This window comes from Cannabis sativa, chromosome X (assembly GCF_029168945.1).
Source record: "Cannabis sativa cultivar Pink pepper isolate KNU-18-1 chromosome X, ASM2916894v1, whole genome shotgun sequence".
In the NCBI taxonomy this organism is placed as follows: Eukaryota; Viridiplantae; Streptophyta; class Magnoliopsida; order Rosales; family Cannabaceae; genus Cannabis; species Cannabis sativa.
In genome coordinates, this window is record NC_083610.1 from 5755917 (window position 1) to 5828005 (window position 72089).

At 34.3% G+C, this 72089-nt stretch overlaps 5 protein-coding genes and 1 long non-coding RNA gene across 6 annotated transcripts; 3 read left to right on the plus strand and 3 right to left on the minus strand.

The window, feature by feature from the left end:
- Positions 1 to 18200: 18200 nt before the first annotated feature.
- Positions 18201 to 22768, plus strand: LOC133031733 (protein NRT1/ PTR FAMILY 7.3-like). The gene is made up of 4 exons (XM_061105335.1): positions 18201 to 18416; positions 18509 to 18726; positions 19564 to 20129; positions 20460 to 22768. Exons 1-4 carry the CDS (start codon positions 18284 to 18286, stop codon positions 21343 to 21345), a joined length of 1803 nt encoding a protein of 600 aa, XP_060961318.1. The 5' UTR covers positions 18201 to 18283; the 3' UTR covers positions 21346 to 22768.
- LOC133031734 (pentatricopeptide repeat-containing protein At1g19525-like) lies at positions 21457 to 23990 on the minus strand. The gene is made up of 2 exons (XM_061105337.1): positions 23613 to 23990; positions 21457 to 22766 (listed from the first exon to the last, which is right to left on the minus strand). Exons 1-2 carry the CDS (start codon positions 23838 to 23840, stop codon positions 21693 to 21695), a joined length of 1302 nt encoding a protein of 433 aa, XP_060961320.1. The 5' UTR covers positions 23841 to 23990; the 3' UTR covers positions 21457 to 21692.
- Positions 23991 to 29242: 5252 nt separating this feature from the next.
- LOC133031969 (uncharacterized) lies at positions 29243 to 32211 on the plus strand. The gene is made up of 4 exons (XM_061105775.1): positions 29243 to 29530; positions 29992 to 31165; positions 31283 to 31832; positions 31986 to 32211. The coding sequence occupies exons 1-4, from the start codon at positions 29504 to 29506 to the stop codon at positions 32209 to 32211; spliced, it is 1977 nt and encodes a 658-aa protein (XP_060961758.1). The 5' UTR covers positions 29243 to 29503.
- On the minus strand, positions 31647 to 34564 carry LOC115704085 (uncharacterized). The gene is made up of 3 exons (XM_061105637.1): positions 34373 to 34564; positions 34144 to 34276; positions 31647 to 34002 (listed from the first exon to the last, which is right to left on the minus strand). The coding sequence occupies exons 2-3, from the start codon at positions 34189 to 34191 to the stop codon at positions 33508 to 33510; spliced, it is 543 nt and encodes a 180-aa protein (XP_060961620.1). The 5' UTR covers positions 34192 to 34276; positions 34373 to 34564; the 3' UTR covers positions 31647 to 33507.
- Positions 32290 to 32721, plus strand: LOC115713790 (uncharacterized). The gene has a single exon (XM_061105776.1). The coding sequence runs from the start codon at positions 32290 to 32292 to the stop codon at positions 32719 to 32721; it is 432 nt and encodes a 143-aa protein (XP_060961759.1).
- A 28366-nt stretch (positions 34565 to 62930) lies between the features above and the next one.
- LOC133032516 (uncharacterized) lies at positions 62931 to 64683 on the minus strand. Its single transcript, XR_009685146.1, has 3 exons — positions 64483 to 64683; positions 64163 to 64354; positions 62931 to 63227 (listed from the first exon to the last, which is right to left on the minus strand). It is a non-coding gene; the product is annotated as an uncharacterized LOC133032516 (long non-coding RNA).
- Positions 64684 to 72089: the final 7406 nt, after the last annotated feature.

Genomic DNA, 72089 nt, shown 5'->3' on the forward strand with positions numbered 1-72089 from the left:
AATCTCCAAATATTTTACTTTTTAGTTTGATCAAAAATCATGTAGGGTAATTTTTTGCATTTAATATTAATTTTATTATTTTAATAATAATTTTATATATTGATATCAAAGCAATTAAAAATGGAGAGAAGAAGAAGATATTAGAGATAAGAATAAAAATATCACAAAAGATAATTTAGTTGATTGTCATGAAAAACCAACTCTAAAAGAGACTAGTGGTACATGGAGATGTGGAACCCACCTCTCAGCAAACCCCATCTGGGTCAACATAGCACAAAGATAAGACCATTCAACTCTATTGTATGCTTTATTCAAGTTGAGCTTCAAAGCCATAAACTATTCCTTACCCGTCTGCTTCGGCTTCAAATAATGAAGTACTTCAAACTATACCATGATGTTATCAGTAACTGAGCGCCCTGGAATGAACACACTTTGACTTTCAAAAATCACATCCTCGAACAATACCTTCAACTTATTCGCTAAAACCTTCGAGACAACTTTAGCAATGACATTGCACAACGAAATCGGCCTCAACTCATTCATCTACTCATGACATTTCTTTTTAGGAATCAAAACCGTCTCCACTACATCGTTCCCCACAATCCCCAAAACTTTTAATAGAAAGTTGGGCCCTCAGTGATTTATCTAAATGCACCTGAAAGCTTTACTTCATCCATACTAACCGGTCGAAGTAGCATGTCATTCTGCTCTGCCCCAATCACCGTAGGGATACACGAGAGCACCTCACCCCACTCTGATGCTTCTAATGTGAAAATAGCCTAAAAATAATTTACCATAACATCACCCAAGTCATTTTCTCACGTGATCGAAACCCCATCACCATTTTTCAAACAAGAGATTAAATTAGTGCGCCTTCTAGCATTAGTTTTTGAGTGGAAAAACTTACTATTTTGATCTCTCGCTTGTAATTAGAGTTGTTTTGATCGCTGACGCTAAAAGATCTCTCGTTGATTCAACACTTCGAACAATTAAATATTGGCATCAGGGCCGGCCCTAGGCATAGGCGGGCTAGGCCCGTGCCTAGGACCCACACTTTCCGAGGGCCCAAAATAAAAAAATAAAAAAATTATTAGGCTTTTATTTAAGTAAAATTTAAGTGTAATATAAGCAACAAATATTTATAGCTTAGTTGGTTGAGGTGGATGACATATGTAACGCCCTAAATAATTAGGCACGCTACCCAAAATGCTTATGGAATCCTAATCCCCTAATTCGGGATTACTAATCAAAAATAGCGCAGAATTTAAACTTTTAAATTAATCGGAATGAAAATAAAACTTGTAATACTTTTAAACTTTTAAACCGTTGGGATCCCAAAAATATTTACAAACTTATTACAAGTCCTTTCTTTCTAGCCGACCTAAGCGGCAAAACAGAATACGAAAGTCAACACTGTTAGACCCATAACCCGCTTGGTCTGAAGTGGCGTGAACATGTACATTCCTCGCCCTGCTCTTGAAACTCATGGTTGATCAGCTAATGTCTTACCCTTTCCTGCACAGTAGAGCACCTGTGAGCCAAGCCCAGCAAGACAGTATATAACATAACAATAATAATATGCTCATCATACTGTTTAAACAATGATGCCATTTATATATGTCTGTGTGTCACAGACCTGCATGTCACACTCACATGCCTATTTATGTCTACGTGGCGTAGACCTATGTGTTGCGCTCACACATCTCTTTATATCTACGTGGCGTAGACCTACGTGTTGCTCTCACACGTCTAGTTACAATAAGGCCCTAGAATGGTTCATCTCGGTTCTGATTACCGAGTCCAACTTGATTATGCCTTGAACGCATAACCCTTAATCTTAATATGTATAACACATAACTGATGGTGCCCACTGCACCATTGGTCTATCTACTGTAGACCTGCATGTTACGCTCACATGCCTATTTATGTCTACGTGGCGTAGACCTACGTGTTGCTCTCACACGTCTATATACGATAAGGCCTTAGTAGGGTTTACCTCGGTTTTGCTTACCGAGCCTAACCTGGTTATGCCTTGCTCGCATAACCCTATTCTTATATATATACGTAATCCATAAATTACGTTCTTTCAATGGTTTATCCTGGTGATATATACCAGGTCTAACCCAGTTATGTCTCATTCACATAACTTATAACATACATGCGTGTATTCAACATTTACTACAACATATATAATCTTAGGGTAATAACCCTAACTTACAAACAAGTAATCACTCATATAATACACTTCTATATACTCAGATAACATTTACTAAGAATGTTAACCCTAACTCATGCTTTCACTGGATTCTTAATATTCTAGGGTAATAACCCTAGACCGCATTGAAATTAACTCAAGGTACCAACTTACCGAGTCTAGCTTAATTATGCCTTAAGCGCATAATTCATAATCTCAATATATACATTTATCCAACATGGCATAGTATTTATACAACATATATCACTAGGGTAATAACCCTAGGCTATTAAACCGCTCATGTTAGGGTAATAACCCTAATCCCGGTTACTAAACTTTCATGCATATCATTCACAATATAAGCGCCACTGCGCATACTCTACGTGCTAACTACTGTCTTACCTGTTGTCCAGCTATAAAAGGAGATTCCGAATCCCCGGGTGCTCCTGATCAGGTGTCGGTAATCCTAGTCACACAAATCTGAGATAATTCACACTTAGGGTTAACCCCTGATTTTCAACTCATAAAATTCAAACATGGCATTTATAACTCAGATAATCATACAGAGCTCGGAATGAGCTTTCCAACGATATAAAGAACTCCCGAATCGGAGTTCGGATCACAAAGTTATGCATTTTTGAAAATTCAACACAAACTGCCCAAAAACACAAGGGCGGGCCGTGGCATGCCCAAGACCATGCCGCGGCACCTGGGAAAAATTCCCAGGTTCACTCAAAGGAGCGGGCCGCGGCATGCTCCAGAGCATGCCGCGGCATCTGGGTGCAGAACCCAGAAACCAGCAAATTCCTCTTCGAATTTCAACTGCCAAACCCAACCAAATCACTCCAAATCCATAACCAAACCCACAAATTAACCAAAATAGATGCTAGCAATCAACAACAAATTTAAATCATAGCATCAAGCACCAAAATTTAGCAATAAACCCTCAAGAATTCAGATTGCATGACACACAAACACAAGGTTCAAACTTGAAACTCTCAAGCTCAAGAACATTGAATTGAACCCCAATATTCACCCATATTTTTCCAGCAACAAAATCATAATCAACAGTTGTATTAAGTATGAAAACAACCTTGAATTACCCTAGGCTCAAACCAACACCACACAAGAAATTAACAAGCTTGAACACACAATTCATTAAGCATGCAACCTATTATCAAACTCCTTAAGAACATGCTTCCCAAACATAAAATTCAGCAACTAAACAAAATTAAAAATCACAGAAAGCTACCTTGATTCTTAGCAAAACAAGAGCAAAGACTTTCCTCCAATTCAAGCTTTAAACCAACACAACATCCAAGCTTTTTCCTCAACAAGTTCAAGGTTGAAAACAAGAGGGTAAGAGAGGGAGAGGGTTCGGGTGAGAGAGAGTTTAACCCAGAAAATTAATTTCCTTTTCTCTTAAAAATCAATTAAATCAAAGTAAATCCAAATATGGTCAAATGACCATTTTGCCCCTAGGGCTTATAAAACACACCTATTCACTTTCAAGGGCATAAATGCCATTTCACACTCATTTATTTCCAAATAATTTCAGATTTCATATTATCAAATAAAATGCCAAATAATTCAATTCATATTTACATTTCGGGCCCGAACCCGGTTCGGCCCGAAATTCCCGGGTGTGACTATACCGCGCCAACCTGTCAGAACACACCTGAAAAGACAACACATGCATACTATATAATATTATAGTTCTATTAAGCACGTAATTAAATTAATCTCAACAATTTACCCTTCTCGGGTCATAATTACCAAAATGCCCCTGGCTCACCAACGGGGTCTTTAACATGTTAAATTTCATATAACTTCACATATATTGAACTATATAATAATATAATTCCTCAATTAACTCATAATTATCTAATTAGGGTTTTGCTAATCCTTTTCTTAATTCTGGGTATTACAACATAAGTCTAAGGTTATGGGTTCAAATCCCATAACACTTTTCTTTTTCGTCTTGGGCCCATATATTTTTAAGGCCGACCCTAATTGGCATCATAATACTTCTATTTTCCCTCATCATCTCTTCGACGTGATACTACATATAAATAGGGGGCGGAGGGTGACATGATCCCTACATAGTTTTTATATAATTTTTTTAAAATTATATGTAAAAGAATAAAAAATAAAAATTTATATTTTTATGGCCACGTTAAATTTTGATTTGACTCTACCTTTGGCTACCAACGATGACACATGAGCATGGTATGATTTTAGTGTATATTTTTATGAGAAATATTATAAGGCACAAGTAGTATCTAATACTTTCCTCAATGTTATATTATTATTGGTACAATTTAGTATAGGATCCAATATAATTTAATATAATAAATTTTAAAAAATATTGCTAACCAATCACAAAAAAATACGACTAGAAAGTACTAGACACTGATACTTAATAACAATCTTTTATTTTTATTACTAATTGCAAAATATTTATATTCTAGAAATGGATGAAGTGTTGACTTGAGGTCTTAAGGTAAATTACACCGACAAAATGTATGATTACAAAACAAAGACACATCAATTGTCAATTGATGATGTGATTATCAAACAAAAAAAAAATATTTTTAGTAATAATTTTTCAATTACAACATAAATTTTTTGTGATTAAATATAATTTTAAGTTATAATAAAAAATTATTTGTGACTACAATATAATATTTAGATAAAAATTGTCACTAATTTAATTGGGAAAAAAACAGGAATATTCTAAAAATGGTAAAATATTACAACAATACTGTGGGTCGGCCCAATCAACATTTGTACAGCCCAAAATGAAAATATTACAAAAATACCACTTGCCCTTACCTTCAGCCGCACGTCACAAACGGAGAGGATGAATGAAGCTCCATCGATGCAAGCACACGCAAACTCGTAATGAAACCAGTATCGAACGTAAAACAACTGTAAATCCCGTCGAATTTCAATAGGAATCGAACAAATCCAACGATCTAAACAGAAATTTTTTTAAAAAAAGAGCAAAGACAACCGTGAGAAACCGAATTTCAACATTTGATTTCGGCTTTTTATAGTGCAATATCACTCAAACGATCGTCGAAAATTCGCATTGAAGCAATGTAACCGTATCATGAAACGTATCCTGAGCTCCCCCTCAAATCCAAAAAAAAGGTATGAACTGAATTTTTTTTTCAACAATGATACACAGCATTTTTAGTTGCATTCTGGTTGATTCAATGGTGTGCAACAAGCAATACATATGGTAAAAACCAATAAACAAGAACTGATTATGATTAAGGAAACAAGGGATACTAATAACTTCGTTTCATTTTTTTTTTGCGTTGGCTTACAGTTGCATTATCGTTTGAAAATGGTTTCGAAATCATGAAGAAGTGTTATATGACAAGTACCAAGAGCTAGCATATGCACAAGGTAAGATATATGTTAATGGTAGCAAATTAGTTTTATAATAGTTGTAAATCGATCTGATTCGAATAAACATGATGAAAAATGACAATGCGTTATAACTATGTAATTTTCGGGATAAAATCGTTGTTTTTCGCCTGGTTTACGCTTGCATAATCATTTAATAATAGTTTCATTACGTTTTTTGGCAAGAATTTATCGTGGAAAAGATAGAGTACGTAACAGCTTTGAGAAATGGTTAGTTTCCCAAAATTTAAATGAAGTTTCTTAATAGTTTTATTCTCGTTTCTTTGTAGTTTATTAACTACCAAAAAAATGGCAAAATCGTAACTGACAGAAAACACAATGCTTGAACAAAGGAACGTAGATAAGTAGTAAGTTTGTACTCTATTTCATAACATAATAAAACCAAGCTTTTAAAATTCGTTGTCTTGACTAATAATAACAATTGCAAAAACTCAGGAAAGGAAAGACATTCCATTCCTAGTCTTCTACAATGGAAAATTCGATGATCGAATGAATTATGAAAATTATGAAGCCAGTGGACACTACATTTCTGCCAATTGTAACTATGAAGATTTGCAACAGAACCGAAAGATGTCCCTGAATGCAACCAAGAAAACACTGCTTTTGCAACCGAAATATCAAGTGAAGGAAGGATACCAACCATCGAGGATAAAGGATGATCAAAGCCTCGCATTTCTACATACAACTCAAACCGAAAGACCCCGACTTCACAACATACCCAATGTGTGTGAATGTCATCAACAACCCAACAACAACCATCGATGCAACATTCTTCGAAATGACAATTCATTAATTACACATAGAAGCGCCTTCCAACCAATCGAATACAATGCAAGAACAACCGTAAGACTCAACAAATCAACAACATATAATTGAAGCAAGAGTACCGAATTTGGGAAGAAAGTTTTGACTTCATGGACTATGCAAAACTTGTGGCAAGAGGAAATGGTCGAGCAACCGGAAAACAACAAAAAGGAACTGTAAATCACGATTATGACGAACTACTAATCACTGCATCCGCATCATCCGTAAATAGAAGAAGCACAAATATACAAAGACAAAGAAACACCGCAGCGTGCTTGGTTTCTATGCAATTAGGAACAACTTCCAATTCGTAGTTAAAAAATCATGTGCAAAAACATACAAGATTTGTTGTTTGATCCAAAATGCAAGTGGGCAATTAACAAGATCCGTAAACGGCCAACAAAGTCATTCATCATTCGAAAGTACGATGAAAGGTGATACACACTTGTGATCTAAACATCGCATTTGCCGACAAGAGACAAGCTACAACGAAATTGATTGGAAACTACATCAAGCCACTGCTCACCAACATAAAAACAACTCAAACGCCACAAGACATCGCAGGAGAAATGAAACACAAGTATGGGGTCGAATGAACTACATGAAAGCATGGAGAAGCAAAGAGCACGCGCAAGAAGAATTACGAGGAAAAGCCAACGAATCATACAAAGAAGGCCTTGCCAAGCACATGTTGCAAAAAACTAATCCCGAACAATAGTGGACATGGAAACAGAGGATGACAACAGCTTCAAGTACTTGTTCGTCGCACCGGATGCATCAATAAAAGGATGGAAGAAATGCAAACCTATAATAGTTGTTGACTAACTTTCCTTAAATCAACATATGGAGGTACACTGCTCTCTCGCTTGTACACATGTGATGCAAATGGGCACATTTTTCCACTAGCTTTTTCTCGTTGTGGATTCGTAAAACAACAACTCATGGCAATGGTTTTTCACAAAAGTGAGAGAAACATATGGGATTAGAGAGAACAAAGGCTTGATCTCGTATAGACATGAGAGCATAAGTAAGGCAAACCTTGTCAAGTATTTCCGTAAATCACACATTGCTATTGTGTATACCACTCCGTTAAGCAACCTAAAAGCAACCTTTCAAGAAGAATGCAAGCAAGCCGGATAAACCATTCTTCGTCAGCCGCAAAGCATACACAGAGAGGAAATTTGAATACCATATGAGCGAGTCGATGCCTTGACATCCGTGTAAGACCATATTTACAACAAGTCGATACCACAAATGGTCAAGATACCACCGCAAAAACAACAGTATTCAACTATGACTTCAAACATTGCCGAATCTCTAACGAAAGAACTTGGCAGAGAGCTACCAATCACAACACCGATGGAGTCATTGAGAGCATTGATTCAACAATGGACATACACAAACAAAAGAAAAAAGCAGCGTAAAACAACAACATTTTTAACACCTACAAGCAGAAAAGAAATTAGTCGACAACTTTGTGGAATCATTGACAAAATGTAATGACATGTTAATTATTTTAGTTGCATTTCAGCTTTCTTTATAGTTTGTTTTTCGTTGTCATACATATTGTCAGCTTCACACTTAATCCGCAGTAAAACCAATAAACGAGACCATGTTCGAAGTCATTGAACTAACCAGTATTGCCGGGTCATCAACCTCAAGGAGAAAACGTGCGCTTGCAATGCAGATTCCAACTTGATGAGTTACCGTGTGCTCATGCGCTACGTTATAAAAGAGATGAACTTGAATGTTTACAACTACCGTTCGGGTTATTACACCACGCGAACATGGCTTGAAACATACAAATACGCTCAACATATCCGTACACAATCACACAACTTGGGATGTGCCACAAAACATAAAAGATATCATTGTTCCGCCACCAAACCAAAAATAAGATCTGGAAGACCAAGGAAACGAAGGCTTTTTATCCGAATGGGATACAAAAAAACATAACAAAGCAAATGTGACAACACCTGGACACAATCGAAAGACATGCAACAATCAAGCAATAAAATAGATACATATGAAATATTTGAATTGTTTAATTTTGTGTGCAAATTCAAACAGTTGATCCGTGATGCTCTAAATACATGGGATTTCATTTTTATGAAATTTGAAACAGCTTTTTTAATAGTTTCAAAATCGTTTTGTTACACTTGCGACCTTTGTAAAATATTAAGTACCGAATGACTTATTGTTTACAGCTTTAAAGGCAACTACCTAATAATTGATAAAACATAACTTGAATAAGGGAAAATAGTTAACTAATACGAAGAATAAATATACATTCATAGCACTATTTAGGAAAAATGAAAACATAGTTTGTATTTAGTTGGTTAATAGTTTCTCAATAGTTGTGCGACCCTATATATGAACTCGAACAATTAAAAACCACAAAACTTTGGGAAATACAAACCTATACAATAAAGATATTATAAGTAGTGAATGTCAAATATCCTAAAAGTTTTAAACCACTACATAGTATAAAATCAAATATAATACCTACATTGAAACAACAACACTAAAACTTGTCAAGTAAATAGATTCAACAAATAACATAATAAAGCCACCACAATAAAAGTTCCTATTTCTTCAATTTAGATGCCTTAGAAGACTTGGATTGCTTCTCATCCTCGCTATCAATACTTTCGTCAATTTTCCTTTGTCCGTACGAGTAGAAAAGTGCAAAGAAGCTCCAAGCCCGATAAACTTCGATGTCAAAGTCTCATAGGACATCCTTTCCGTGTATAAAGACCAAAGAAAGGCAAGCAACATATGCTCCACAATCACCGTTAAAAAACATAGAGAAAAAATAAACGATTAGAAACTAAAAAACAACATAAAAGAAACTTAAAAGAAACACTCACTTCTTCGCTCGAGACGCAAGACCACTAAGCTCCACGATTCCGAATGGAGTCAGAGGTCGAAACTCGAGGCAGAACTTGTGCTCTATTCTTCCGTAACCCAAGTAAATCGAAAAACAAAGGCAACAACACGAATAAGCCTTCATCGCATTCCTAGCCGCGCATTCATCTTCGCGTTCTCAAAGAATTGTACATGTAAATAACGTCCTTTCGTGCACGTCAAGACGCCCCAAAAACCCAATGACTTTCCCTTCTTAAATTGATGATGAAAAGCACGTGATCGGCTTCATACCAAGGCTTGGAACAGTGGAATGCGCATACTCTGATATAATGCGCAATCGGGTGGGCAGCGTGAATGTGTGACATCTTAGTCTTCATTGACTTGGCCTTGTTAAATTTGTGGTACAATGCTTGGATGGAATCATCAAAAAGACAATCAGGGGTTGCGAAATTCAACGTCATTACGAAGAATACTTACCTTTTTTCCGAAGGTAATAGAATATGGTGTTCATATGCCGAGAAAAAACAACAACACAAACACAAATGAAAAGGTTTAACAACCGTAAAAAAAACCGAAATGTAGTATCAAAACTAAAAACATTTATAAACAAACTAAAAACAAACTACCATAAGTACAATATAAATTGGAAACTTTACCGAGTCGTTCATAAACATGTCGCATGTGGCCAAATGGTAAAACCAAGTTTTATCCTCAACATAATCAACACCTAGCCTAAAAACCCGGGTAAATTTCTTGCGCCGTCTTCATAACAATTATAATGCCTACAACAAGAAAAAAAAACAAGATTAAAAACAGAATAAACCGGAAAAAAAAATAATACAAAAACAGATTTAATAAAAACAACAATTCCCGGATGTTTAAGCAATCCTTCACCAATCCAAGAGTCAAATTTTGCCTCAATCTCAGAGATACCGGATCAAGAAAAGCATCATTAAGAGCATAAAGGCCCTTCACATAAGTCACCATTTTGAAATCCCTATCATCCCCAAAGCAGACCGAGAACCCGAGGACATAAGCTCCATTGAGTGCTCCCAACATCGCCAGGACCCGAAATCAACAAATGGAGATTTCAAGGCCGTGAGCACGCTTCCTCTTATCCAACAGAGGTGTATCGCAGACAAGATCCCCGCCTTCTTCATCGCATGAATGGCATCCGACTTTTCACCAACAACATCCGGATTGGGTGCGGACCTAAAAAATAAAGAATGCATTAAAACAGCTTGCAAAACATAGTAAAACTAAAGAGCAACCAAAAAGAAACCTAGTTTTTTTGAAAACAATTAAAAGTAAACTTACATTGATTTTAGCAACTTCCTCCAAGCCGCCCAACACAACTCGATCATCATCTATTACAAGTCGGCTCAACCCATCAAAGAAATCGTCCCCCTTCAATCGAGACTCATCGCCCTTCGCTTCTCAACATCCTTAACATTTTTATCACTCCCTCCAACATCCTCGAAGGATTCACATCGCAGAGGACAGCAAGAATGCCTTGTCGCATCATCGCATCCCCACCAACTTTAACCAACTCACCACCATCGTCGAGCTTCGAATCAATATTTTCCGGATCGTGCAATTGCCGTTGTCATCATCCTCGCATCATCATCATCATCATCATCATCGGGATCATCATCGAATTCGAGTTACTAATTCATCCGATGACTTTCCTCGTATCGCCCAACATAAATAAAACTTAAATAAAACAAAAGAAAGAAACTATACAAAAAAATAAAAAAACCTAAACAATAAAGTAAGAATAAATACCTCGTCGAAGGACGACGATGAATGGCATTAACCTTCTCTTGGATATCCTTAATTATACCATTAAAGATTTGAAATTAAAATCAACAAAACACCTCAACGAAATGAAGTCCCTACCAATGATGATTGATTCGAACCGAGCATCTCCAAATAGATTTCATCCAATCAATATCCGCCGAATCGACTTCTTCAAGATGAGCCACCATCGAAGGATTGCTTCACTACACCACGTTCATCAATAGATTCATCGAGAAATAGACCGTCAAGTTGAAGCCGCCGCCTTCATCGCAGGACGCATGTTTTTTATCTTCAATCGAATAAAGATAATTAAACATAGTATGAAAAAATTAAAACAATTGGAAAAACCAAAAACAACTACAAATATTAAACTCGAAAAGAAACAGAAAAAACAAGAAAGAAACTATAAAGTACCTTCTCCAAAGGTAAATCAAAAATCTTGCCCTTCAAGTCTCGAAGCGGTTGGATTTTGGTGACGATGGTGTCGTCTGGCCGAATCCCGGGAATAAGATGAAACTCTCTTACAGAAAGAGTTCACCATTGCAGACAAAGCATTCATAAAACCAAACAAGAAAAACCCAAGGACATCCCAATGCCCTATACCACCCATCATATTGGCCTCCCTTCTCTCGCCTTTCTATTTTTCATAATGATACCATGCTCAATCCTACCTTTGAATGAGTCAATTGTCAATTCAAATGATTCCCTACCCCAACAATACTCATCCCACCGACCGCTATCAACTATATCTAGAACAAACCTGTCAGACACTTCTTTGTCGTAGTATTGCTAAGAAGAAAACACCGAATGAAATACAAAAAATGTACCATTTTCAAACCAATAAGACTCATCCAAACCCCACCGACTACCCAAAAAAGCATCCTCGATGGCTTTGTTGTCAATAGTTTTTACACCACTAAAACAAGTTTCTACCAATTGATTTGTTTCCGTGAAAACAACAACTTGTTGCAATCACCGAAACAATCTAAACCGTTAAATAAGGTAAAATTCTTCTAAGACTAAACCGTATGCAACTACGAAGAACCTTAGCCCAAAACTCCTTAGGATTAGGTCAGAAACTTCCTTAGTAGTAAACTATGAACGACTTCAGGTGAAAAAACAAACTCGTGCATATCCAGAAAATGCCCAAACCGAGTTTGACGAAACAAAGAAAGCAAATTAACCGTATAAAGTGTTTTTAATATTATTTATCACGTGTATCACACACCGGTGCACACACACTTAGATCCGTAAAAATCGAAGGACTAAATTTATGCCCCCAAACCCGCAACATAACAAAAAAGGGCCAATATAAATTAAAAATCCCGAGTTAAACAAAGATGAAAACCGTAATACAACTACAAACAAACTAAAAACAAACTATCAATGGCAAACAACTACTACGTAAAAATAACAAAGAAAAGACCTTAAATCGTTTGGAAACATAAAAAACAAGAAACAACTAACCCTAAAAGAAATCGAAAAATGCAAAAGATAAAAAGAACAACAAAACTATATTAAAACAACAAACAAACTAAAAAACATATACAACTATAGGAAAATATGAGCAAAGATTTGAAAATAATTTTGAAATCTAAAACATAACAAAGAAACAACAAAAACTTATGAAAATCGAAAACACATCAAAACATACCAAGAATAAACTATTTAAAAACTCGAAAAGAAACTAACGAAGAATGATTGAAAACACCAAAAACGAAAACAAAACACATAACCTGTAAGCACAAAAAAACACTAAAAATAAAGAAAACAAAACAAAATTAAATAACAACACCCAGACCAGAATCAAATGGAAAAATAAAAAGCAACAATAAATAACTAAAAAATTTAAAAACATGAAACAAAATGCACAAATGAAACCCTAAAATCACACAAAGCAAAATGATCATGAAACGCCAAAAATCTGGGTAAAGCAGAAATGGAAGAAAAGGGGGAAACGAAAATAAAACTAAAAACCAACCTCATCCGATCTCGTAATGTGTAATGTTTCGAAATTTTTTCCCGTAAATTCTCGGAAGCGAGGACTCCTCCAAGTTCAAACCTTCGATTTCTTCGAAGAAGCTGGGTTTCACACGCTTCGCATGGGAGCTTCAAAATCGAATCAAAATCATCAATGATCGGGGCGTTTACTCCTTGGATTTGTTGGCCAAAGATTTCTTGCCCATTTTTGATTTCTTTTGAGAACTGGAGAAGGGGATGAAGATGACCGAGTGATTGCCATGGTATAAATAAGATTGAAAAAAAATGAAACAGAGAGGGAAAAACAGTTGCTAAATCGTGGGCTAAGAGGAAGTTGAAAATTCGTGGATGAACCAAAAATAAGAGGGAAAAACGTGATAAATTGTGAGTGGTTAATGGAGGTTACTTGATTTCAAAATGAACTTAGAGAACAGAAATGAAGAATAGAAAATGAAATCAAAACAAAATGAAAAAAGAGAGGGAAGAGAGTATGATTTGATTGATGATGCATGGGGATAGAACACGTGTATGCATGGTATGATGAGTAAGTGGTAAATGTGTAATAAAAATAAGTTTGTAAGTATAAATGTAGTAATAGGCGTGTGAGGGTAATAATGTAATAAAGAGAGTAAAAAGGATTTTTCATGTAAAAATTTCAATTTAATTTTAGTCATAATAAATATTTTTTAACACATTTAAATTTTATTGTGATAACTTGTATCTAACTATTATATTTTAGTCACAAGTAATTTTTTATTGTGACTAAAAGTCACATTTAATAACAAAAAAAATATGTTAATACTAAAAAATTATCACTAAAAATAACTATTTTATTGTAATGTTTACGGACAACTTTTCTTTCCATTATTCTTTTCTTTTATATATAAATATAAAAGTATAATTGATTTGTCTCAAAATATTTTTCGAAAAAAGAAACTATACATCTTTTAAATGGCTCTTTTGATAGTTTGTTTATTTATTTCGGTAAAATTACGAATATATAACAATATCGAAAAAAAAATAGTCACTAATTATTATAAGTATAAAAATAATAATAAAATATTTAAATTTTGTTTTTGATATTATAATATTGGGTGATTCTACAATGCACCCTTTAAAAGAGATGCATTGATGCACCCTTAATTTATTTCGGCATTCAGAAAAAAAAAATTAGTCTAATTTTTTTTCATATTCATGTACGTTATAGCTATTTAAGATATCCTACAAATTTTTGAGAAATTCGGAATAATTTACAATATAGAAAATAATGTTCAAACAGTCGATTTTACGCGTATAAAATAAAATAGTCACGAGTGCAATACACTGTTTGAACATAGTTTTCGGCATGTTAAACTTTTCTAAATTTCTTAAAACTTTGCAGGATGTCTTAAATAACTATAACGTACATGACCATGAGAAAACTAAAAAATTATTTCGGATGCTAAAATAGATGGGTAATTCTACAATGCACCCCCTTTAAAGGGATGTACTGATACACCCTTGACTTGTTTCGGCATCCAGAAAAAATTTTTACTCTAATTTTTTTTCATATTCATGTACGTTATAGCTATTTAAGATAACCTACAAAATTTTGAGAAATTCTGAATAATTTATAATATAGAAAACAATGTTCAAATAGTCTATTTTACACGCGTATAAAATAAAATAGTCACGCGTGCAATACACTGTTTGAACGTAGTTTTCGGCGTGTTAAACGTTTTCAAATTTCTCAAAATTTTGCAGGATATCTTAAATAACTATAACGTACATGACCATGAAAAAAAAATTAAAAATTATTTCGGATGCTAAAACAGATAAGGGTGGATCAATGTATCCATTTTAAAAGGGTGCATTATAGAATTTCCCAAAATAGATAAAGGTGTATCAATATATCTATTTTAAGGGGGTATATTGTAGAATTTTTCTATAATATTTATATATGTGATTCTAAAAAATTATAATATAGGTATCATGAAAAATAAAAAAACTAAATACAAAAATAGAAGAATTTATGACGTGGCCTTGTCAACGTAATATCATTTACGTAGGAGAAATCCTTACCTAATTTTATTTTATTTTATTTATTATTATTATTATTATTATTATTATTGCAAACAAAGACAAGTTAAATTGTGTTTAAATTCCAATTTAGATATTGCAAACAAAGGCAAATTTTGTTGTATAGTGGGGAAAAAGGATCTTTTATAATATATTCTTAGTACATGCTATTGGCAACTAGCAATATATATATACTAGATGAAAGTTCTCGCCACGTAAATATTAGTTTTATTTAAATTTTAATGAATTTTTTTTTTAAGAATTCAATAACTAATTGTAAATTATTTTTTGAAATATTTGTTTTTATAAAAATAAACTTGTTAAGAATGTCATAATTGTATATATAAACTTATGATGTACACATTGTTATTAATAATACTAAAAAATTAGTAATATTAGAAATTAAAATAAATAATCTATATAAAATTGGAAAATTGTAAGAAAAAAGAATGACTAACATGTTAAATTAGAAGAAAAAATCGTTTAAAGAAGAAGAATAAAATTTGCATAAAATAATAAATAAAAAATATTCTGAAAAAGAAATTTTACAAAAATAATAAATAAATACTGTAGGAATGAAAAGTAAAATTAATATATAAAACATGAGAAATAATTAAAATTAAATAATTAATAAATATAAATTAAAAAGTTGAATTATAATAAATAATTGACTAATAATAATAATAATAATAATAATAATAATAATAATAATAATAATAATAATAATAATAATAATAATAATAAATGAGAGCTGGCTTTTGTGGGTATGAAGATGAGTTTCTGAAAAGGAATGAAACCATTGAGAGATTGTTGTTGTTGGGGAGGTGTAGATGTGGTCTTAGAGACCTGTAAATACCGTCTCTTCCATACCCAGATTTCTCCATTGTAGGGTAGTATATCAAATTTAACAAAATGACCCGTAAAAAGAAACTCATAAATAATCAGAGAACAAAACCAGAGGTAAAAAAGAAATTATAAAATAAATAGACTACATGAAAGAGAAGCAAATAAACATTTAAACCCACAAAAAGGCTACTTTTTGCTTCCATTAGAAAAAGAAAGCTAGAAGAACGAGAGTCATATACAATTATATGGACACCACTAATCTACCGTAAATACATTGTGGGAATCAACTACAAACAAATCAGAATCTATTTTGAAGGTCACAAACCTAATCCAAATATTGGGGTTCAAAACACAGCAAACCAAACCAAGACTCTAAATATTGGTGGCAATCGGATGTAGGGCAATGTCAATCGTATATATATTTTGAATTTAACCTCAGCCAAAAAAATCGTATATATTTTTTGAATTTAACCTCAGCCAAAAAAATTGTTATTTTTGAATAAAAAATTAAAAAAAAAAATTCACCCACTAATTTCTCATAAACCAAGAATTCGGTTATATAGCCACATTTTATATAGAATAGATACGAATACATTTTAATGAGCATTATCCATGAATAGTTACTAAACAAATTTAACTATAAATATTGTAAAGTCCTTTTTTGGCAAGTTAGGTGACAAAATAATTTTTCCTTTTTATGGTAAGATTGCTATGCATTCATTTTCGAAATCTTACCTCTTTTATTCGGTTATTAGTTGCCATTTTCCTTGTTTGGAAAGTTGCACTTTCAGCTGAACTTTCATTTGTTGAAAACTTCTCAAAAGAGAAGGAATTCTCTTTTGGAAAGTTGTCTTTTTTAGGGAAACTTTGTTTATTGCCTTTTCCTTATTGATTTCGATTGTATCTTGATACAATCAGAATATCTAATCTCTTTTTGGCAGGAATCAAGCATTGAAAGAAGATCGGACCCGATTTTAGTAAGTTTCCCGTTTCTGGGCAGATCTGCTTCGTCAGCATCCGAATCTGATGTAGCAGATCGTGTTTCGTTTGGAAAGTTTTTGTACAGCTGCTAATTCGAACTTGTGGTTGCCTCTTCGGTTTCTATGATCTATAAATAGAGCCTAGAGAGCAACCATTCGAATTACCTCTTCCATTATTCATTTTTTACATTTATCTTTTGAGAGAAGAGAGTCTTTCTTTGTTTTGTGAGAGCCTAGTTGTTCATCTAGGTTCTAGTTGTTCTATTTCTGTTCTTACTCTATCCTAGAGGTTGTGAAGAACTACTTGACTGAACAAGAGATTGGTCTTCGGGAGAAGACTTGATAAAGCCTTACTTCGGGAGGAAGTAAGCACTTGGTCTTCGGGAGAAGACTTGTTGAAGCCTTACTTCGGGAGGAAGTAAGCACTTGGTCTTCGAGAGAAGACTTGTTGAAGCCTTACTTCGGGAGGAAGTAAGCACTCACACTTCAAAGACGAAGGGAGTTCGGGCTTGAAGGTGTTTCAAGAAGTCAGATTCATAAAGTGGATTACAAAGGATTGCGGCAATACTTTAGAGGGAGTCTAAACTTGTTTAAGTCAATTGTCTTTGTAATTTTGATACTTTATTAATTGATTTCATTCTCTGGGCGTGGCCCCGTGGACTAGGAGTGTTCGGGAGAACACTGATACCACGTATAAATCTCTTGTGTCAAGTTATTTATTTTTCTGCAAATATTTTATATTCTGCCTGTTCAGTTTTGCTATAGCAGAATTACTTTCTGCTGCTGCAAACGCGTACAGTTTTTATATTTTCTTATATACAACTGACATTTGCAAAAACACGGTTTTTTAAATATTTATTTTAAAAATGCCAAACCCTCGAATTTTAATATAATAACGAATAATTAAATCACAAATTTGAAATTCTATACTTAATTTAACTACTTAATTAAAAAAAAATATCAAAAAATATCTCTTTTTATACTATATCAAAAATATGTTCATACAAAAATATTTAACTCAAACTCAATTTTTTCTTTTCTCATTTTTCTTGCTAAAAAACTTTTTTTTAATTTTTTTTTTACCGATGGAACAATCTCAGCCCATATGATATAAAAATGAGAATTTTTTTTAATTAGATAGAAAAATTAAGTATAAAAACTCAAAATTTTCTAATTTTACCCATTCATAGGTAATACCCATTAAAAGTGCACTCATATATTTATATATATATATATATATATAACTTTTTGCATTTAATATTAATTTTATTATTTTAATAATAATTTTATATATTGATATCAAAGAAATTAAAAAATGGAGGAAGAAGAAGGTATTAGAGATAATAAGAATAATAAAAATATCACAAAAGATGGTTCAGTTGATTGCTATCGAAAACCAGCTCTAAAAGAGACTAGTGGTACATGGAGATGTGGAATTTTGCTTCTAGGTAATTTTAATTAATTATATTATTATTATTATTTATTTATTTAATTTCAATATATTTTTTTTAATATTTGGATATTGAAATTAATTTTGCAGTGAATCAAGGACTGGTCATATTGGGATTTTCAGGTGTTGAAGTGAACTTGGTTGTGTTCTCAAAATCAGTTTTGAGGTACTCTCATGCTGAGGCTGCACACACATTTACCACATGGATGGGAACAGTCTATCTCTTCTCATTAATTGGTGCTTTTCTTAGTGACTCTTACTTGGGAAGATACCTAACTTGTCTCATCTTTCAAGTCATTTACATTATTGTAAGTTTTTCAATCCTTTAACATCTTCCTTTTGATAAAATTATGCTTATTGTGTTTCGGAAATCGAGTAATTTTATAGTTAGATATCGTCTTGATTGGACTATAATTTTACTTCGGGAGAAAAGGATTTAGGTTTTCTTACGAAAGTTGTACTAACACTAGACTATACTTATAATTTATTAAGTATAAATAATATTTGTGTCCCCTAAACTATGACCCTGTAAAATTTTGCCCCCTGTTATTAGACTATTATTTATGCATTTATTTTTTTTTTTCCTGAACTCTTGAACTAGGCTTGATAAACGTCATGTTAGTATTATATCAACAAATTGTTTAAAGAAATGAGCAAATTACAACTGCATAGAGATGTTTGTAATAATTTTTATAATTCAAGTGGAATTTTACAACAAAGAACAGTTTATAGGACAAAACTCTACGAGGGTTATAATTCAGAGGGATAAATCTTATTTATTCATTTATTAATGTATAAATGTTCTTTGGATTTTTCAAATAGCTTTGTTTTGACAAAATTAAACATATTTTTTCGACCTAGTAGTAACTTTATTGTTGAGTTCGGAGAAAATGAGATTCACACAGTTAAGACTTTTTTTCTGAAATAAAATGTGTAGTACTACTCCTTTCATTTTTTTGGTGAATAAATTTGTTTCGTTAGTTTATTAATTTTGGTATTATAAGTGAAATACTAGTAGTCTGATTAAAATAGATCAGCTAATACGAAAGACTTTCAAAATATTACTAACTCGCTTTACTTACTAAACTAGTTTATATAATCACTAGTATTAATTTAGTTTAAATGCTTATACTTTTTTTTTGTAGGGTTTAATAGCATTGTCCTTATCAACACACATATTTCTACTCACTCCTCAAGGTTGTGGAAAGATTGGTGAGCCATGTGAGGCTCACAAACCATTCCAAATAGCATTATTCTACACATCAATATACCTAATTGCCTTAGGAAATGGGGCAGCTGAGGCTGCACTTGCTGCATTTGGAGCTGACCAATTTGATGAGGAAGATCCAAAGGAAAGACACTCCAAAGCTTCATTCTTTACCTACTTTTACTTGGCTCTAAACCTCGGTGCCCTAGCCGCCGAGACGATTTTGGTTTACATCGAGGACATGGGGCAATGGGTGTTGGCTTTTCGGATTTGTACTTTATCTTCCATTGTTGCTTATGGTTTTCTCTTAAGTGGGAATTTGAGGTATAGGCGTTTTAAGCCTTGTGGGAATCCCATCTCTAGGTTTTCTCAAGTTATTGTTGCCTCTTTTAGAAAATTTAATCTCAAGATGCCCTTGAATGGTGATCAAGAGCTTTATGAAGTTGATTTGAAAGAGAGTGAAAGAAATGGAATGAGGAGGATTCTTCATAGTAATGGCTTCAAGTAAGTATGTATGTTATGATTTTTAGTTAATTCAAACTATATATCAATATAATAAATAGTCAAAATCGTAAGTTATTTAAATATAATTTCTCATTTCAATTAGAATTTCTTAACCAAAAACTATTAGTTGGTTCATATATTTTTGTAATCCTAGGTATGAATTCCCATTTATTTTAATACATCAAAGACAATTTTCATAGTAATATTTGTAAGTATTAAGTTCTTAAAATGTCATTTTTGCTCTTAATTTCTTTTGCTTTTCTTTGCTTTAAATTGATGCTATTCTATTTTAAAATGTTGAGATTTTTAATGATATTTTCTTTCATATAGGTTTCTTGACCGGGCTGCAATCATTATGACAGAAGATATGAAACTAATCACAACAACAACCGAAGGCAAAAGCACACAAAATCCATGGCATGTTTGTACTGTCACTCAAGTTGAAGAAGTAAAATGTGTGTTAAGATTATTACCAATATGGCTTTGCACAATCTTCTCCTCTGTAGTTTTTGTTCAAATGCTTTCGCTTTTCATTGAACAAGGCGCAGTTATGAACCAAAGAGTCTTCAGCTTCGATATCCCTCCTGCAAGCATGACTGTATGTGATTTCATCTTCACATCGCTCTTCATCATACTATACGAGAGACTCGTATTCCCTTTGCATGTTAAAGTAACAAAACGCGAGCCAAAGCTTCCGAGTGCCTTAGAGAGGATAGGAATAGGGCTCGCTATTGCCTCACTAGCCATGTTGGTAGCTGGATTCGTCGAGCAACAAAGGAGGAAATTCGCCATTGGTTCCCTCAAACAGGAGACTAGCTCTTTGAGCATTTTGTGGCAAATTCCGCAGTACTTTCTAGTGGGAGCTTCGGACGCGTTTGTCTATGTGGCTCGGATGGAATTTTTTGCTTCACAAGCACCCGACGGGTTAAAGAGCTTGGGAATAGGGTTGTCGTTGTCTGCTTCGGCCATGGGGAGCTACGGTGCTAGCGCTATTTTAAGTATCGTGATGAGGATTACATCTTCGAGTGATGGGAAGAAACCCGGTTGGGTTCCTCCTAACCTAAATGATGGCCATTTGGATTGGTTTTACTTCTTATCAGCTGCTTTGGCTGCACTCAATTTTGGATTATTTGTTGTTTGTGCTAAGCATTATAAGCCTATATCTTTTGAGGAAAGAGATGGAGAAACTGAAATGAGAGTTTTAGATTCAACTTAGATAATCTTCTAAAGCTACCTTGATTGCCTTTAGAAATTGTTGATTAGTATTAAAAAGTTCAAATTAGAGAAAATGACATTCTAAATGATCAAAATCAATTCAAGAAGACAGTGAATGAAAACCTGTTTAACAAAGTTTTGAAATTTAGAAGTGTTCTGATGAAATTTCAGAAATATTTAGTAAATGTTTAAATAAAATATCAAAAATTTCCTACTACTTAATCCATTTTCTAATAATAGACTCTCTCTATTTATTACATCAAAACACATTTATATAATTTAAATATTAAGTTTGAGTGAACTATCGAAACAGAGCAACTAAAAAGCCTTAAACGAATCCAAATTATGTCATACCCGGGTTCGTCTGGTCCTTTGAAAAGTTTGTCCGGTGCTTTGAAAAGTTTGCTTCGCCATCAACTTTACCTTCAGTGGCTCGGAAATGGGGAAACCTTGTGCCTCCATCAACTGCCCCATCCTACGAGCCTGTTGCTGAAAGCCGCCAGCCACAAGTCCATCTATGATCCTCTCGAACTCACCCTGACCCAATTCTTCCTTTCTAGCCTCGAGAACCCCCAAAGCTTGTAGAGCCTTTTTCTCAATTCCAGCCTTTGAATACATATCACAAAGGCTTACATGAAGTTTAAGCGGAGGAGCTTCACCCAGCTCGGAAATTTTGGCCACCACTTGCTCGGCCTCCTCAACTAGTTTTAGTTTTCCTAACCAATCCACAAGAACAGTGTAAGTAGCTACTCCCGGTTCGAAACCATCCTTCTCGAGCTGCAACAAAAGTTCCAAGGCTAGACCCAATTGGTTCTTCACTTGATAAGCTGAAATCATGTTTCCAGTGCACTCGTCGTCTGGCATTTCACCAAGTTTTCTTAAGTGGTCAAAGTAGTTCCTTGCATTAACAGATTCGCCAGCTTTCCCATATGCCTCGACAAGCAATTTACAAGTCTCGGCATTTACTTGGTACCCAGCACACAGCAAGGAACTGGAAATATTTAAGGCTCCAATGCAATCTCCTTTATGGGAAAATGATCGAAACACAGCCATGTACATCTCCTCTGTGGGATTGATATTGCTCGCTTCCATATCCCTCACTATTTTATGCGCTTTTCCAGGTTGCTTGGCATTGACATAAGCCATGATCATGGAATTGTAAAGATTAAAGTCTAGTTGGAAACCTTGGGCCCTCAAACTTTCGTACGCTTCTTCTGCACGTTCAAGATTTCCAACCTTGCTGTACATGTGAACCAAAACAGTGGCAGTCAAAATATCAGGCATGATACCATTTTCAGTCATCTTTTTGAGGATTCTCTCTGCATCTTCCAAACGGTTCTCTTTAGCATGAGCATCGATAAGCTTTGAGTAATCACGAATATTTGCTTGGAAAGACTTCTCGCTTAATAAAAGTTCTGCTACCTACAAAACAAATCCCGTTTGACATCAGAAATTACGAAGATACAGTTCACATAAACAAAACATGTCCAGTATCAGATTTGTCTCGGCATAAAAGGAAAAAATTTTAATAACATAAGTAGGGATACCTCGAGCTCTAATACAAAAAAGAGTGCATTCAAAATTTGAATGTTTGCTAGACTACATTATTTGCGGATCGGTAAATAATAGCAAAAAACAGACATAAGATGTTAACTTTTTAACTCATGTACAGAACAAAAGTCAGTTTTTTGAGATTTTTATATGTTTTTAGTCTAAATAAAAATGGTATATAGTTATGTACACACGTAAATGACTCTGTCAGTGTTAGATTTTACATAATATTTAAACTGAAACACAGAATGAAGAAATCTGAACACTTCAGCAAAACAAAACAGAACAAAGATACCTTACTATGCAAATCGACAAAATATACACTTTATAGAACATGATTTTTATTGTAGAAATTTTTTTATGAAACCTAATGATATCAGAATTATTTAAGAGCCAACAATGAAACATACTAAATTACTTACCAAGGCTGTTCTCTCCCACTTCTTACCCTAAAATCATATTAACTAATTATAATATTTGCATGATTCAGAATCAGATTATTAGATATATTTAGCTTATAGTCTTTTACAGTCTGATGTCATTGCTACTTATATAAAGTTAAAGCTGGTGATAAACAATGCAAAATTGTTGTGAAAAAAGAAAAAAGGTAAATAGTAATCACAAAGTGTGACATGGAATTTAGCCAAAAATGGTCAAAAGAAAAACTCACAACTCTTACTACTAGCATAATACATGTCATATGCAATGTTTGTTTACCTTAAAGTACAGCTCAGTATTCTGTTCTTTCAATCTATCAAGCAAATTGGTCCAATCAACTTTACTAGGTTGAAGAAGCTCTGCCCATTCAGCCAAGAGTGGAGATGGATCATCTTTCTCAGTCAATGAAACTATTTTATCAGTAACAAGTTTGCATTCCCCAGATATAGGTTTCGGTTCTTCAGGCCAAATTACTTCTGCAGCCTCATTAACTTTATCTGCCACCATAGCCTACTTTGGGTCAGAAAGATCAAGACCATAAATCTTGTACCTTATCTTCCCTCGTCTCTTGGGAAGAGACACAGCTTTAGGTTTGTCCTCCTCTTCCGCCCCAACCACAACAGCAGCTTCAGCCCCATCGGCCACAGCTTCTTCACCTTGTTCATCTTGAGATTTAGCTTCGTCACTCTGACTGCTTCTTGGACTGAAGACGACACGACTCACGAGTGTTTCCAGCGTACTTTATCCTCACTTGCACGCTTCTTGGGAAAACTTCCCATGTTAATTTTTTTCTCATAGTTAATGTACATTATAGTTATTTAAGACCTCCAAAATTTTAAGAAATTCAAAAAAAAAAAATTAACAGGCCAAAAATATAATTCAAATAAGGCCAAAATGCAAAATGGCCCTAAATCTAACAATTAAGTTAATAAATGTCCCTTTTTATAAAAAATTAACAAAATGTTCAATCTGTTAAAAGTTTGATGATGAAATTACAATTATAACCTTGAATAATTAAGTGTTTGGGATAGTTATTTTGCACAATAATATATCGTTTTTATGTGCAATTGTATATTAAAAAAAACTGAAAGGTAGTATATTAGTTTAAGATTGTTGTATATTATTTTAATGTGCTATGGTATATAATGAACGAAAGACAGAAATTTAAAAATGTGAAATATTACTATAAGTTTGAGGTATAGTTATATTTCACTAGGAAATATTGTCTTTATGTTCATTAGTATATCATGAAGGAAAGAAAAAAAAAACATGTGGAATATTAAATTAAGTTTTTGGTATGCATATATTTTTTCCACTATACTGGTGGTATATTAATTTTTCACTATAGTATTTATGCTTATGATTGCAGAATACAGTTTTTATATGCTATTGTATATCGTAGAAAAAAAAAATCATTTAATAGTATATTAGTTTAAGTTTATGGTATATTTATATCGTTTGTATGTGATATGGTATATCGTGAAGGATAGGAAGGAAAAAAAAATTATTCAATATTAATTTAAGTTTTTAGTATTTTTTTTATTTTGTACGGTATATCTTTATTATGTGCTATGATATATTAATAAATAAATAGAGTAGTATATTATTTTTATTTGCAATAATATATCACGAAAGAAAGAGAAAAAAAAAACTTGTGGAAGTTTATTTAAGTTTCTTTTATATATTTATTTGACTATAGAATTGTTGTGGTATATTCATATTACTCTAAGGTATAATATTTATATGTTATATTATATATCATGAAGGAAAGAAATAAAAATAAAAATAAAAGAATACATATCAGTAAAAAAAAAAAAAATGACATAATAACTCATATTACTCTAAGGTATAGTATTTGTATATTATATTCATATTACTCTAAGGTATTTTTATAATACATTTTATATAATTAAGGATATTTTAGGTATTAAAAAGTAAAAAATGACATTTGTTTAATTATTTTAAAAAATGGACATTAACTATCACTAAAGTTAAAAATAGGGTTATTTACTAACATTTCTCATTCAAATAATGTGTTGCACCTGTGACTATTTTATTCTATACGCGTGTGAAATAGACCGTTTGAATTTTTCAAAAATTAGTAAGATATCTTAAAAAATTATAACATATACGAATATAAAAAGAAAATAGATAAAAAAAAATTTTAGATGTCGAAACAGGTAAAAGGTGCGTCAATATATATACCTTTTAACACTCCATAAATATATTAATATTATAATTTGAAAATAATAAAATATATTAAAATTTAAAGAAAGCTGTTTAGAGTTCAAGTCTACCCTTTTGCATAATTTTAAATTATTTATTTTTGATTTTATTTGATTATAGTTTCACGTGTTTACTGTTTAATATTTTTTTCGGTGTCATATATATATTAGTGTAATTAAATATCGAGTCTTATATAAATTAAAAAAAATAATTTTTAATAAATATCACTAACTAAACGTAGGGCGTCACCTATAAAAAATATTGTACACCACTAATACTCAATAACAATGCTCTTTATTATTATTTTTTGGCCGTATTTGCATTTTCTTTTTTAAAAGAAAAATTGTGTTTAATTTTTTATTTTTAAATGTTGGAACATCTTTTCACATCCTTTAGAAGAGTGCAGTAAGAAATTACTTTTTTGGTTGGCATTTAGCACGAAGATTTAAGATATTCATGACAAAATACTTAGGGCGCATTTAAAAAGTCACTGTGTAATTAGAAACAATAGGCACGTGGTTTGCTCCATCGATGTCTAAGTCTACCTTTTTGCATAATTTTAAATTATTTATTTTTGGTTTTATTTGATTATAGTTTCACGTGTCTACAGTTTAATATTTTTTTTGGTGTCATACAGATATTAGTGTAATTATGTATCTAATCCTATATAAATTAGAAATTAACTTTGAGAAATATCACTAACTAAACGTAGGGCGTCACCTATAAAAAATACTGAACACCACTAATACTCAATAACAATGCTCTTTATTATTTATTTTTGGCCGTATTTTCTTTTTCTTTTTTAAAAAAATTTCGTGTTTGATTTTTTTATTTTTAAATGTTGCAACATCTTTTTCACATCCTTTAGAAGAGTGCATTAAGAAACTACTTTTTCAGTTGGCATTTAGCACGAAGATTTAAGATATTCATAACAAAGTACTTAGGGGGCATTTAGAAAGTCACGGTGTAATTAGATCTATGTTTAATTAGAGACAACTACACAGTATGACATGTTTGTCTGACTATATATTTACATTGTAACTGTAATATCCCAGAAAATAAATAATATTTAAATGGACATATTTTATTAAATATGTAATTACTTGGGAAATGAAGTAGGATTATGATCTTACTTAGGTAAATTGTTGAGAAATTATTTAATGAAATACGTTATTTTTGGGCCCGGTGATTGTGGAAATTTTAGCTATGTGGTTAGCAATGTCACGACATTAAATGAAAGAATTATTTTGAGAATATCCCGGATTAAGTTAGAATTTTATTAGAATGTCGGAATGGGGAATTAGTAAAATTACCAAAATGCCCCTAGGGTTTTTTTTTTTAAAAAAAATTAATTAATTATGTGAGAGGGGTAAATTAGGAATTCAAGGAACTTTTTTTGACTTTTCTTTTTATTTTTTTTCTGCTGCCTATTGTTATTTAAGGAAGGAAATTTAAAAAGAAAAAGAAAACAAAGCATTTATAAAGAAAGAGGAAGCTTTCTTCCAAGGCAAGAAACATTTTTTCTCAACTTTCTTCCTCCTCTTCCTTCGAGCAGCTGAAACCAGCCACTAGGGGGATTGTTTTGCTTCAGCCAACTCCAATTTTCAGAGCTAAACTCCACCTTCAAGTCAACCTTGCACCCTAGGTAAGTTCATCTTTAAGTTTTGGTGTTTTTCTTAGGTTTCCAAGCTAGGGTTGTGATTTTTTTTGAAAGTTTTCAAAGCTGTAGGTTTGGTGAAGGTTTAGGTTTGTTATCTAAGTTGAATAAGGTCTGTTAATGTATGTTTGAATTGAATTCATGGCTGTTGGGATTGATTGGTGAGTGAGGAAGCTAAAAGAAATTTGATTTCTTCACTTGAGTGTGTGATTTTAAGCTAGAGATTGAACCACTGTGTTTTGCAGCTTAGGTTATGCCATATTTATGTTAATATACTGTTCTGGAAAGTTTGGTTAGGTTTGGAGGGGTTTTGGTTCGATTTTGGTGAAGAGGAACTTCGTTCTGGTTCGCCGAACCTGGTCGACCGGATGGGTTCTGGTGTATCAGAACCGGTCGACCGGTTGCCTGCAGGGGAGAAATTTTTTCGGGTTTGCTTTATGTTCAGTTTTGACCCGGGGAGTTGTGTACTATCTGTTTTAAATTAAATATGGGATGCTTGACCTAAATTGGGGTTGCTGGAAGTTAGGTTGCGTTTGATTTCTAAATTAGGGTTTTAATCCGGAACTTTGAGTTCAAGTATTTATTGTGTTTCAATTGTCGTGACATAGGACCGGGATTGCTTAGCTTGTTCTTCCGCTCAGGTCGGCCATACTTTTGACTTCTGAATTAAGGTAAGAAAAGTGGTAAGCACCGTATGTGGTTAAAGATTAATGGATGAATGGAAGTGGCCTTAATTATTATCATGATGCTGATTAAAAGTTTATTAAGCCTAGGTTATGACCTAGGGTTGGAAACGGTTATTACCGTGATGAGTAATTACTCTTGAAACCGCGGTTAGGTTTCTTACTTATCGTTTGCTTTATCGGGCAACGATAGTGACATATTCAGCTCGTATGTGACGAGTGGTAAAAAGTGGTACTTTATTAAGTACCAGGAATGTGTGATGTTTAAAGGAGTGCTTATTATTGTCGAATAGTGAGTAAACATAATGGCATGAGAATAAGTTGATTATCATTTTCTTTCAATTATTGTTTTGATCACTTTCTTGCTGAGTCTCTGTGACTCACTGGTGCTTTATGGTGCAGGTAAAGGAAAGGCTAAAGTCGAGCAACCATGAGTTTATGGTCGCAGCAGCAATGTACATACCAGCCGTAGGCAGCCCAGTTTACAGGATGCTCTATTTTGATTGTATTTTGGAAAAATATATAGTTTATGTTGTAAAATACTTTGAAACCAGTTTGTAAATATTTTGAAAATAGGGGGACCCCATAAATCATGTTACTTATCTTTTGTTAAACAGTTTAAAGGTTGAGTTTTAACTATCAAAAATTTAATTACCCACACTTTTAGTATAATCACATCTTATATAATTATTGGTATTTTAAATAAAGTGCACACACGTGGCGTCCCTGTTGGACAGGGCGTTACAGTAACTGTGTAATTGGAGGTAATCGAGAGATTCCAGTTACACTCTTCAATATACATTATATTTATTTAAGACATTCTCTAAAACTTTAAAAAAAAAAAAATTTAAAAAAAACATGCTAAAAATATAGTTCAAATAATGTGTTACACCCGTGACTATTTTATTCTATACGCGTGACCGTTTGAATTTCTCAAAAATTAGTAGGATATCTTAAATAATTATAACATATACGAATATAAAAAAAATAGATAAAAAATTCTTTTAGATGTCGAAACAGATAAAGAATGCGTCAATATATATACTTTTTAACATCCCATAAATATATTAATATTATAATTTGAAAGTAATAAAATATATTAAAATTTAAAGAAAGTGGAGTTTTGGGTTTTACTATTTGAGAGTGCTCTTAAGATTTTATTTTTGAGATTTTTTCTATTATAGACCAAAAATAGATGAAATTTACATTTATGGCCCTAAAAAAGGAAATAAACAAAAGTGGAAACTAAAAAGTTGGTAATTACAAAAATACCGGCTGAGAAAACGGAAACCACCATTCTCAACCATTTTTCTTCCAAACAGCCGATCCTTCTTCGTGATCCAGCCGTCCAACCCCAACAACCCAATCTCAACCATTTTTCTTCCAAAACCAGCAAAATCAAAATCTAAAAAAATGTAGAACTCCTAGGAAACCAGCTGAATCCCGAAAATCCAAAATCAAAAACGAAAAGGAAAAAAAAAAAACCAGGAAACCTCCATTGATGTACAAAAAAAACTCAAAAACAACAATCATTGAACAAAGAAATCGCGATCAGAGGAGAAGAACCGAGTAGAAGGAGAGCTGGAAATCAAAGAAACTCACCCATGATTGAATCAGAAGGAGAATTGAAGGTAAACAAATTTTTTCATGAACGTGAAAAAAACTTTTAGTGTAGATGAATAGAAATTTGATATTAATTGATGAAAACCGGATTAAATTGAAATAATAATGAAATATTGATGAAGCTGAGAAAAAAACAACAACGGTTTGCATGAAAATAAACATTAACGCATATAAATAGTTGCTACAGTGTTTTATTCTGAAACTGTTGTTTACAAGTTGTTTTACAGTGGAATAATAGTTGTTTGGGATCTACAAACTGGAAAATATGAACCTATTGTTATTAATTACTGATCAGTTTTAAAATAGTTGTTTAATAGTTGATTTAACCTATATAAATAGTCGGCCAGCTGAAAGTGTTAGATGCGTAAGTTATTGGTGGAAAGAGTTGTTTATTGGTTGTTTTGCAAGATTAAAATAGTTGTTTGCAACTACAAAAACTGAACCAAGTAAATAATTTACATTATTTCAGGAAACGGAACCATTACAAATATTGGTGCAGAGCAATGGGCATTGGGATGACAAAAAAAACTATGTTGATTATGAATCAAGTGGAGAATTAATTTCAACCAAGTGCACTTTTGAGGAACTAATGAGAATAATGATGGAAGAACTCCAATGCAACCATGAATCAACACAACTACAACTGAAATATCAACTGAAGGAAGGAGGCCAACCACTACAAATCAAGGATGACAAAAGTCTGTTGTTCTACATAAAGCTATTAACGAAGGAGGTTGATTTCACAAGGTACCCATTGTGTGTGAACAAAACCAGTAACACGGCACCACCTAACCAAACAATGGTGTGGAACAATATGATCATGGAATCGTATGAGAACAACGCAGCACAGGAAGACTTGCAGCAACCTGGAAACAACACGGCAACAACTTCCAAGCAACAACTATCTGCGCAGACGATGGGATCTGGGGAAGTTGATACATTTTTCCTAGAAACAGGAACAGTGTCATCAGAATCAACCATACAACAACCAGAAAACAACAGAGAAAAAACTACAGCAGTAGATGAAGATTTCGACTTCACCGACTATGCAAAGCTTGTGGCTGCAGAAATGGTACAGCAACTCGAAAACAACCAGGAAGAAGAAGAGGAAGTGGACAACACAGAAATGATTATCATCAATGACAAACGACATGAAACAATAGAGAAGGGGCAAATTTACAAGGACAAAGAAACATTGATAAGTACACTATGCTACTTTGCAATCAAGAAGATATTTCAATACAAAGTAGTGAAATCTTGCACAAAAGAATACAACATAGTGTGTTTGGACACAAACTGCAAATGGAGTTTAAAGGCTACAAAAAATGGAAACACAGAAACATTCATAATAAGGAGCTACGAAGAAGAACACACATGTGCAGTTACAATAAGATTTGGAGATCAACGACAAGCTACATCAAAGTTGATAGCAGATTTTGTAAAACCAAAATTCTTGAACCTGAAAACAAAGTGCAGCCTTGCAGACATAAAGACAGAAATGAAAGACAAATACGGAATAAAGATGAATTACATGAAAGCATGGCGTAGTAAAGAGCGAGCACAAACCCAGCTACATGGAAATGCTAAAGAGTCGTACAATCTCTTGCCAAGATACCTGTACATGCTACAGAAAACAAATCCAGGTAAAAAAAATTTAAAAATTTTACTTTGAAAATATTTGTGAAAAAAACAGTTGTTTTTGGGTTGTTATTTCGTTGCGTACATGTTGTTTGACAAAATCCTGTTTGATTAAAATTCAGGAACATTAATAGACATAGAGAAAGATGATGATGACAGTTTCAAATATGCATTTGTTGCATTGAATGCTGCTATAAAAGGTTGGCCAAACTGCAAACCAATCATCGTGGTAGACGGTACATTCCTAAAGGCCGCGTATGGAGGCACGTTGCTCACTGCCAACACACAAGATGCAGAATCGAAAATTTTTCCACTAGCATACTGCATAGTTGATTCTGAGAACGATAAATCGTGGGAGTGGTTCTTAAAAAAAATAAAAGAAGCATTCGGGGTTCGAGAATGTCAATGCCTAATATCAGACAGACATGAAAGCATCATCAAAGCAACTAGGAAAGTGTTCCCTGAAATAACACATGGCTACTGCATCTTCCACCTCTTCTCGAACCTCAAAACAAAATTCAAAAAAAATGCAAAGCATTTCAGAGTGCCATTCTTTGCAGCTGCAAAAGCTTACACAGAAATGGAGTTTGAATTCCATATGAGGGAGCTAGACAACTTGGATAAGCGCATAAGACCGTACCTGGAAAAAATTGGCCATGAAAAATGGTCAAGGTATCATTCAGAAAACAACAGGTGAAAACTAATAAGAAGGATAAAATTAATGATATATTCAGATATTTAAAGCGTTGTGTTTGCGTTGTTTTTGCGTTGCGTTTGAGTTTTTTTTCAAAAGTGTAACTATGATAGAAACTGTCCAAATTATAGGTACTCTACCATGACATCAAACATAGCTGAGGCACTGAACTCAGCAAATTTAGCAGCAAGGGAAACACCAGTGACAACATTAATGGAGTGCTTGAGGGCACAAATGCAAGAGTGGACGTACAATAATAGAAAAGAGGCACAAAAATGCACAACAAGGCTGACACCATCATCTGAGAAAAAACTCATAGGGAACTATGTACAGTCATTGCGACTAACAGTAAGTTGAGATTATCGTTCGCATAAAGTTAAATGAAAACAGTTGTTTTTGCATAGTTTTTTGGTTGTTTTAAAGTTGGTTTAAAACATGCCGGTGAAACCAGCAAACCAAAACCTGTTTGAGGTGATAGATGAAGACAGAACAAGAATAGTAAACTTGAAGGAGAAGACGTGCACATGCAATAGATTTCAAAAAGATGAAATGCCATGTAACCATGCAGTCGCCGTCATGAAGGACTTGAACATAAACACATACAACTACTGTGCACAATACTACACATCAAAAGCATGGCTGCAAACATATGAAGAAACAGTATACCCAGTTGGAAACGTAAGAGAATGGGAACTTCCAGAATTTTTTGAAGACATCATAGTGTTGCCTCCAAAGGAGAGAATCAAGTCTGGAAGGCCGAGGAAAAGAATAATGGCAGCAGCTTGGGAAACAAAGAAACAAAACAAGTGTGGCAAGTGTGGACAAAAGGGACATAACAAAAAGACCTGCAGAAGAATTACAGCATAGAAGTGGAAACAACTACACATCAACCAAAAAACAACTATATTAAAATATTTAGAAAACACATACTGCATATTATGATTGGTTGTTACATACATTTTTTTATTGTGATTTTTTATGTGGAGAGATATTGATAATAGGGAATTGGTATTATTATCATTAATATACAAAAGAACATCAAATATTATAATTAAATAATTAAATGAGTGGAAGAAGGTTGAAATTAATAAGAAGGAAAAAAAACTACATAAAGTGATTAAAATGCAATTTAGTAGTTTGTCCGATGGTTGTTATAAGGTTGTTAATAGTATGCTATCATGAGTTAAAGTAAATATAAAAATTAAAAATCCAAAAATATGAACAAATAAAAAACCAATTCCAATAAAGAAAAAAACATTATAGAAACAACAACTTGTCTATGATTATGAACATAATCAGGTAATAGAAAAAACAAAAGCTAAATAAAATAAGTAGTATTTCCAACAACAACCAATAGATAACTAAGACAAATTCTTCTTTGGACCCTTTGGAGGAGCCTCATCTTCACTATCAATAAAATCCAATTCTTTCATGCGAGCATACTTATAGAACAACACAGCAAGCCTATCACGGTGTTTCTCAACATCAAATATGGGAGGAATCGGTTTCATATCAATGAAGTATTCGGCAAACGATGCAACGAAACAACCACAGTCACTGCAAAACAACCAAAAAACAACAGCAGAAAAACTTAAAAAAGGAAAATAACATACAAAATTTTAAAAACATTTGAAAATAAAAAATAAAAACAACTTACTTCAAGGTTTGTTGAGGCAAACCATCAACCTTAACAACTTCGAAAGGGTCTAAACAAACCGGTTTGTTTTCCTTTTTGAACTCATCAAACAAAGCAAAAAAGTGGGGCAACAACACCGCAAATGGCTGACAAGCTTTGATAGCAGCACTATCTTTCATAGCAGTCGACAAGGAGTTGTACATGTACATACACCTTTCCTCAATATTCAATCGACCAAGAATCCAATGTGATTCAGTCTCCATATGGATGATAAACAAAACATGATCGCACAAATGCCAAGGGGAACCACATAACATTTTTCTACCTCTGATATAATCAGCAATGGCATGTTGGGCAGTTATCAAAGAAAGATTTTTTTTCTGTGCAATAAATTTTTCATACAAAGCATGAATGGTTTTGAAGAATAAGCAATCGGTGGTTGTGAACTTAACCTTTGGCTCCTTTGCATACTTTCCTTTTTTACGTAGATAGTAAAAAATGATGTCCAGATGCTAAACAATAAAAAATGAGAAATGTTCGAAAATCAGAAAATGAATTATATTTCAACAACTAAAAAACAACCAACAAACAACATGAAGAAAACTATAGACTGAAATTTTTGAAAAAAATCAAAAAAAAAAAAATTAACTTACAGAATTAGTTAAACATTGGCCAGGATATGCAAGCTTGTGGAACCACATCTTGGTTGCAACATCTTCCACGCCAAAACGAAAAGGGGGAACAATCTTATCCTTACCCTTCAAGTAAACCTTGTCCTTGTCATGCCTAACATTTAAAAAAAATAAAAAAGGAAAAATAAATAGTAAAGTAAAAAACAAAAAATACAAAAACACAACAAAAATGCTGAAAATAAACACTTACGGATCTTTCTTCGATCGGCGTCCTTCACCAAGCCACAAGTCAAAATCATTCTCGTCTTGAACAATCTTATCCTTACCCTTCAAGTAAACCTTGTCCTTGTCATGCCTAACATTTAAAAAAAAAATGAAACATAAATAGTAAAGTAAAAAAACAAAAAAATACAAAAACACAACAAAAATGCTGAAAATAAACACTTACGGATCTTTCTTCGATCGACGTCCTTCACCAAGCCACAAGTCAAAATCATTCTCGTCTTTATGTTCTACATCTTCACCAATCTTATCATCGAGAGGACACAACCCAGCCACATACTTAACAACTCCATAACCAGAACCATCTTTAGAACTAGAAATGGAAGAGTCATACTCCATAAACGGAGACGTCAGCGCTATGGGTTTCTTAGATTTCCTCTTGTCAACAAGAGGAGTTTCTTCAACGGGAATTGGGTCATCTTCAAGTTCAATGTTAGAATCAACATTGAGACCTGTTGCACCCATCTAATATATTTTTTCCACAAAAATGAAAGAAAAAAGACAGTGTTAAACACAAAAATTATGAAGAAACTAAAAAACAACCAAAAAAAAATATATCTCAAAACAAACAAGACGACGATCCGTAACCTCAACATTTTCAGAAACTGAAATCTGTTTACAAGGATCACCACCAATTCCATCTGAAGACATCTGTTTATATATGGTATTAAAAAGTAATTAGAGCATGGGTAAAAAATAACAACCTTTACACAACCAAAAAACAACACAAAAGCAACATTACCATAATCTCAACTGCTTTTACACCGGACTGAACAGTAGCCTCAACATCTATTTGAGTAGGCCCGTCATTGAAATCAACGAAATTCTTGATACAGAAAATAAAGGAAAAAGAAAATGGAAAAAAAGTGAAGTTATTTTTTGTGAAAGACTTCAACAACTAAAAAAAAACTACATAACAACTTAAAAACAAAATAAAAACAACAAGTAAAATAAGAAGACCAACAATAAATTGCGAACAACATAATCTATAAACACAGCCATATAAATAACATAATAAATACAAATAAATAGTCTGAAAAATAGTTGCAAATTTCTGAAAAATAAAACATAACAAGAGACATAACAAGAACATAGAATTACAAGACCACTACCTAAAACGGACTTACAACAAAATAAACCACACAAAGTAACTAAAACCTAGTTACATTGTCTACTTATCTACTTTCTCCTCACTATCAGTGGATTCATCATCACTGCCCTTATCATTTTTTTCTTTTGAGTCAGAATCTTCATCAGCTTGACCATCCTTCTCTTCACCTTCACTACCCTCACCTTCTTCATCACCCATAACATTCTCTTCTTCATTGTCATCAGTTTCTTCAGATTCATTTAAATCAAAATCTGCTTCATCACCACTTCCATCATCATCATTGGAAGAGTCACTGCCTTTGTCCTACATTGAAATTACAAATTAAATTAGTATAAAACAACTTAAAAAAAACCGAAAAACAACTATTGAAAAACTAAAATACCTTGGCATAGGAATCGGCAAAAACAGTAAAAAACTGTGTCTGCATTGAAGCCATCTGAGCACCAAAAGAAACAACCGTGCGTACACAAACTCTTTCAACTCAACCAAATCGATGAAATCTTCGTTGGGAAGTATGCAACGAATCGATCTTGACCTCCAACCCATGAAATTTCTCGAAAAAGCATCGAAGCTTGACGAAATGTCACTGCGAGCAACGATTGGCTCTTCGGGAACAGGAAGACTCTTGTAAGAGTTGTAGTCAGTGTCGAACTTGAAACTGCTCAGTTTCAAAGCTTTGAACTCACCAGCCGTGGGCCTCATATTTGAAAGTTGCAGCTGATCAAAAAACACCAAAATGAAAATTTCAATTATGAAAATTATTAATAATGAAAAACAACATAAAAACAACTACTGAAAAACCAAATTACAACAAACAGATATACCTTATCTTTGGAAACATCAAAAATAGTAGTCTTCAAAACTTTGAAAGTAGGCTGACTATTGCATGTCCACTGAGTGATCCTTGGAATACGAGAGTTCTCCTTTTGGCAGTACTTACCTTTCATGTACTTACAACACTCGTAAAACCAAACTTGAAGAACATGAGGACAACCAATCAAAGTGTAAGAAACACTCGACCTCTTTCCCGAACTCCTTGCCTTCCTAACACCCTCAACCCAACTATCAAGCTTACCCTTCAATGAGGAAATAGTCAATTCAAAAGAACTCCGGCCCCAAGCAAATTCATTGTACCTCCCACTATCTACAACATCTAAAATAGACTTGGGTACATTTTTATGCTTAGTGCCACTAAGCAAGAACCACTCCACAAAATACAACACTGCCAACTTCACAGCATCCTCATCAGAATCACCCCACCTCTTGGTGGTAAAACATTCCCTAACAGATTCCTTAGTGATAGAGGACGAAGTTGGCCAATATTTTTCACAAAGACTATTAACCTCTTGCTTAAAATCTAAAACACTACAGTCACCTTCACAGTCTAACCCAGTAATCAATGCAAACTCCTCAATGCTAAACCTAAGCCTAACACCGCGTATCATTACCCACAACTCAGCATCATTAGGTTGTTGAACCTCCCGGAGCAACAACCCATGAAACACTTGGGGTTGAACTTTAAAATCAGGAAGGTTAAGGAAATGACCAAAATAGGTTTTGGAAAACATTTCAAGCTGTACATCTGAAAGACAAGACTTAATGTTCTCTATCACTTGGAAAGTAGCAGTGGAAAAGGCTTTCGCAATGAATAGATTCTTCTGGTCATAAATATAATCTCATTCCTGTATCAATTGAAACAAAATAAATCAGGACAAAAACAAAAAAAACTAAAACAAAAACAGAAAACAAATAATAAAAATAATTTTTTTTTTTAAAAAAAAGGGACACCTTAGGGGGATTTTTCTTTGGTAGGTCAAATCCTTCAACCTTCACTGAGGTCCTAGCATGGACCTGCAAAAAAAAAAAGAAATACAAAGTAAAACATAAGCAACAAATCTTAGATACAATAACAATGAATATATAAAAATGTAGTAACCAAATTACAACCAATAAAAAACCTAGAAATAACGTTTATGAAACCCTTACAGTATGATAAATGTAAGAGATAAACAACTTTCAAAAAAATACAGTAACAACACTGTCACAACTTATAAAAAAAAATAACTAAAATATTAACAACACTGTACAAGCTCGTTGTTATGAAATTTCGAAAATGGTAGTCGATAATAGTAGTGTGACAAACAACCGAGAAAAAACTCACAATAAACATATACAAAACTAAAGAATAAACAACACTGAAAGATCTTGTTGCAATTGAAAATAGTAAAATGCTTCTCAATACTAGTAGTGTGTAAAACAACCGAAAACAAATTCACAATAAACATATAAACAACCAATGGGGAAAAGCAATTCAAAACTGTAACAAAATACGAATTGAACTGGGCAATTTTTCAACAACCAAACAACAACTGAATAAAAACAACAAAACAACATCAACCACAATACATGACAGAAATACATAAAGAACACCAAAAAAACATAAAAACATCCTAATAAACACCTAAACCAGTGACCTAAAAAGCTCATGTAAAAATTAACACAATAAAATGAAACCAAGCAATTTTAAATTACCTTCGATTCAACTTTAGGCTTTTGGTCCTCAACATGCACTTCATCCTCAAAATCAGAATCTGAGGAAACCTAGAACAAAAAATGGGGAAAACTTTAAACCATCAAATGAAACACCACAAATAAAACAACCAGAAAAAAACTAAAGAAAAATTTAAAAACAACAAAGAGAAACTTACATCGCGTGCAGACTTGGAAATTTTTGCTCTCTTAGGCTTATGAGCATCGGGCTTAACTGGAAGGGCTCTTTTCTTAGTGCCCGATGTCTCTGGAACATCACCCACTACATTTTTAGCAATTTTTTTTAACCCCATCTTAGGTTCGACTTTAGAAGTAACAGTTGGAGGCTTCTTCGATTTTTTAGAAAGTTTCTTCCCCGGAGATGGTGATTTCGAACCACTTCTAGTGGTTGCCATTTATATAGAAAAAATATAGTGGAGGATGACAATGTAGGTTGAGGAAAACGTGGGTGAGGGCTTGGAGAAGGTGATCGTGGGAAGAAGAAATGGGTTAGGGCTTGATAATGGTGATCGTGGGAAGCTCGGTTTGAAGAGTGGAAGAATCAGATAAATGAAAAATTCAAAAAAAAAAAATAAGAAAAGAGTTATGAGGTGGCGTGCGTGTACGTGTGCAAGGAAGAAGGGAAAAGGTAAAATTGTAATTATGAAACTTTTAGAAAAGTAAAATTGAAAAATGTAAAAGTTAAAAAAGTTTAAAAAACCGTGTATTGATAAAAATGTAAAAAAAAAATGTCAATTTTGACATGAGGTGTAAAAATCTCTTTATTTTTTTCACTTGACCAGTTTCGTTGGAAGCTGTTTATTATTATTTTAAAGTGATTCCATATCACACAAAGTTGGGTAGCTTGAATGGTTAGGCACGTGGTTTGCTCCCTTGATGTCTAGGGTTCAAGTTTACCCTTTTGCATAATTTTAAATTAATTATTTTTGGTTTTATTTGATTATAGTTTAATGTGTCTACTGTTTAATATTTTTTCGGTGTCATACAAATATTAGTGTAATTATCGAGTCCTATATAAATTAAAAAATACTTTTAGGAAATATCATTAACTAAACGTAGGGTGTCACCTATAAAAAATACTGGACACCACTAATACCCAATAACAATGCTCTTTATTATTTATTTTTGGATGTATTTGCGTTGTCTTTTTTTAAAAAAAAATCGTGTTTGATTCTTTATTTTTAAATGTTGCAACATCTTTTTCACATCCTTTAGAAGAGTGCAGTAAGAAACTACTTTTTCGGTCGGCAGCACGAAAATTTAAGATATTCATAACAAAATACTTAGGGCGCATTTAAAAAGTCACTGTGTAATTAGAGACAATTACACAGTATGACATGTTTGTCTGACTATGTAATTACACTATAACTGTATAATTGGAGGTAATCGAGGGATTCCAGTTACACTCTTCGATTCTCATGGCCCTCGTGGTCCATGAGAATTGAGTTTAATTACTAAAAACTTTATATTTTAAACGTTAACTACTAAAAAATATTATTTTCCTGTGTAATTACTAAGTATTTTACAAAATAAAATATTAGTATTTCATACATAATTACCATTTCATATCTAAACACATTATATTTTAAAATTTAGTGTAATTACTAGACCGTATAATTACCATTATAATAAATTCACAGTTACTTTCAAACACAACCTTATATGTTCCTTAAAGAAATTTGAATGAGAAACCAATTCTTTTAGAAAGCTTTTAGTTTAATGAGCCTAAAAGTTATTCTGCCTCACATATCAAGTTCATTTATTCTCAAAAAATGATCCTAAACCCTTAATTGAGGCTCTTTTGATTCTCTTGACAAAAAAAAATTACTTCAAAATTTCTACTAGAGAATTTGGAATCTACTTTTATAATAAGATTGTGATCTATCCATATATTTAGGTAAAGAATAAGAATAAAGTAAAAAAAATATATTTATTTATTTATTTACTAAAAAATAATGTAGGTTTTACTTAGTGAATATGACAAATTAATAATTAAAAGTATTGGCTAATAAGATACTTTAAATGCCTTTTATTTTAATAGGTTTATTTTAAATATACATGCATCTTTTTTGTTCAACTAATGAAAGGGATGTTAGAATTATTATTGTGGACTAATATAATCATGAGCTTAATATCATAAACACAATCATTAATTATGTGCCTAATATTTACTCACTACCATAATGGGATGGTCAATAATTAATAGGAAATTACGTAGAATATGGCATTTTTTCCTTAAATTTCATAAATATGGAAAAATTAGAGATTTACTTAACTTATAGCTTTTTTACAATTTAAGTTAGTTGTATAGAAAAAGATTTCCATATTTTTAAGTTTTTATTAAATAAAGCCACATTTTCATTTTATTAACCTATGTTTAGAGATTTCTAATATTTTTTAAAGCAAATCATTAATATATATACATTTATATTATTTTTATATTATAATTATTTTATTTATTTTAACTCTACATAATCATTCTTTCTTAACTTAAATTTCTATTTTATTTTTTCTTTAGAGAAATCTATTTATTAATATATGTAGAAGGTTTATTTTATTTTTGACTTAATTATTACAAAGTATTTTTTTTTATTTATTTGAATATAAATTAACATTTTGATATTATATTTTATAAAGGAATGCAATGATATTTTATTTAAATTCTTAGGTACCAAGTTACTTTAGAAAGCAGGATAAAAGACAAAAAGACAAAAACAAAAAAACATGTTACTTTTGCACTAAACCTAATTTAATATTTAAGATTCTAGGTTACTTTAGCAAACATTAGGTTACTTTTGATTTGTCAATAGGTTACATGTGTAAGAAATATAACACATCAACCAAATTTAATATTTCAAGTATCGAATTATTTAAAAAAATATTGGGTTACTTTTTGATGTTGTGAATAGGTTACATATGTGTAAAAAATGTAGCACATCAACAAAATTTCATATTTTAGGTACCAAATTACTCTAGAAAACAAAATAAAAGACAAAAGATGGAAAATTATGCTACTAACAAAATTCAATATTCCAGGTACCAAGTTACTTTAGAAAATATCAGGTTACTTTTTGATGTTATTAATAGGTTACATGTGTAAAAAAAATATAGAATAACAAGAAAATTTAATATTTCAAGTACCAAGTTACTTTCAAAAATATAATAAAAGACAAAAAGGAAAAAAAAAATATTATGTTTGCATTAAAATCAGTCAAAATGTAGCACACAACTAAATTCAATATTCTAGGTACCAGGTTACTTTAGAATCATCGAGTTACTTTTTGATGTTGCCAATAAGTTGCATGTGTAATAGTAGTGTCGTTTAAAAAATATTATGTTACTTTTTGATATTGCCAATAGACTACATGTGTAATGGTAGTGGTATTAAAAATATATCGTGTTACTTTGTGATGTTGTCTAATTTTTATGGCATTTAAAAGTATTAGGTTACTATTTGTTATGCATGTAATTATTTAGGTTACTTTAATAATGTTAAAATAAGTAGGTTCCTTTTATCATTATCTTTATTAATTGTTCCAGGTTACTTTTATAGTTACTTCTATAGTGTCCAAAAAGTATCAGGATATTTTTTTTTTTTTACGTTTTTTTACTATGTTTTTTTTTTGTTATTACTTTTTTTAAGGTTCCAAATTAACTATATGGTCTTAAAAAGTATCACTTATATGGCTACTAGGTTACTTTTTTTTTTATATATATATATTGAAAATTAACATTTTATTTTTTTATTCATATTAATTAGGGTAAATAGCTAAATATATATATGTTAATTCATTATGTGTGGCACTAGCAACCTTAAAATCCATTTTTTTTTTTAAAAAAAAAAAAAGTTAAGATCAATGACAAAACTTCATAAATATTTGTGTAAAATATTAAAAGTTATAAAAATTATTGGGTGTCAAACAAAAAATTAGACTATTACTAATTTTTTCAATAAAAAAGAATTTGATTGTTGCTAAAAAAAAAAAACAAAGGAGAAAATCTTGGCTTAAGCAAAACAATGGAAAAAATGGGGGTTCTCTACTTGCCAAATCATTAGTTGAGAGAGATTATATATATATTAATTAGTTATTTCCATATTTTAAATTTTTTATTCATTTTTCCAGGTTTTATAAAATTTCTTTATTTCTCCATATATTTCTAAACCACTTACAAAAAAGCCATATTTATAAAAAAAAAAAAAAAACCCATAATTAATAAATGTATTAGAAGCACGTGAGAGCACCCTAAAACTATAATTAACCCATTAAATTATAGTCCACCACTAATTATACTCATTAGCCCAATAAGCCTAAGCCCCTTAGGGTTAGGTGTTGGATATATATAAGGGGTTAATATGTGTTAGTATAAATAGGAGAGTGTGTGTGGTGATGAGAATAAGGGTTTTGCTTTCATAGGCCCCTCTTCTACCATCTTAGGATACATTGAAGAATTTGGTGTTATAGCAACAATGGAAAATGCAAATATGGGAGGTATGTTTTTCATATTGTTTGTGATGCTCTAAATAAAGTATTGATCTTGGTTCATAATCTGTAGTAGATTAACAATTGGTATCAAGAGCTAGTATATTTGATTTTAGAGCTCATGAACTTAACCCATATTTTGTTTTATGATTTATTTCATTTTCGGATTAATATGTTTATTAATGAGTAATGTGAAATTAAATATTGTAGAATGGGTTTTTTCTTAATATTTGGGGTTGTTGCTATATTTTTTATTGTAAAATATCAAGCTTTTTTATAAAGCTCATTAATGGAGGAAAACCCATTTCGGGTTCAAAATGTTTTATCTATTATTTTGTATTTTTTGAATTAAATGGGTATTGGAAAATAATAGAGGGTTGAAAATGGAACAAAACCCCTCAAACGGCGTCGAATTTGGTCGCCGGATGTGGGAGATATGGCCGAATCACGAACCGGGTCGCGCCGATCCGGATTTCTGACCCACGGACCCGACTGAGGAATTTTGGGCGACAGGGACGACCGAAAAATGACGTGTCGTTTGCCTCTGTCGGGCAAAACGACATGTCGTTCGCTCTATTGGTTCAGCCCAGCCGAGGAAAAATGACAAGTCGTTTTTGACCATGTTTGGATGTCGTCGGGGAAAACGACATGTCGTACGGACAGTGACCCCAGCCCCTTTTCAACGCGAACGACGGGTCGTTATTGGACCCCTTGCGATAGTCGTTTTGTCCAAACGACACGTCGTTTCTGTCAAACGACATGTCGTACGGACATATAAAAAAAAAGGAGAAAAGAAAATGGGCGCGTGGGGGCGCTTATAAGGGTGCTTTTGGGCCATTTTTCTACCATTTTCATGTTTTTTAATTCTCTATTATTTTTTGGTATACACAATACTAATTGCATGAATTTTATTCATATTTGGTTGATAATTTTAGTATTGTGGCATAAATTTTGTGATTTATTTCAACAATTAGTGCTTATTTTCTTGCCTATCGTAAGATTAAGCATGGAAAATTGTTTGGTGATGAAGAACACTTAAATATACATTTATTTAAGTATTGTATTTTCCTCCAAATAACATTGAGATCTTTATGAGTAATTAATTATCTTATCGATGATGGTTGCTTATTAAAGATGCGTAATATGGTGAAGAAAATTATTAAATATTATGAATCACAATTTATCTATCCTTTCGATAGTGAATTAATGCATTTGATTATAATATTTAATAGATTTTTCTTACCTGTGTATGAGTTCCATCTTGTTAAGTTGTGTGAGAACTCTAGCATGCATAATGATCATGTGTTATTTTGCGATCATTTATTTATGAGAAGAGAGCACAAAAGGCATGATTATGTTATAACATGCATTTAATGGTTATTGCTCTTGTTTCTCATTAGCTTTAAGCAATCCAAGAACCTTTGCCATGTTGACGCTGAACAGAACTAACCACAAGCAGTGGGTAGAATCTCTCATGATGAATTTGACTCTTATGAGAGTGGATTTGGCCTTGAGAACTGATGCACCTCCGAAACCTACTAATGATACCACTGAAAAGAATAGAAAGTCCTATGAGGATTGGGAGCATTCCAATCGTTGTTGTCTGATACTTATGAGATATCACATGGATGGGTCCATTCGTGATAATATTCCCCAAACTGAGATTAAAAAAGATTTTCTCAATGTGATCAAGAAGAAGTACTAGAAATTCTCAAAGTATGAGAAAAATGAATGCCTGACTTTGTTCCATCAGACTAATTATGCTGATTCAGTTGACATTAGATCTCACATTGACAAACTGATGGGTTGTTACCAAAAGCTCAAGGGCATGGGATTGGATCTTGGTGAGGATTACATGGTGTGGTTTGTGATGGAAACCATTCCCTCTGAGTTTGATTCGATCAGATCAAGCTATAATGCTCGAAAGGAACAATGGACCGTTGAGGAGATGAATGCCATTCTTGCTAATGAAGAGGAGAGTGTGTGTGGTGATGAGAATAAGGGTTTTGCTTTCATAGGCTCCTCTTCTACCGTATCAATCTCAAACCCAATCTCAACTCCTGCAAATTCACCGGCTCCGTCTCTGTCGACCTCACTGTTCTCTCCAAAACAAGATTCATCGTTCTAAATGCTGCTAATCTATCTGTCAAAACCGCCTCCGTATCTTTCATCTCCAAAGATTTGGTACTACTTTTTCTTTTATAATGATCCTATGGATTGTGTGATGTTAGTTTAAAGTGATTCTTAGTAGTTAGGATCGTTATGTAAGTTCATAATATTTGATCGGATCTTTGAGAGAGTGAAATGAGTTCTTCTTTTGTATAAATTGATTACTGTGTTTTTGAACTTTTTTTAATGGATGATTAGAGTTTGGAGAGAGGAAATTTCAGATCATTTGGAGTATAATTGTTGATTTTTAGCGATCCTTATGGATTGTGTGACGTTAGTTCAAAGTAATTCTTAGTAGTTACGATCGCTATATAAGTTCATAATATTTGATCGGATCTCCAGGAGAGTGATATGAAGCTCTTTTAGAAATTGATTACTGTGTTTTTTATCTATTCAATGGATGATTAGAGTTTGAACAGAAGAGAAAATTTTATGTGACTGAGTGTACTTTTTGCTGGAAAGATCTTCTGGAGTATTTTTGTTAATTTTTTTAACGATCTTTGTGGATTGTGTGATGTTAGCTCAAAGTGATTCTTAGTCGTTACTATAGTTATATAAGTTTATAATATATATTCAGATCTTTTGAACTTTTTGAATGGATGATCAGAGTTTGCAGAGCAGAGGAAATTTCATGTGGACTTTATTTTTTGCTGGAAAGATTATTAGGAGTATTATTGTTAATTTTTAGTGATCTTTGTGGATTGTGTAATGTTAGTTCAAAGTGATTGTAGTCCTTATAATCGTTATTATGTATGTTACCTTTTTCAATATATTCATATATGTGTATATAATATAGAAAAATTCTATAATGCAACGGTTAATCGAACTCCCTTATCCATTTCGGTATCTAAAACAACCTACAAATTTTTGACTCATATTTAGAAAAATTTGACACGCCGAAAATAGGGTTTAAAAAGTCTATTGATTTTTTTTATTTCATAAGCATATGAAATAGACGGTTGGAACATACAATTCTATATTGTAAATTATTCTGAATTTCTTAAAATTTTACAGAATGTCTTAGATAACTATAGCCTACGTGACTATGAAAAAAATTGAACTAAGAAATTTTTTTAGATAGCGAAACATCTAAGGGTTGCACCAGAGCATCTATTTTAGTGGGTTGAAGCAACTTATAATATATTTAATATATATAATTGCCTAATATTTGATCTGATCTCCGGGAGAGTGAAATTGGGAAGATAACAAATGATTGCCATGTGTTTGAACATTTTCAAGGGATGATTAGAGTTTGCAGAGCAGAGGAAATTTGATGTGGAGTTTACTTTTTGCTGGAAAGATCATTTGGCGTTTTGCTAAAGCAATTATGAATCTTATTATATGGTTACTAAGAGGCCGCAGTGAAGAGAGTGGATCATTAGGAGTATAATTGCTGTTACCATTTCTAGGGGGCTTTTTTTGTGTTCGGTTTATTGAATTACTGATTGGATTGGATTCTGTTCCTAATTTTATGAGTTATTGGAAACTTGAACAGGTATTCAAGCCTACAAAAGTAGAAATTTTCGAAGAGGATGAGATTTTGGTGTTGGAGTTTCCATAGACACTCCCTATTGGAGATGGGATTTTGGATATTGAGTTTGAAGGGGTTTTAAATTTTTGAGAATCATGGGGTTCCATCTTAAAATCAATTGGCAATGAGTGGAGTAGCTCAATTCTCTACCATTTATTCTATGTGGGACAATGTCCACAACATTCCCCCTCAAGATGATTGTATAAGTGCGGATCGAATAAGATCACTTGCCCGCAAGGGATATGGCTCTGATACCATGTTGAGAATCATGGGGATTCCATCTCAAAACCAATTGGTAATGAGTGGAGTAGCCCATGTTCTTATATACGGCTCAATTCTCTACCATTTATTCTATGTGGGACAATGTCCACAACATAAATGACAAGATGAAGGGTTTTTATCGAAGGTAATTGATCAAGATTTTTGTTGTGTTTTTTATCACAGTTTTGTTGAAAACCCGATCACCACAATTCACTTGTTAGAATCTTATCTCCATACAGAGGCATATATGTTTTGAAGTTTTTCTTATTAATAAATGGAAAAATTATTTAATTTTCCTCAAATAATAGCCTTTCTTGCATCTAAACATTTTTCACATAAATGTCCTTGTAGAGTCTTGTCATTGCATCTATTTTTCTAGAGCATTGCTGTCCAACACGATAATGATGTGTGCCTCTTAACATTTCTCATTTTTCTAAGGGTTTGCTGATGTAGCATTGACGTGGCATTGATGTGTCATGTAACTACATCAACAAACCATTGAAGAAAAATGGTTGGAAGGACAAAACTCTACAATAACCATAAGTAAAAAAGTTTGGGAATAAGACTCTTAAGTACCATGGTTTGGAGGAATTTTTATTGTATGTCCTTAATAGATTGTTTTGTGTCTGTATATGCTTGACTTGTTACTCTTCTTTTGTATAAGTAGATATGAGCATAATGGTGAGAAGAAGAATATGGCAGTCACACAATTTGAACCAACTGATGCAAGACAAAGACAGTGCTTTCCTTGTTGGGATGAACCAGCTTGCAAGGTCTCTATTTATCTCTATCTAAATCAACAAATATATATATATATATATATATATATATATATATATATGGGTGACTATTCAATGGTTATATTTTTATTGTAACTATATGGTTACATTTTTCTTTAACTTGTAATAGCAGGTTACTAATAGGTAGACATTCCTTTTTAAAAATTAATTAATTATAATTAACTAATTTCTTAAAATAATTAATTAAATATTTAACAAGACCTCTTTTAGCAATTAATATTTATATTTAAATCCTTACTCTAATTATTTTAATAATTAAGCCATTTAATTATAATATTTACAATAAAATTTATTTTTTTTACAAAAATTAAACTTCTTTGGACAGAAATTAAAATTCTCTTTTTATAATAAATATTTAAATAATTAATTATTTTTAAATGATATTTAATTATTTTGTTACAATTAGATGAACTAAGTATGAGGCTTCAAGCTAGTCAATCGATAACAAGTGCAGCCATTTTTTTTCTAAAAAATCTTTCTAACTTATTTCACTTTTTACTTTTTAAATATTTAAATAAAAAAATTAAATAATTAAGTGTAATAATTTAAAATTAAGATTACAAATATAATTATAAAATTTAAATTATGAAATTATATGTCTATAATTTTAAATTATAAAAACTTTTGCTATAAAATTTTAAATAATTTAAGTTCAAAAAAATAAATTGCTAAAAGATCCTTATATAGTAATAAATTACAAAAAATTAATTAATAATTATAATTAATTTAATTTTAAAATATAATTAATCTTAATTAAAGTTTTATTAGGAAATAAATTATTAGGTTACTTTCAGGTTACAAGTTATTTATTATTTATTTTTATTTAATTTCCAAATTAATCACAACCATTTAATAGTAATCTAATGGCTTAAAAAAATGTAACCATGATGGTTACAATAAAAATGTAACCATTGAAACCTCTTCCATATATATATTATGATTATTGTTATATTTTGTTGTGTTATATTTTCTTGGGGTTACAGGCTACTTTTAAGATCACATTGGATGTTCCATCCGACCTAGTAGCCCTTTCAAACATGCCAATCATTGATGTTAGGAGTATTAGTTAGAGTTAGTTATTTCTGTTTGTTAGTCTTAACAACCTGTTATGTACTGCTTGTTCTAACTGATTTCAGTTAGCTCTAACTAATTCTCCATGCTTGTAATCGTTGGCTATATAAAGCCATTTTCCATTACAGATCATAATAAGATTGCTCTTTGTTTACAATCTTCTCTTTCTCTATCTTTTCCTCTCTTTCCTTCTCTTTCTCTCTTTCTCTTCGTTTCTGGTTTCTCTGTTCTGCTTGTTCTCTGTTCTTGAGTGTTCATCAATGGCGAAGAGATTCAACATGGTATCAGAGCCTTTTCCTCCATTGACGACTAACATGGCAAACGTTGGAGCTGGCAACACCAACACTCAGAGCAATTCGATTCCCAACAGACCGACTGTTCAAACTAATGGAGCTTCAAATCTCAGTCGATCAAGAAGCAACTTTGATGAGTTCAATCTGGTATATTTCAATCATAATATGTCCATTAGATTAAATGATCACAATTTTCTCTTGTGGAAACAACAGGTTTTAGCTGCAATCCGTGGAAATAGATTACAAATGTTCATTCAAGATCGTGCTCCTCCTCCTCAGCTCTTGAATGACACTGATCAAGCCTCGAACAACTTCAATCCAGCTTTTCTTGAATGGGAGGTTCAAGATCAACTTTTGGTTTCTTGGCTTCTTTCTTCAATGACAGAGAGCCTCCTCACACGCATGGTTGGGTGCAACACAGCGAGACAAATCTGGAGCGCTCTTGAGAAACATTTTACTCTGCAAGTCTCATCTAAGATCCTTGAGTTCAGGACGAAATTGCAGAAGCTTAGAAAAGGATCTCTGTCATTAAATGATTATCTACTAAAAGTAAAGCAGCATGTGGATCTCCTTGCTTCAGTTGGAGAAGTCTTGAGCTCAAGAGATCACATTGCTGCTATTTTTAAAGGCCTGCCCCCCGAGTATGACACTTTCATCATATCGACTAATACAAGAATCGAAGAATACTCAGTAGCCGAAATTGAAGCTCTCTTACTTGCCTCTGAGTCTCGAATTGAAAAGACTGATTTTGATCAAGAAAATGATCTAAGTGTCAATCTCACAACTACTGATATAGATCAGTATGCTGAAGCCAATATAGCCTACCAGAATGGTCAAAATCGCACCAACAGATTCTCAAACACAAATCGAATTCCCCCAACACCTTCTGGTTTAACACGAGGGAATGGTCGAGGCTTTCCAAATCGGGGAAACACTACAGGAGGTAACTATCCTAATTCATCTCCTTATCTCAATACTAATGGTCGTGGCATGTCTGGTTACAGCAGAGGGGGCAGATTCACTACTTCCTCAAATCGAGTTCAGTGCCAGCTATGTCACAAGCTCGGACATACTGTTCTTGATTCTTTCTACAGGTTTGACAAGAGCTTCACAGGAGTTTTTCCCCCTACCAACCCTCCCAATGCTCAAGCCAACATAGCTGCCACAACTACTCTTGATGACAGTAATTGGTATCCGGACTCTGGAGCATCGAATCATTGCACTCCCAATGTGCAAAACCTGAACATAAGCACTGAGTATGAAGGAGCAGATCAACTCTATGTTGGAGATGGCTCAGGTCTGTCCATCAAACACATTGGCAAATCTTTTATTCATACACATAATTCTCATCCTCTTGTTTTAAACAATCTTTTACATGTTCCTGAAATTACAAAGAATTTGCTTAGTGTTTCCAAATTTGCTCATGACAATAATGTGTTCTTTGAGTTTCATGCTGACAAATGTTTTGTTAAGGATCAGGAAACACAAGCCATCCTTCTCACTGGGATACACCAGAATGGCCTCTATATTTTTAAGCCATCTCAATTTCATGTGCAAGCCTCTGCCCCAGCCACTGCCCCATGTGCCTTCACAACCACTGTGTCTTCTAATAAAGAGTTAGATTCCTCCACTTGTACTCACTGTAACAGATCAACCATATCTGAGTATGATCTATGGCACAATAGACTTGGCCATCCATTAGAAAAGATAGTTAAATCTGTTCTCCAATCTTGTAATATCACTATCAATAATAAAAGACCTTTTTCTGTTTGCTCATCATGTTGTTTAGGCAAAATTCACAAGCTGTCATTCCCTCAATCATCTCTTACTGTCTATAGTGAACCACTACAGTTAGTAGTTGCTGATTTATGGGGACCTGCCAAAACCACCTCTATAAATAGATACAAATATTATATCCATTTCATTGATGCCTACTCTAGATTCACTTGGATCTACATGCTTAAAAACAAATTTGAGGCTTTAAAAACCTTCTTGCAATTCAAAACCGAAGCTGAATTACAACTTGGTAAAAAGATAAAATGCCTTCAAACAGATTGGGGAGGGGAATTTAGGTCTTTTACTGATCACCTTAAACAGCTTGGCATCACTCATAGACACTCGTGTCCCACAACCCATGAGCAAAATGGATTAGTTGAGAGGAAGCATAGACATGTTGTTAAGAATGGTCTCACTCTTCTTGCACATGCTTTTATGCCTCTCAAATATTGGGATGAAGCTTTTAGAACCTCTGTTTATCTGTCTAACAGATTACCTACACCTACCCTGTAACACAAGTCTCCCATAGAAAAATTATACAACATCTCACCTAATTACACTACCCCCAAAACATTTGGCTGCAAGTGTTTTCCTAACATAAGACCCTATAACAAACACAAACTACAATTTCGGTCTTCTCCATGCACATTCCTAGGGTACAAGTGCTTAGACACATCTGGCAGATTTTACATTTCTCGTGATGTCATCTTTGATGAAACATCATTTCCCTTTACAACAATTCCCAAGTTGTCCACTGATTCATATTCTTATGCTGAATTTGCTACATCTGCTCTTATTCCTCTCACAAGCACCTTTAGCAATTCTTGCATGCATAATCTTCCTGCACATACTAATAATTCTGTGCCCAATGTGGCAAGTACTGATGTCCCAACACAGGAACAAGTTGTATCCGCCTCACCTCCTGCTGAGCCATTTCAGGACACAAGTTTGATCAATTCTGCTCCTTCACAGACTCACAACAGCAGTGCTTCAATACCAGTTACTCTCAGTTCTCCTCATACTGAATCAGCTCCTGCTCTTGTTCATGAATCTACCACTGTTGCTGCACCAGAAACAGCTACTGTTCCTGCACCAGAACCAGCATATGTTGCTACACCAGAATCAGCATCTGCTGTAACACAACCAGTCACTCCAAAGAACTCTCATGCAATGCAAACAAGGGGAAAGTCTGGAATCCACAAACCCAAAGTCTATTTCACTACAAAGATTCCACGAAGTTTCAAAGAGGCTTTGCAACATGAACAATGGAATCAAGCTATGACCGATGAGATGCTAGCATTAACAAGAAATGGAACTTATACTCTTGTCCCATTACCAGAAGGAAGGACTCCAATAGGCTGCACATGGGTTTTTAGGGAAAAAGAAAACTCTGATGGAACACACAACAGATTCAAAGACCGTCTTGTAGCCAAGGGCTTTCACCAACAACCGGGGTTCGACTTTACTGAGACCTTCAGCCCAGTTGTCAAACCCGTGACAATTCGAATTGTCCTTACCATTGCTATATCAAATGGCTGGTCAATTAAGCAACTTGACATCAACAATGCCTTTCTTAATGGCACATTGAATGAAGAAGTCTACATGCTACAACCCCCCGGTTTTGAGATAACCACAACTCCTAATCTAGTGTGCAAATTGCATAAAGCTCTATATGGATTAAAACAAGCACCCCGTGCTTGGTTTGATAAACTTCACCATTGTCTCTTACAACTTGGGTTTAATCCAACCATTGCTCAGATGACAGATCCGGAGTTAGTGAAGATCCGAGATGAGGTATTGGCTGGTCAAGCCAAAGACTTTTCAGTGTCAGATAGTGGGATGCTTTTGTATAAAGCCAGGGTTTGTGTTCCGAGCAGTGTGGAATTGAGAAACGAGATCTTTGAGGAGGCTCATTCTACTCCATATTCTCTGCATCCCGGCACCACCAAGATGTACCAAGATTTGAAACCGTACTTCTGGTGGAGCGGAATGAAGAAGAATTTGGTAGAATTTGTATCGAGATGCCTCACTTGTCAGCAGATCAAGGCTGAACATCAGAGACCAGCAGGGTTGTTGCAGCCTCTAACCCTACCAGAATGGAAATGGGAGGATATTACGATGGATTTTGTGGTCGGGTTACCTAGGACCACGGGTATGTATGATTCCATCTGGGTAGTGGTGGATCGATTTACGAAATCTGCTCATTTTCTGCCGGTTAGAACAACGTTTACAGTGGATCAGTTGGCAGAGTTATATGTCAGGGAGATAGTGAGACTTCACGGGGTACCGAAGTCTATAGTTTCGGACAGGGATCCGAAATTCACCTCCAAATTTTGGCAAAGTTTGCAACGGGCAATGGGTACGAAATTTGAAATTCGGTACGACATTTCATCCTCAGACAGATGGTCAGTCCGAAAGGACAATTCAGATATTGGAGGATATGTTGAGAGCCTGTGTTATGGACTTTGAGGGTTCATGGAGCAAATACCTACCGTTAATAGAGTTTTCATACAACAACAGTTATCAGAGTACGATAGGGATGGCACCCTATGAACTGTTGTACGGTAGGAAATGTAGATCCCCTATCCACTGGGATGAGACAGGGGAGAGGAAATACCTAGGTCCAGAGTCAGTTCAGCGGACCAATGAGGCAATAGAAAAGATAAAAGCTAGAATGCTTGCCTCACAGAGCAGACAGAAGAGTTACGCAGATCCGAAGCGCAGAGATGTTGAGTTCCAAGTAGGGGACCATGTGTTTTTGCGAGTATCTCCGATGAAGGGGATTAAACGTTTCGGGAAAAGAGGCAAGTTATGCCCTAGATTTACGGGACCTTTCGAGATTCTCGAGAAGATAGGTCAAGTGGCATATCGGTTAGCATTGCCTCCAGCCTTATCAGCAGTCCACAACGTATTTCATGTCTCTATGTTGAGAAAATACGTTTCGAGACCCCTCTCATATACTCGGTTATGAGAGTCTTCGGCTCGGCCGGACATGTCATATGAGGAACGACCGGTGCGGATCTGGATAGAAAGGATAAAGTCCTTCGGAATAAGACCATAGCATTGGTCAAGGTTCTCTCGGAGAAACGGTAAGGTGGAAGAAGCAACGGGAGCTTGAGTCGGATATGCGAGCTCAATATCCAGAGTTATTCAGGTTAGATTTCGGGGACGAAATCCTTTTAAGGGGGGGATAGTTGTAAAGCCCGCTTAGTTAATTTGGAAATTAGCAGTTGTTTATGTTTAATTATGAAATTATTTATAGCTATTTAAATAATTTAATACTGTTATTTATGGAATTCAGAAATGCATGATTATGTCATCAGTAGTTTTTATATTTCGCATTTCCGGTGTCCGGTATTTTGGAACTCGGCGTTTGGCTCAGTAGAAATCACAACTTAGTATGTTAGTATTTGGGGACGGGTTTTAGACATTGGGAATGTCGGGAATGGCCGGGAATTTAGAATTTCCCAAAAATACCCCTTTAGTATGATTTATGTGGTTTTATGGTGGAGGGGCAAAATGGTCTTTTTGCCCCATTTGTGTTTTGTCTTTTTGTGATTTTATGAAATGAAAAATAATTATTTATTTAATGGTTATTTGGCTGAAATGGATTTAATATATGCTAGTTGATTTATATCCCTTTTTCACTAAATTCTACACTTAGTCAAAAATTAGAAAGAATTTTCAAAACTCACACACAAAGCTCTCTCTTTTCCTCTCTTGTTCGGCCAAGCTTGGGGAGCAGCTAGGGCTGGATTTTCCTTGTTGATTTCAAGTCATTTTAGCAAGATCAAAGTGATTTTAATTGAGGTATTTCTTGGCTTTAGTTCTTACTTGGTTTTTCTTGAAAAAATATGTGGAAAATAGTTGATGCATGCATGATTATGGAATGTTGTTGCTGCTGTGAATTAGTTCTTAATTTCAGAGGTTAAAGCTTGTTAGATTAAAGTTATTTAGGTTGTTTGAAGCATGATAATTAGGTTGAGTAAAGCTTTGGTTTTTCTATGAAAAATATGTGATTTTTGAGAGAAAATGTTGTATTTTGTTTCTGTGAATTGCTGGATGTTCTTGTATGTTTGCAGAGGTGATATTATGCTTATTTGAGTAGAATTAAATAGGTTTGGATGCATGTTAGGTGGATTTGCTCAAGCTTGAGTTTGGAACTCAAAGCTTGAGCTCCAATGGTGATTTTTGTATATGTGGTTTCTGGGTGGTTTTGATGCCTTGGATTTGTTCTAGGGGTAGTTTAGAACAGGTCTGGAAAGTTTGGGACCAATTGGGGTTGAATTGGTCGAGTTATGGGATTTTTAGTTGGCTGCCTGCGAGGAACCGGAATTCCGGTTGTGCATCCGGAATTCCGGATGGGGGTTCGATAATTCCCGAACCGGAATTAGGTTGGGCAACCAGTCTGTCGGTTGGGGAATTTTTCCGAACCCTAGTTGTCCTCGTTTTTAGGTTTTTAGGGGTATTGCCATGCTTTTTATCGATAGGGAAACTTTTAGTTCCAAGTTTTAGTCCCCGGGAAGTGATTTAGCGTGTCACTTATAGCGTTGTGATTTTTATGGTTTAGGAGCCAGTAATCCGCCGCTCAGCTTCAGTTCCAGTCAGGTTGACCGGCACACCTGAAATCGGAATCCAGGTAAGATTAGTATAACAGTATGCATATGTAGATTACATGTTTAGCGTGCATGTAGGAAGCCTGCTAGATTACATTAGTCATGTATTTAGGCTTCGAACCATCCAACCCTGTCACGTCGGTACGAGTTTGGAGTATGACCGACGGCGGAGTATGACCGGTTCGACCGATCAGGCTGACACTTGGTTGGTGGTTCAGTGCTATTGACCTATCCGTCGGTACAGCCGGAGTATGACCAGCGGCGGAGTATGACCGGTTCGATCGATCAGGAGGATACTTGTCAATAGTACCGTCCCCTGAACGTTCAAAACTCAGTACCATGTTGGACATGGCAGTAGTGCTCAGTACCATGTTGGACATGGCGAGCGGGACTCGGTATCGTGTTGGACACGGCGATCGGTTTTATGTATGATATTATTATGCTTTTCTTGCCGAGTCCGTCGACTCACGGTTTATGTTCATGTGTAGGTAAAGGCAAGGCCGTAGGCGATGGACCGTGAGCGAGCTTATGAGATTGTACATGTCGGGGCGGTTAGGCCTGGAGCGTACGATCCTCGGGACAGCAAGGCTGAGATTTTTGTAACTGTCGTTAGACGACTTTTATTTTGATGTAATAGTTAAACAGTGAAACTTTTGTAAATATTTTTATAAATCGGGATCCCGAGACTTTTGTAAAATGGTTTATAAGTTTAATGAAAAAGCAAAATTTTAATTAATCACGTTTTTCCATAAACCTCGTTGATTAGCAACGAGCTGCACAGTACGTTTAAAAATCACGTAATACGCCTAAGATAGTTAGGGTGTTACAATTTGGTATCGTAGCCGCCGGGTTGTCTTAGAAGATCGTCACGACATGTACAATCATCATCAGCAGTTAGCTCGGTTCACGGTTCAGTAAGCCTTTATTGCTTTAGTAGTTTATTTTATTCAGTTATGAAAAAGAAAAGCCTGTTAGGAAGCATGTTAGTAGCCTGATAGTAGAATAGGCGCATGTTTCATTTCTAATTTCCAAATTAAGCGGCATTAGTAAGCTCGCCTTGAATACGACCTGATATGCCAACTCTTGGTTTCGCAGGCGGTTCTAACTAGATGGACGCCAGGCGGACTACCAGGAGTCAGGGCAACTCCGTAGGGTCGAATCAGGGACAGGGAGCTCAGTTTCCCCCACCTGCCAGGGGCCGAGGTAGAGGTCCCCGAGGCAGGGCTCGTGGCCGGGGTGATGAGAACCCGCCACAGGCTGCCCAGGCTCCCAGGCCGATCGGGGAGCCCGGAGTGGGAGTTGCGGTTTGCGGAGATGCAAGCCGGATCGAAGAGCAAGACCTCGAGATTCGAGAGGTTGAGACGACGGGGTGCTCCTGCGGTTCCGGTGCCCGTAGTTCCGGTGGCACCCGCCCCTGCCGCCTGTGCCGAGTTAGTGGTGGCGACCCATAGATTGGAACCATTGTATGAGCGGTTCCGGAAGCAAGCACCTCCGGTATTCCTGGGAGGTCCGGATGTATCGAAAGCCGAGCAGTGGCTGACGGTGATTACCAGAATTCTGAATTTCATGGGTGTCACCGGTAATGACAGAGTGGTGTGCGCCACATTTCAGTTCCAGGAGGACGCCCTGGTATGGTGGGACATGGTGTCTCAGATTCACGATGTCACCACCATGACTTGGGAAAGGTTCCAAGAACTCTTCAACGCGAAATACTACAATGAGGCGGTCAGAAGCGCCAAGAGGAAAGAGTTCGTTCACCTGACCCAGCGGGAGAACATGAGCGTCACTGAGTATACTACTCAGTTTGACCGGTTGGCGAGGTTAGCCTCGGGAATTGTGCCGACCGACTTCAGCAGGAAGGAGAAGTATCTGGACGGGTTGAATCCCAAGATCAGGCATGACCTGATGATTACCACCGACGACAGCACCACCTATGCTCAGATGGTGGAGAAGGCACTGCGAGCTGAGGGCGCAGTGGGGTGCATGTCAGATTCAGTCAGTACTCCGGTTGGTGGCGGGGCTCCTACCCCTCCTGCATCAGGCTATAGCAGGGGGAGTAGTGGTTCGGCCATTGATCAGAGGAAGAGGGCACCCACTGCTTCCGGCGGCTCGAGTCAGAACAAGAGGTTCCGGGGGAACCAGAACAGAGGGAGTCGTCCTGGTGGTAATGAGACCCGATTCTCCTATCCCGAGTGCCCTAGCTGCAAGAGGCACCATCGGGGTGAGTGCAAGGGTCAGGGATGCTTTCTTTGTGGCATGCCCGGACACTTCAAGAGGGAATGTCCCCAGCTCCGACCAGAGGCACCGCGAGCTCCAGCGATACCCACTCCAGCCAGGGTGTTCGCTATCACGCAGGCTGATGCAGATGCCAGCCCATCAGTTGTTACAGGTCAGCTTTTTATTAACAACTCGCTTTATTCAGTGCTGTTTGATTCTGGGGCTACACATTCTTATGTGGCGGCCAAAGTCTTTAGTAAGTTGGGTAGACCCTTTGATAGATATGAATCAGGGTTTGGAACCCTGTTACACAGCGGAGAATTGGTTATCTCCAATAGGTGGATTAGGTCTATGCCGATCGGGATAGATGGTAGAGAGTTAAGCGGCCGATGCGATAGAGATGAGCTTAGTCGAATTTGATATTATTTTAGGAATGGATTTCCTATCTAAATATTCGGCGAGCATTGACTGTAAGAGGAAGATGGTGGTCTTCCAACCGGAAAGTGAAGAACCGTTTGTATTTGTGGGTTCGGTTCAGGGATCTCGGATCCCGGTGATCTCGGCTATGTCAGCGAGAGAATTATTGCACGGCGGGTGCTTAGGGTTTCTGGCCGTGGTGGTGGACACCACTCGGCCAGACACCATTCGGCCAGAGGACATCAGAGTGGTTCGGGAATTTATGGACGTTTTTCCCGAAGAACTTCCAGGGTTACCACCTCAGCGGGAGATCGATTTCGTGATTGACTTGGCACCAGGGGTGGATCCGGTTTCCAAAGCCCCGTATAGGATGGCTCCAGCTGAACTTAAGGAATTAAAGATTCAGCTCCAAGGGTTGCTTGACATAGGGTTCATTCGGCCCAGTGTGTCACCCTGGGGAGCCCCGGTTTTGTTCGTCAAGAAGAAGGATGGATCTATGAGGATGTGCATCGACTACAGAGAGTTGAACAAGTTGACGGTGAAGAATAAATATCCATTACCTAGGATCGATGACTTGTTCGATCAGCTTCAGGGGAAGACGGTCTTTTCTAAGATTGATCTCCGTTCGGGTTATCATCAGTTGAGAATCCGAGAGGAGGACATCCCGAAGACGGCTTTCCGCACTAGGTATGGACACTACGAGTTTCTGGTTATGTCATTCGGACTAACCAATGCTCCTGCAGCATTCATGGACCTGATGAATAGAGTGTTCAAGGATTTCCTCGATATCTGTGTGATTGTGTTTATCGACGACATCCTCGTGTACTCTCAATCAGAAGAGGAGCATGAGTTACATCTTCAGATGGTACTGCAACGACTTCGAGAACATAAGCTCTACGCCAAGTTCAAGAAATGTGAGTTCTGGTTGTCTCGTGGTGTCCTTCCTAGGGCACATTGTGAGTAAAGATGGGATCAAGGTGGATCCGGGAAGATTGAATCCGTCGTGGATTGGCGAGACCGAAGACAGTGACAGAGATCAGAAGCTTCTTGGGATTAGCTGGGTACTACCGTAGGTTCGTGGAGGGGTTCTCCAAAATTTCAATGCCCCTAACCGAGCTTACAAAGAAGAATCAGCGATTTATCTGGTCAGATAAATGCGAAGCTAGTTTTCAGGAGCTGAAGCAGAGATTGATTACTGCACCAGTACTAGCTTTGCCTTCGGACAAGGAGAAGTTCGTAGTCTACTGTGACGCATCCAAACAGGGTTTGGGGTGCGTATTGATGCAAGCCGATCGGGTTATCGCTTATGCCTCCCGTCAGTTAAAGGATTATGAACAGCGATACCCGACTCATGATTTAGAATTGGCCGCAGTGGTTTTTGCGCTGAAGATTTGGCGGCATTACCTGTATGGGGAGAAGTGCGAGATCTATACCGACCATAAAAGTCTCAAGTATTTCTTTACTCAGAAAGATTTGAACATGAGACAAAGGCGTTGGTTGGAATTAGTGAAGGATTATGATTGCGAGATCCTCTATCATCCCGGAAAAGCCAATGTAGTGGCTGATGCCCTGAGCAGAAAGGGTCCCGGGCAAGTAGCTAGCATAGTTCAGATCTCACCTCAGCTAGCAGAGGATATGGTTAGATCCAGCATTGAGTTTGTGGTAGGTCAACTTCACAACTTAACGCTGCAATCTGATCTGTTGGAAAGAATAAAGGTTGCTCAGATGACAGATCCGGAGTTAGTGAAGATCCGAGATGAGGTATTGGCTGGTCAAGCCAAAGACTTTTCAGTGTCAGATAGTGGGATGCTTTTGTATAAAGCCAGGGTTTGTGTTCCGAGCAGTGTGGAATTGAGAAACGAGATCTTTGAGGAGGCTCATTCTACTCCATATTCTCTGCATCCCGGCACCACCAAGATGTACCAAGATTTGAAACCGTACTTCTGGTGGAGCGGAATGAAGAAGAATTTGGTAGAATTTGTATCGAGATGCCTCACTTGTCAGCAGATCAAGGCTGAACATCAGAGACCAGCAGGGTTGTTGCAGCCTCTAACCCTACCAGAATGGAAATGGGAGGATATTACGATGGATTTTGTGGTCGGGTTACCTAGGACCACGGGTATGTATGATTCCATCTGGGTAGTGGTGGATCGATTTACGAAATCTGCTCATTTTCTGCCGGTTAGAACAACGTTTACAGTGGATCAGTTGGCAGAGTTATATGTCAGGGAGATAGTGAGACTTCACGGGGTACCGAAGTCTATAGTTTCGGACAGGGATCCGAAATTCACCTCCAAATTTTGGCAAAGTTTGCAACGGGCAATGGGTACGAAGCTGAAATTCAGTACAGCATTTCATCCTCAGACAGATGGTCAGTCCGAAAGGACAATTCAGATATTGGAGGATATGTTGAGAGCCTGTGTTATGGACTTTGAGGGTTCATGGAGCAAATACCTACCGTTAATAGAGTTTTCATACAACAACAGTTATCAGAGTACGATAGGGATGGCACCCTATGAACTGTTGTACGGTAGGAAATGTAGATCCCCTATCCACTGGGATGAGACAGGGGAGAGGAAATACCTAGGTCCAGAGTCAGTTCAGCGGACCAGTGAGGCAATAGAAAAGATAAAAGCTAGAATGCTTGCCTCACGGAAGCGGACGAAGAGTTACGCAGATCCGAAGCGCAGAGATGTTGAGTTCCAAGTAGGGGAACATGTGTTTTTACGAGTATCTCCGATGAAGGGGATTAAACGTTTCGGGAAAAGAGGCAAGTTATGCCCTAGATTTACAGGACCTTTCGAGATTCTCGAGAAGATAGGTCAAGTGGCATATCGGTTAGCATTGCCTCCAGCCTTATCAGCAGTGCACAACGTATTCCATGTCTCAATGTTGAGAAAATACGTTTCAGACCCCTCTCATATACTCAGTTATGAGAGTCTTCAGCTTCAGCCAGACATGTCATATGAGGAACAGCCAGTGCAGATCCTGGATAGAAAGGATAAAGTCCTTCGGAATAAGACCATAGCATTGGTCAAGGTTCTCTGGAGAAACAGTAAGGTGGAAGAAGCAACCTGGGAGCTTGAGTCAGATATGCGAGCTCAATATCCAGAGTTATTCAGGTTAGATTTCGGGGACGAAATCCTTTTAAGGGGGGGATAGTTGTAAAGCCCGCTTAGTTAATTTGGAAATTAGCAGTTGTTTATGTTTAATTATGAAATTATTTATAGCTATTTAAATAATTTAATACTGTTATTTATGGAATTCAGAAATGCATGATTATGTCATCAGTAGTTTTTATATTTCGCATTTCCGGTGTCCGGTATTTTGGAACTCGGCGTTTGGCTCAGTAGAAATCACAACTTAGTATGTTAGTATTTGGGGACGGGTTTTAGACATTGGGAATGTCGGGAATGGCCGGGAATTTAGAATTTCCCAAAAATACCCCTTTAGTATGATTTATGTGGTTTTATGGTGGAGGGGCAAAATGGTCTTTTTGCCCCATTTGTGTTTTGTCTTTTTGTGATTTTATGAAATGAAAAATAATTATTTATTTAATGGTTATTTGGCTGAAATGGATTTAATATATGCTAGTTGATTTATATCCCTTTTTCACTAAATTCTACACTTAGTCAAAAATTAGAAAGAATTTTCAAAACTCACACACAAAGCTCTCTCTTTTCCTCTCTTGTTCGGCCAAGCTTGGGGAGCAGCTAGGGCTGGATTTTCCTTGTTGATTTCAAGTCATTTTAGCAAGATCAAAGTGATTTTAATTGAGGTATTTCTTGGCTTTAGTTCTTACTTGGTTTTTCTTGAAAAAAATATGTGGAAAATAGTTGATGCATGCATGATTATGGAATGTTGCTGCTGCTGTGAATTAGTTCTTAATTTCAAAGGTTAAAGCTTGTTAGATTAAAGTTATTTAGGTTGTTTGAAGCATGATAATTAGGTTGAGTAAAGCTTTGGTTTTTCTATGAAAAATATGTGATTTTTGAGAGAAAATGTTGTATTTTGTTTCTGTGAATTGCTGGATGTTCTTGTATGTTTGCAGAGGTGATATTATGCTTATTTGAGTAGAATTAAATAGGTTTGGATGCATGTTAGGTGGATTTGCTCAAGCTTGAGTTTGGAACTCAAAGCTTGAGCTCCAATGGTGATTTTTGTATATGTGGTTTCTGGGTGGTTTTGATGCCTTGGATTTGTTCTAGGGGTAGTTTAGAACAGGTCTGGAAAGTTTGGGACCAATTGGGGTTGAATTGGTCGAGTTATGGGATTTTTAGTTGGCTGCCTGCGAGGAACCGGAATTCCGGTTGTGCATCCGGAATTCCGGATGGGGGTTCAGTAATTCCCAGAACTGGAATTCCGGTTGGGCAACCGGTCTGCCGGTTGGGGAATTTTTCCGAACCCTAGTTTTCCTCGTTTTTAGGTTTTTAGGGGTATTGCCATGCTTTTTATCGATAGGGAAACTTTTAGTTCCAAGTTTTAGTCCCCGGGAAGTGATTTAGCGTGTCACTTATAGCGTTGTGATTTTTATGGTTTAGGAGCCAGTAATCCGCCGCCCAGCTTCGGTTCGCCAAAGTTGACCAAAGACACACCTGAAATCGGAATCTAGGTAAGATTAGTATAACAGTATGCATATGTAGATTACATGTTTAGCGTGCATGTAGGAAGCCTGCTAGATTACATTAGTCATGTATTTAGGCTTCGAACCATCCAACCCTGTCACGTCGGTACAGGCTGGAGTATGACCAGCAGCCGGAGTATGACCGGTTCGACCGATCAGGCTGACACTTGGTTGGTGGTTCGATCTTATTGACCTATCCCGTCGGTACAGGCTGGAGTATGACCAAGCGGCGGAGTATGACCGGTTCGACCGATCAGGAGGATACTTGTCAATAGTACCGTCCCCTGAACGTTCAAAACTCAGTACCATGTTGGACATGGCAGTAGTGCTCAGTACCATGTTGGACATGGCAGTAGCGGGACTCAGTATCGTGTTGGACACGGCAGTCAGTTTTATGTATGATATTATTATGCTTTTCTTACTGAGTCTGTCGACTCACAGTTTATGTTCATGTGTAGGTAAAGGCAAGGCTGTAGCTGATGGACCGTGAGCGAGCTTATGAGATTGTACATGTCGGGGCGGTTAGGCCTGGAGCGTACGATCCTCGGGACAGCAAGGCTGAGATTTTTGTAACTGTCGTTAGACGACTTTTATTTTGATGTAATAATAAACAGTGAAACTTTTGTAAATATTTTTATAAATCGGGATCCCGAGACTTTTGTAAAATGGTTTATAAGTTTAATGAAAAAGCAAAATTTTAATTAATCACGTTTTTCCATAAACCTCGTTGACTAGCAACGAGCTGCACAGTACGTTTAAAAATCACGTAATACGCCTAAGATAGTTAGGGTGTTACAGCCTCTGTCAAGGAAAAGCACAAAATAATCCTTTAGGAAGCTCTTCGTGGTTTCCTCTGTCAAGGAACCTCAGTGTAATCAGAGTGAACAAAGCTGTAGAGATTTTGTCCTGTATAAATATAAACAATACTTTTTGTTATGTATGTAACTTTAATTTTCTTTAAAATGAAAAAGAAAAAAAAAAGGAAAACAGTATATATAAATGTACATTATGCTTATATTATAAACCACTAGAGCATAATCTACCATTGATCACAACGTTTTTTAAGTTAAAGTCACTGGTAACAGTGAAATGAACACAGCCTACCAGAATATTCAAACGATCATAGTTTTGGTGTAGCCAATCAGCAAATCATTTGTCCAATTAGCATGGTCCAATCATGAGCTACTTTACATATATAATTACACTATGGAGCTTATATTACTATAAGATCTTTGGCTTTCTCAATAAAGCATTCTTAGCATATAAATATGTATCTAATGAGAATTACCACATATCTATTAGATACAAAATTCATTAACCTTTTGAACTTTTGTTGTTACTCTGTGTTTAGTGTCACTCTGTGCAGTGTAATATTGAATCATTGATTGAAAGAAAAGAAAAAAAGACATCAATAAAAAGAAAGCTTGTAATTTGGAAGGTTGCTTCAAAAGAAAAATCATTAGTCTAACTTTGCTTCTTTGCTTCCTCAACTATTTCTTTAGCTTCAATAAATTATCTCTTTGAGACATTTTATCAAATAATTGTCTTGCAATTAAATTCAAGAATTTTCAAGTATATAACTAAATTGAAGAACTCCTCACAAGTACATCTACATTCAACCTATTAATGCAACTTTCTGATGTTCAATTTTAATTTAATAAACATTACATTGTTCAAACCATTAGCATAAACTAGGGTTAATGAATTAACATAAATCAACTAAAAGCAAGAGAAGGATAAAAATTAAAAAATTGATCGAAATTGAAAAACTATATAAATATATATATATAAATATATATATATATATAAAGATGATAATTACTATCGTCGCACGTATGTACCTGTCTGGCAACATTTCAAGCACACCTCCATGAAATTTCAAGCTTTAGAAATCGATTCAAAGCAAGAGATAAGGGAAACCAGAGTACATAAATCAGAGCTTAGATAAAAATTTGACAAAATCAGAATATAAAAGCAGAGATACATCTATATCAATATTGTCATTATTGCAGTGACAAAATGATCAATGATACCTACAAATAACAAACATAAATCAAAATTCAGCAAAAGAAGAAATCAAAGGTGTGATGATACTAAGAGTGAGGGTTAGAATTGGGGAAGAAGATAAGTAAACATTGCATAAATGAGGTTGGGGAAGTACTTATCCATGTCGCGCAGAGCTTGAGATTGATTGTGATGACTAAAAACTGAAGAGTGCAATGAAAATCGATGAAAGAGAGAGATGAGATGAAAATGTGGCTTTCTCTCCTTTTGAATTAGAAATTGTTTTCATATTTTGTCACTTTATAAATATACTGTTCAATGAGTTTTGTTTCTAATTTAGGTCGGTAAATGCTTTTTTCATTTTAGGTGGTAACGATTTTTCTAGAACGTTATTATCTAATTTTTTCTAGAAATTGTTGTTCCTTAAAAAAAAAAAAAAAAAAAAAAAAAAATAGAGAACTTGTTGTAGTCTTCGATTTCGTTATAAATATATTTATTTATTTATATACTTTTATTTATTATATATATTTATTTTGTTATTGTATAAATTTAATATATTTTAAAATTAGTTGTTATTGTAATAAAATTAATTAATTGTTTTATTTTAACTCAAGTAAAATTATAAACTAATACAAGAAAAAAATAGGAGAAAATACAGAAAAAAAAAATGGCAGAAAAATTTGTATTTTTTTCTTTTTGTTTTTTACATTCTCGATGATTTTAAACTGTCGGAAAGTCTATATTAGTGACGGTTTTTAACCGTCGCCTATTTTGTCTGTTTTACGACGGTCGTATAGGTGACGGTTATAGAAATCGATGAGAATACTTTAAACGACTATTTAAAAACGTCGAGAAAAACTATTTTTGTAGTAGTGTTTGTTAAGTGTGTTGTGATTGCCATGTTTATCATATTCATATTATATGTATCAATCTCTAGCATTTTAATTAGGATTATAAAATAGTATTTTTTTTATTAAAGGACTATGAATATTGTTGATTGATTTAAGTTAGTTTCTCTAGAAGAAGCACCTAGCTTCTTGGTTTAAAAAAAAAGTTTTTTTTTTTTAATTGTAACTCTAATGACTACTTAATTGGAATTGTTTGGGTTATTGTGATGGCTCTAGTAACTAATCAAATAAAATTTCTTATTATTGTTGCTTGGTGATGCTGAGTTAGTGAGTTTTGAAATAATAATAATAATAATAATGTAACGTTCTCGCTTCAAGCCTTCATTGGGCCCTTACACCCACGGACTAATGGCTCTTATACACGAGTACGCCACTCTGGCTGCTTCCTGGATTGATGACTGACCCTACAGACCAACACGAGTGTTTCCAGCGTGCTTTGTCCTCACTCACACGCATCCTGGGAAAACTTCCCAGGAGGTCACCCATCCTAAAATTGCTCCAGGTCAAGCACGCTTAACTGTGGAGTTCTTTCGTGATGGGCTACCGAAAAACAAGATGCACCTTGTTGATATAGGTAGTACCAATCAATCCATTTAAGCTCTATTCAACTGTGTAGTCCCATACCTACACAGTCTCAGAATCATCCCACTTGACCTTCCCCAGGCGGTGTGGGATTGCACAGCTTACCCGGTGTTTCCCCTTACGAATCACGGGACTACTGACTGTCACAAATAATTTTATTAAACAATAATAATGCATAATGTATGGAAGTCTTGTAGTTTTATTGATTTGGCATTTTTCAGTGATTGTTATGTATGGAGTGGTTGTTTACATATTTTACCTTTATGATATTATGAATAAGGTTATTTTAATCAAACTAATACAATACTTGATAGGGCACATTATCAATATAGAATAATCTAGTTTGTAAACATATAAAAATAATTAAAAAAAAAAAAAAGTTGAGAGAATTGAGAATAATTATATGGGTTGTGGAGAAACTAGTTTGTAAACATAAAACTAATAATATGCGGAGAAAATAGTGAATACATGCTTTGGTTATAGGGTTGTGTCTTTTGGTATGTGATAAGATGTGTCTTCAATCAATTATACTCCTTCAGTTTAGTTAATAGAATTAGTAAGGCGGTTTTTTCATCCCCAAATTGTAGGCATTTGTATTTGAGACATCGAGTCTATCTGCCTCGAGGATCATTAGGGCGACCTTGCCCTAGAGCATTAGCAACCTTCTTTTTCTATAGAGGTTGGTTGACTGCGTTCTTGTTGTTCCTTGGAGCATTAGGAGCAGTCTTATTCACAGGTTCCTCCATGACACATTTTCTTTTGTCCTTTGTGGGAGCAGAACGTCTAGGATCTATAGGTTAGCCTTTTTTTGGTGTTATTATCTTCTAGAATATGCTCTTCAGGGGTGTCTCCCCATCCCCAGCTACACTCGTTTTGGAGTGTGTAATAGGGGGCGGATCAACATCATCCATGGTCGAATCCCCACACAAGCAGTAGGTTTAGTGATGGTGGTTTTGGTGGCTACCATTGTTACAGTATACAACGTCGGTATTAAATATTTCTTCAACTCTCAATGAAAGCACCAAAATATTAACAAAATATTTCAGAAACTAATTTAAAATAAAATAAAGCTAAAGAAAATAAATAAAATATGAAGATCAAGACGAGAAGTTTTACGTGGTTCGGGTATTAACGAACTCTAGTCCACGAGTTAATATTATTTGGTTGGAAAAGCCTTCGAGTATTACACAAGTGTTTTTGTTTGGATTTTGAACCCTAGCTTCTATCTTAGCTTGTAAGAGTTTAATCTCTCACCCTTTGCATGAAGGGGTTTCGTTATATTTATAGGCTAGGGTTTGGATGTAAACATGGCCCAATGATAGGGTAAATAAATATAAGTAATATATTGACATTGGGCCTATTTGGTAAAGCCCATCTCCTGAGGCAATATTTATCTGTACACGTGAAATCTGTGTTATGATAATAGGTAGAAACAGTGGCAGACCCAGGATTTAAATTGAGGAGGGGCGATACTTTTTTTTTTTATATAAGTGAGGGGGTGCATCTTTTTTTTTTTCTACATTGCATAACATGTTAAAAATTAATGCAAATTTATATTTTGGTATTAAATATAGTATAAAGTAAAATAAAAAAATAAAAAAAAAAAAAAAAGTAACAATAAAAATATTGAGTTCAAGAATTAAGACATTAAATATAAGTATTATTGGTAGAGGTTCAAAAAGTAAAATAAAAATACTAAAGTAAACATGCTTTTGAACTCATGACCTCCTTTAGATGAATGAAATGACTTTACCATTATACCAAAGCTTATTTAATGTTTATATGTATCACTTTTATTTATAAATATATGTTGTAACTAACTAAAATGTATATACATTTTTTTCTCGATTTTTTTTTTCAGGGTGGGCGACTGCCCCACCTCGCCTCTATGTGGGTAATGGAGACAATCTAATAGCTGTTTGACAATCACTGTATTTCTTTTTATGAAATGCATAATTTCTGGACCTGACTTTGGGGACAAAGTGTTATATTATTTATTATATAATATAATGTTTAAGATTAAAATTGTGATATGTTATATATATTATTACATATAATATAATTGGGAATTATATGCATGTAATAATCACAATATTATGTGATTGAGAGTTACATATAGTTGTAACATATAAGAGGTGGAGTTAATATTTTGTAACTTCCACATGATCACTAATTAAGTGTGTAAAGAGTGGTTACACAACTTAATTTTTGAAATTCAAAAACTATAATTTAAATATAGTTGTTGGGGATTGAATTTTATCATTTATAATGTGTATAAGTGATATAAAATAAAGGGGGAATGGTTTGGAATAGGTTGGAGTGTTATTTGCAAAAGCTGAAAAATTTAGTAACTAGTAATTAGTTACTATTTTTTCCAGCATTAACAGTAGAACGTTTTTTGCTATTGAGATGGCTTTGAACAACTCCCATAACCTCTAAATCACCCATTTAATCCCATTTACACCCCATTGCGAAATGGTAACAGCCATTGGGTGTGTGATGTTTGAATTTCAAAGTTTGTGATCCTAAACACTATAAATAGAGGTCTTGGTTCACCCTTTGGGACACTCTTCTCTTCTATCTTTCAAACACAAAGCTAGAGAGTTCTAAGGCTTGATAATTCCTAGAAGTATTTCCACAAAGCCCTAAGTGTTTCATAGAGGGGGAAATAATCTTCTTGGACAAAGGTGTAGAAACTTTGTTCAAGCTTTTGGTGAATCCCCATCTCCACTTTGGGTGTTTGTTCTTATTTCTTATTTTGTTATATTCTCAAGTTTTATTTTGTTCTCTTGTTCTCCTCTAAACACTCCTATATATATACTATCATATATTTATATATATTGATTATAGGAAGAGGTTTCAATGGTTACATTTTTATTGTAACCATCATGGTTATATTTTTTTTAAACCATTGGATTACTATTAAATGGTTGTGATTAATTTGGAAATTAAATAAAAATAAATAATAAATAACTTGTAACCTAAAAGTGACCTACTCATTTATTTCCTTATAAAACTTTAATTAAGATTAATTATATTTTAAAATTAAATTAATTATAATTATTAATTATTTTCTTGCAATTTATTACTATATAAGGATCTTTTAGCAATTTAATTTTTTATACTTAAATTATTTAAAATTTTATAGCAAAAATTTTTATAATTTAAAATTATACACATATAATTTCATAATTTAAATTATTACACTTAATTATTTAATTTTTTTATTTAAATATTTAAAAAGTAAAAAATGAAATAAGTTGAAGGATTTTTTAGAAAAAAAATGGCTGCACTTGTTATCGATTGATTAGCTTGAGGCCTCATACTTAGTTCATATAATTGTAAGAAAATAATTAAATATCATTTACAAATAAATAATTATTTGAAAATTTATTATAAGAAGAGAATTTTAATTTGTGTCAAAAGAAATTTAATTTTTGTAAAAAAAAATAACTTTTATTGTAAATATTATAATCAAATGGCTTAATTATTAAAATAAGTCAAGTAAGGATTTAAATATAAATATAAATTGCTAAAAGAGGTCTTGTTAAATATTTAATTAATTATTTTAAGAAAATAGTTAATTATAATTAAATAATTCTAAAAAAGGAATGTCTACTATTTAATTAATTATTTTAAGAAAATAGTTAATTATAATTAATTAAATCTAAAAAAAGGAAAGTTTACCTATTAGTAACCTGCTAGTACAGGTTAAAGAAAAATGTAACCATATGGTTACAATAAAAATGTAACCATTGAATAGTCACCCATTGATTATATAGTATTATATATATTATATATACATACTATATGTACACTCTTTATATCTCTATTATATATCATCTATTATATATATTCTATCATATATATACTCTATTATATATATATATTCTATATCATATATATATATACTCCATTTATATATTCTATATCATATATATATATATACACTATTATATATATTTGCTTTTATATAGTTTGCATTTACTTGTATCTTTGAGTTTTGAGTTGTAACTCTTTTCTTTTATTTGTATTTTGTGCTTTGGGATTGTAACTCTTTATTTAATATATTGCCCTTGTAATATTTTGTTTAGAGTTGTAATTGTCTTAGTCTTTTATTCATCTTATTTTATTCTTCCATTGTAATCTCTCTATTATTTCTAACAATCAAGAAGATTATTTTTTGTTTTCAATGGAAGGAGAAACTATCAAGATGATGAACCAAGACTTAGTGAGATTGGACCGCTTTGATGGCACCAATTTCACTAGGTGGCAAGACAAGGTGAGGTTCCTCCTAACCACACTCAAGATTGCCTATATTCTTGAGTCCACCTTGGAACCCTTACCCGCACCTACCGACAAGGATACCGATGAGGTCAAGTCACAAAGGAAGAAGAGAGAAGATGACAATATTATATGTAGAGGACACATCCTCAACTCACTCTCGGATAGGCTTTATGACCTATACACCGACACTAAGGATGCCAAAGAAATTTGGGATCACCTTGAAAAGAAATTCAAGGCCGAGGAGGAAGGTACCAAGAAATTTTTAATTTCTCAATATTTTGATTTAAAATTTCTTGATGGTAAACCTCTTTTACCTCAAATTCATGAGTTTCAAGTTATTGTTAATAAATTAAAAGTGCTCAAAATTGAACTTCCCGATGCATTCCAAGTTGGTGCAATAGTGGCAAAATTGCCACCATCTTGGAAGAATTATAGGAAGAGAATCCTTCATAAAAATGAGGATTGCTCTTTGGAAGAAATCCAAAAACATATTCGAATCGAGGAGGAATCGATATGTAGGGATAAGCTTGTGGAGGGGTCTAATGAAGAGACTTCCAAAGCAAATGCAACTTCCAAAGTTCCTAATAAGAACAAGGGAAAGACCAAAAAGGGTAATAATTTGGGTCCAAAGTCTAAACCAAACCAATTCAAAGGTGGAAAAGATCCATGTTTTGTGTGTGGAAAACTTGGACACTATGCTAAGGATTGTAAGCATAGAAAAGACTTTAAGGGACCCAAAGTAAATGCTATTGAAGAGGATATCATTGCTACTCTTAGTGAGGTGAATTCCGTGCAAGGGAAAGTGAAGGGATGGTGGTATGATACATGTGCCACCGTTCATGTCACATATGACAAATCATTGTTCAAGACCTTTGAAGAGTCAAAGGGTAACCATGAGATCCAAATGGGCAATGAGGTCAAATCAAAGGTACTAGGCAAAGGTACCATTGATGTGTTTTTCACCTCCGGTAAGAAAGTCACATTGGTGAATGTGCTTTATGTGCCCGACATGAATAGAAACTTGATTAGTGGTGACTTACTTGGAAAGCCCGGCATTAAGGCCGTTTATGAATCCAGTAAGCTCATACTTACCAAGTCTAATGTATTTTTGGGCAAGGGGTACTCTTGTGAGGGAATGGTGAAATTGTGCACCAATGATGTAACTTTTAATGTTAGCAATAATAAAGCTTCTAGTTCCACTTATATGATTGAGCATGATTCTTTATTTTTGTGGCATCTTAGATTAGCTCATATTGGTTTTTCTACTATGAAAAGAGTTAAAAAAATGTGGCATGATTGATTGTGATATAAGGAATTATGGTAAATGTGAAACTTGTGTAAAAGCAAAGATGATTAAAAAACCTTTTCCAAATGTTATGAGAAATTCAAAATTGTTAGATTTAATTCATAGTGATTTATGTGAATTAAATGGTATTCTAACTAAAGGTGGTAAAAGGTATTTTATTACTTTTATTGATGATTATAGTAGATATACTTATGTATATTTGTTAAAGCAAAAGGATGAGACCTTTGGTGCTTTTAAGATTTTCAAAGCGGAGGTTGAAAATCAACTTAACATGAAAATAAAAGTGTTGAGAAGTGATAGAGGAGGTGAATACTTCTCTAATGAATTTACTCATTTTTGTGAGGAAAATGGTAGAATTCATGAGAGTTCGGCACCACATACAACACAACAAAATGGTGTAGCCGAAAGGAAGAATAGAACATTTCTTGAAATGGTCAATTCTATGATAGTGTACTCTAAGTTGAACAACAACTTATGGGGGGAGGAACTTTTAACCGCATGTCATATTCTTAATAGAATACCTATGAAGAAAAATGACATGTCTCCATATGAGTTATGGAGAGGAAGAAAACCAAATATTGGTTACTTCAAAGTGTGGGGGTGTCTTGCTTATTGTAAGAAGACCGAACCAAATAGAACCAAGCTGGGTTCAAGGGCCATAAAATGTGCATTTGTTGGTTA

What these genes read in the sequence shown, in the direction of transcription:
- LOC133031733 (XM_061105335.1), top strand. Translation starts at nt 18,284, where the DNA reads ATGGAGGAAGAAGAAGGTATTAGAGATAATAAGAATAATAAAAATATC. An exon ending in TTCAAGTCATTTACATTATT is followed by an intron (nt 18,727 to 19,563) that starts GTAAGTTTTTCA and finishes TTTTTTTTGTAG; the next exon opens with GGTTTAATAGCATTGTCCTT. An exon ending in CTTCATAGTAATGGCTTCAA is followed by an intron (nt 20,130 to 20,459) that starts GTAAGTATGTAT and finishes TCTTTCATATAG; the next exon opens with GTTTCTTGACCGGGCTGCAA.
- LOC133031734 (XM_061105337.1), bottom strand. Translation starts at nt 23,840, where the DNA reads ATGGTGGCAGATAAAGTTAATGAGGCTGCAGAAGTAATTTGGCCTGAA. An exon ending in ATACTGAGCTGTACTTTAAG is followed by an intron (nt 22,767 to 23,612) that starts GTAAACAAACAT and finishes TTTGTTTTGTAG; the next exon opens with GTAGCAGAACTTTTATTAAG.
- LOC133031969 (XM_061105775.1), top strand. Translation starts at nt 29,504, where the DNA reads ATGATTGAATCAGAAGGAGAATTGAAG. An exon ending in AATCAGAAGGAGAATTGAAG is followed by an intron (nt 29,531 to 29,991) that starts GTAAACAAATTT and finishes ACATTATTTCAG; the next exon opens with GAAACGGAACCATTACAAAT. An exon ending in GCTACAGAAAACAAATCCAG is followed by an intron (nt 31,166 to 31,282) that starts GTAAAAAAAATT and finishes ATTAAAATTCAG; the next exon opens with GAACATTAATAGACATAGAG.
- LOC115713790 (XM_061105776.1), top strand. Translation starts at nt 32,290, where the DNA reads ATGCCGGTGAAACCAGCAAACCAAAACCTGTTTGAGGTGATAGATGAA.
- LOC115704085 (XM_061105637.1), bottom strand. Translation starts at nt 34,191, where the DNA reads ATGTGGTTCCACAAGCTTGCATATCCTGGCCAATGTTTAACTAATTCT. An exon ending in GCCAATGTTTAACTAATTCT is followed by an intron (nt 34,003 to 34,143) that starts GTAAGTTAATTT and finishes TTTATTGTTTAG; the next exon opens with CATCTGGACATCATTTTTTA.